This window comes from Pinus tabuliformis, chromosome J, assembly GCF_031772625.1.
Source record: "Pinus tabuliformis cultivar Carrire ecotype Pingquan chromosome J, CPIR1, whole genome shotgun sequence".
NCBI classification, from domain to species: domain Eukaryota; kingdom Viridiplantae; phylum Streptophyta; class Pinopsida; order Pinales; family Pinaceae; genus Pinus; species Pinus tabuliformis.
Window position 1 is genome coordinate 845,260,395 of NC_142295.1, and position 72,089 is coordinate 845,332,483.

At 39.2% G+C, this 72,089-nt stretch overlaps 1 pseudogene; it reads right to left on the reverse strand.

Annotated features, from left to right (window-relative positions):
• Window positions 1-6,918: 6,918 nt before the first annotated feature.
• Window positions 6,919-37,389, reverse strand: LOC149229344 (kinesin-like protein KIN-14C; annotated as a pseudogene).
• Between the last annotated feature and the right edge of the window lie 34,700 nt (window positions 37,390-72,089).

The window sequence follows — 72,089 nt, forward strand, 5'->3', positions numbered from 1 at the left end:
AGCAAAATAGGTGCAAAATAGATGGTGCGCTGGTGGTGTGGTGCCTCTTGCCCAGCAAAATAGGTGCAAAAGAGCTGAGGTTGTGCAACAAAGCCGAGGTATGATACTCTCACCCAACTATGATATAGGACTACAAACAGAGCTCTCATCGTGCTCTCGCCTAGCAAAATAGGTGCAAAATAGATGGTGCATTGGTGGTGCGATGCGTAGGTGGTGTGTTGTCACTCACACCTCACGCCTCTTTTTTGCCTCTTCTTGGCCATTTTTTTAAATAAAAAATACCCTATAATATATATATTATTATATAACATATAAAAACCCCTCTAACCCCTATTATATAGTCAATATATTGTTTTGTGTTTTTTTTATCTTTTATACCCCAATATCAACGGACGTGATATTATATTGCTTCGTTAGTGAAGCCCCTGTGGATGAGACCAATCTATAGAAGAATAACCATGTAACTTTTCAAAACGATCCCTACATAGAATAAGACCATAGAATTCAGGAATATCTGCCACTAAAGTATATATAATCTGAAAGAAAAAAGAAAAAAAAAAATTGAATTGGATGAAAGTCTAATTAGTAATTCATTCATTTCTCCTAGAACCTTAAATTGTGTTCTATAAAGCTAAACTATTTGCACAATATATTTCTGCGGTTTCACATTCAATTTCAAGCATATAGAATAAGGCATGATATTGAAAGAAGCACTCGAATCTACCAGACAATTATGAACGTGATTGTTGGAAAGTTCAAAAGTTAAAAAAAAAGGAAGTGTATGTGAATTAGACATTTCTCCTATCAAAATTGCATCAGAGGGATTAAGCTTATTAGAAGAGACATGAGGAGGTATTTTCATTCCTTTAGAGACTTTGGTAGTGACAGCAGTTGAAGGTAATGGAGAAGTAGGAATAATATTTAATTCATTAAGCAATAACTTTTGTTGTTGTTTTCACTTACTGACCTCATATAAGGAAATGTTCACTTTGGTCTTTTTCATATCCTTGGCTATATTATATTCAATAAAATTTGAAAATAATAGATTTTTTGATGTAGAAGAAGTAGCAAGAGGAGTTTTAAGAGTATTTGATGTGGATCCTGAAGGCTGATTAGATGACTTTTTGGATGTACCTTTGTCATTCGATGAACTATTTGGAACTTTTTTATTCTTTTGTGTTGTATACGTGGGTCCCATTAGGGGAATTTTGAGGTCTAAAATGGGCCTCCTAAGGAAATTATAAATAGTAGTGGAAATAATAAAATAAAATTAGATTACATCAAATTTTAGAGAGAAAAAAGGAAAAATTGTTTTTTCAACTCATATTTTCAACTTATCTCCCTATGGGTTTAATCAAATTTCAAGTGGAAACATTTCTTGGATGAAAAATTTGATTCCTCATCCAACGAGTACCCATGTTGCATACTTTCGATAGACCCTGCTACACAAAAATTGTGAAATACATGAAAAACGTGATTGTATTTCTGATTTTCGTGTAGTATGGTCCATCAAAAGTATGCAACATGGGTACTCCTTGATTAGTAATTAAATTTCGCATCCAACGAGTACTCCCACTCGAAATTTGAGTAAAACCTTAGTGAGATAAGTTAGGAATATGAGTTGAAGAAGTAGTTTTATTATTTTATTATCTTTTAATATTTTTACTTTTTTACTCCAAAAATGGTGAATCATCCCCCATGGTTGACATCATCATCTTGAATCCTATTGGTTCTTATAAAGTTTATTTTGGTTGTACATTTTTCTTAGGAGGCCCAGTTTAGACCTCAAAATTCCCCTAATGATTTACTTTGAGTAGTAACAGCAAGATCCTCTTCTTCATCATCATCATTTTGTGTAGTGAGCATAAAATCCAATAATCCACTCACTTGAGTTACCTCTTCTTATTTTGTTTCTTCTGCTGACATTGTATCTTCTTCTTCCTCTTCTTCATCTAAATCTGTAGTGGATATCTAAGCAGGTGCTTGAAATTGAACAGGTTGATTTTTCTTAAAGGGCCTAAAAGATATCTTTGTTGAAGTTTCAGCTACCTTATTTTTCAATTCAACCATCTCATTAGAAAAGGTTTTTAGGAATTTTTGTAGACCTTCAAGATCATAAGGATCCTTGGAATTCTTCTCTTTAGATTCTTCCTTAAAGGTAACTTTTTTAGCTGGTTTTCTCTCTTCAACAACAGCTTTCTTCTCAAGAGATAGTATTCTTTTCTCAACATCCATATCTTCTTTCATATTGTCACTAAGTATTGTCTGATGAGCTTTGTCAACAAACATAGAAATATTTGAAGGTAGGGAATTGATATACCTATCAATTTGAACATCAACGACAAGTCTAGATGCAATTGGGATTTTATTTAGAAGTTTATTAAACCTTGAATTAAAGTCTTTCACTTTCTCATTAGGTAAATCCTTGAGGTTTGATAATTCATTAATTAATGTTGCTATTATTTTATCATCCCCAAATTTTTTAAGGAAATATTCTTCGAATGTATCCCAATTAGTGATTGATCTAGGAGATAAAGAGAAATACCATGAGCCCGCTGATCCTTCAAAAGTATAAGGAAATAATCTACAAACTACGTATGCCTCTGAAACTTCATTAAGATTAATTGCTAACATAAAATTATGTAAGTTTTCTTCTGCAGGGATCCCATCATCGAGATTATATTTAGGAAACCATCCCTCTGGATGTTTAGGGAGAGGGTGCAGAGGAGGATTCATCGCAACTGCTCCTAGATTGTTCCATGGTCTATCTTCCATTCTGGGATTAACAATATGACCAGTGGTTGATGATGATGATCTAGAAGTAGATGTACTTAATGAAGGGGTGGTTGAAGTATTGACAATTGTAGAAATTTCCCTAGTAACACTACCAACAATGATAGTGTTCATTGGTTGGAGAGAAGAAATAGGAGTGGTTGAAGATGTCAAAGGGTCATAAGAATATCATAAAGAAGGGTGAGAAGGAGTAGGATGAATCGTAGGAGTATGACATGGATAGGAGGTATCTTTCTCACTAGCCGATGAATCACTACCAGAGATATGTTTATTTTTCTTGTGAGTCGTAAATGGAATTCTAATGGTTTGACTCCACATTTCTGACTTTGTAATCTGGTAATGACTCCAGTAGACTTTAGTGAAGAAGTAACACTACCTTCAAAAGGTTCTAGTTGAGTAAATTTCTCTTCAGAAATGGAAATTCCTTCCAATTTTTGTATGAGAGTTTGAATTTCAGGGGCTTCAATAGGTTGATCTAAAAGTGGTGTGTGAACAGACATTTCACTAGCTGATTTTATTACAAGGCTAGTAGATTTTGAAGATTGTTTGGCAACTTCAAACCTAGGATCAAGAAATTTGGAATGTGATCTAGAAGTTGGAGAAGATTTTGAGGGGGATCGACTCCTAGAATGATTTCTTGATTTAGAATGAGACTTTATTACCATTCATAGTCTGTAGGCCTTCCCTCTAGCACCAAAAATGTTGATGATCTGAAATGACCTTATCAACATTGGCGGAAAACCACCCGGTCGGGGTCCCAAGTACACCCTTTTCCATTTGGAATGGTGGCTCCGACTAGAATTATGGGACCAGTTTCCCTTAATTAAAATATGTGGAATTAGATAATGGATGGTGATGGAATGAATATATTCTAACAACTAATTATCAAACTATTACAGAATATTATAATACCCGGGTAAGTTGAAAACATATTTGCTAGAAATATATCCTAAGTGACATAACAATGTAGATCATTATGAAATCACAAAAATAATTCAATGAGAGTAAATTGATTTAATTTAATTAATTTAATTTAAAACATCACATATGATCAAATATCGCATTGCTCACAATATAACATTAAATTTCAATCCAACATATCAATAGTGATCATGAAAGATTGATTAACACACATATATGTGAACAATAACATAAAACAAATCCTTTCAAAGAAAAAAACATGGAAACATAGGATAATAGTACCCGATAAACTGTATATATTCTCATCTCGGAAATGCAAATGGTTCAACTTATATAAGAAAAACTTAAAATACAATATTGCAATTTTAAGTCCTTTCTTTTCAAAATTCAGAACCATTTCTCCATCTCGGAAAAGTAATTTATAATCTTAGTACAAAGAATAAAAATAAACCATTCCAACAACTTCTCAACAGAAACAAAAATAATGAACTAATCAAAAAATCATTGCAACAACTTTCTAAGCTTAGGATGAAGACTTCCCAATAGTAAGTTTTCACAATCTGTATATATCCAACAAGATAGTGAGCTTCAGACGATGCTTGGGCTTGATCCTCATCTGACTAGTAAAAATAGCAGTCTTGAGTGATGGTAGCATCTGAGTAGTGACATTAGAAATAAATCAGATAAGTGACCATTGAATATGTGGCCTAACCAAGAACTTCCAATGATGTTCAAGGTCTAATTTAGATAATTTCTCAATCATTTCAATCATTCTGGTACTCTGTTCCTACCATGGCTTTAGTAATGTCTTGCATCTGGCATTGAATCTTTGGAGTATTTAGAGATAGTTTTTGATTTCATTAAGGTATCATTAATTGCTTTTATGATATAACTAGAAATATCCCGACCTTCATGTGCAATACCTTCAGCCTGCTTCATCTTGATTTCCCATTCTCTGAAAATTATGATTTTTTGAGTTTCATCCATTTTAGCAAGATTTGTAGCTCTGCCTTTGGCATTTTCTTTCCAGTTTATAAAATCATAAATTTTCCCATTCACTTCATCGAAATATTTTGTCATGTCATACAACTAATCAATCAATGAGTTTGCAGTTTTACATTGATCTTGAATCATCATAAGCTTATTGCAAAATAATTTTTGTTGATGCTTAAGCAAAGAATTTAATTCTTTGGCCTCTTTCTTGAATTATGTCAATTGAGGATTGACATGAAATTGTTCTATTTTCTCCTACATATTCTTAATTTGATCTTTCATTTGTACCTCTTTTTCATATTGTATCTTCAAGGAATCAAATTTCTGTTCTAACTCGGATACTTGATTCTGCCATTGTTCATTAATTTTATTTTTCTCAATATCAAGATTCTGCTCCAGTGAGATGATTCTTTCCTCTTTTTCCTGAAGCAGTTCTTGAATTTCTACATCTTTTTCAATGGTTGTCGAAGCATAGGCACCTATAAATTGAGTTAGATTTCCTAACTCTTCTGCTGGTGTTGTAGTGGAACCTTTCCATAGGACTTAAAAAGAAGAAATATTTTTGGGTACCAATGGTTGAGATTGTTCTAATTTCCTTTTATTCCTTCCCCTTTTTAACACAACATTATGCTGAGGAATGTAGAAAATGTCTAAAGGAGGTATTTATTCAATATTTATAGTTTCTTCTGCATTGGGAAAAGAAAGAATGATCTCAATGTCCTTTTGAGAAGAGGACTTATCAAAAGTCTCTCCTGAGTTTGTATCCTACTTAGAATTCTTCAAAGAGATATGAACATCATCATGTTGTAAAGTTGTTGTACTTTGAGACGTTGTATTCTGTTCATGAGTCTTTGAATTAAGAGTTTAAGTAAACACTTTCCATGCCTCATTTAACTTAGGATTAAAAATCAAATTCTTCGACTGGGATGAGTTATCACTTAGAATGAACCTCAAGGCTGAGAAGAGGCAATTCTGAGGTAACCACAAACCAAGCTTTCGATCTGGCATCTAGCTTGCCAGACCAGAGAGGGCTCTCTCTTTGCCAACAAGATGTGACTGCAATAAATGAAATTTTAGGCTAGCTATGGAGTGCGGGGATTTTTTTGAAGGGTTTTTGGGTTGAAACAGCAAGAGAAAGGATGTTTGGGCTATGAAGTCAAGGCCAATTTCTGCAGGCAAACTTGGGGCAAATTAAGTGCCATGTTCAGCCAGATAGAAGATTGCAAATGTGAGAAGAATAGGGGAGAAAGCTCGCTACCTTGCAGGCATCAAATAGGGGCTGGATCTGTAGTAATAGCTTTAAATGAACGAGAAACACAAGGTTTCTCAATAGAGCATCTAGTAAAGGATGAATTCTGCAAAGACAACCATTACATCTAACAGCAAAATCATTATGCAAGGAGCATCGTTATAGATGAATTCCTAACATATCTCTTATATAATGTTGTAACAAGGCAGAAAAACAAAATATGTAAGTGAATTACAGGAAAAACATACTAAACATCAACACTGTGATAATTCCCAGGTACAAAGGGTAGAAAACTGCTTTATTAAAATGATATTCAGGAAATTTTACACAGTGCCAAGCAGCCTCTCTACTGCCAAAATCGAACCTCTACATCTTCAAAAATCACCCTATATATACCCTTTTACATATTAACTATGATTTCCTGAACATAGAAATCAAAATAATTAAAACAAAAATCAAAATAAAATATTTGTTGTGGTCAAATTACATAAATTAAATTATAACTAAATAATTAATCATAATTAAATAATTTAATTAGACCTCATCAAAATAGATTTGCTGCAATCTTTGAACTGGAACTGCTGAAGATGTCATCGCTTGAAACCTGGAATGTTTTAACAACTGCTGATTTCAGCTCTGCCACCTGTTCATTGGAAAATTTGAATGTTGCCATCTATCCCCTTCAAAAACTCAGCACTGCTGATTTCATGGCTAAAACATTTGCCATCGGTTCCTAGAAATATTCGAATAATGCCACGTCTAATTATGATTCTCCATCACTATCATACCCAAAAACTGATGACACTTTGGAAATATCTTTTGCTTTCTTGGAGGCAACACTTGAAGAAGTCTTGGAAGGAGCAGCCTCGGTTGCAAAGCCAAACTTTCGTTGATCCTGCACTGGAAATAATAATGACAAAATTTTAATCCCTTGGAATATAACTCAAACACATTATGTTGGTTCATGTAATGACTGTGGGTTTTTCACGTCCAGTGTACTCCTTAAGCTTTGATATTGACAAAGCAACATCAATTAAAGGCTTCAATGTTGTTTGTGCATCCACGTCATGTTTAGAAACATCTGGCTCATATTGTTCCACATAAAGTCTAATTGTCGCGCTAGCTGAACCTGTGCTTGATAAGAGAAATATAATCCTAGATCCATGAGTGAAAACAAAGTGAATTCCATTGGATATAGAATCTGCATTTGCTCCAAGTTGATCCACAAAGATAGGCTTTGCATAGGCACCAGTTATGGCATGCATAGCATCGAATTTGAACTTGAAATCTGGTCGTGTTATGAAGGTCTTTATAAGTTCAAAATCAAAGACACTCTGTAGTAGCTCCTTATAATCAGAAATAGGATCAACAACTTCTACAGTAAAACTGCCAAACTTGGTAACTCCCAATCTAGACAAATCCACATCTGAAATGTTTGCCATCTTGATTTCCGAAATAGACAGAGTGTTGCCATATATCTTGTCAGTAATAGATTCAGGTGCAGGTTGTCCACTGCCGTAATTAAACTTGATACCCCAGTCATTTTCTGGTCCTCCAAGATTGTGGCTTGCACTCATAATAAAACCCCCATTAGCCTTATGTTTTCGGATAACTGCAGACACTGCAGGTGTTGACATTAGTCCATCCCTGCCGACAAGAATTTTTCCTACTCCATGACCTGCTACTATTTTTATGATGATCTGAGCAGCTTCCTTGTTGAAATAGCGTCCATCTCCACCTAGGACCAACAAATTTTGAAGCATCATATCCAATCTTGAATAAACCTCCAAACCAGAATCGTCCTCCAAGACTGCGATTCAATGCCCTTAATAGCCATGGTTTGTGTTTGGTACTTTCTTGTTCCCAACATCGTTGGAAATTATTGTAAATATTCTCAGCCTGATCCCATGTATTAGAGCCAGCGTGAGCAAAAGAGCAATGTGAGCCCAAGCGGGAACCTACAGAAATTTGTTTTTTAGAATGGCCCTATGCACAACGCCAAAGGGCTACGCGTAGCACCATAGTCCAGAAGCGCATTGCCATAGCCAGGAGCGCAGCGCTACACTCCAGATAGGTTTGATATCGATTTTTTACTTGGTTTCAATGTTTTTACTTGTGTGTGTTGTGGATGCAGGGGCGCTGAGATTAAGAGTTGGGCTGGGCCTTCGGTCCTAAGTTTGTCGCTATTAGAATTAGTACCTTGAGTATGGAGTCTTGACTCCTTGAATGTTTGTAAGCATTCAATCTCAATATCTTTCTTTGTAACAACATCCTTCAGTGTTGCAATCTGATCCTTAAGTTCCTTACTCTCCTTGTTGCTTCATGCAGCACCCAGCTCAACACCAGACATCCGTTCTGCAAATTTTAGTGTGCTTATTGTCTCAGAATAAGATTTGATATCTGGATTAAGTTGTACGAACATAAGTGTTTTTGCATGCCCACCTAAGGAATCCTGAAGAATTTGAGTAGGCTTGCTGTTACGATATGGTACATGAGCACTTTTGTTGGCTAAAGTAGATATGACATCCCCAAGAGCTAACAGAGATTTATTGATATGTTGTGCTTCTCTAAGTCTATCACCAGTAACTTCCGACCTATCAACCCTCTCGCTCCCAGCAAGGTCAACCAAATGAAGGCACCCATGAAGAATAGCTCCAGAAGACAAGTTTGTTCCTTGCACATGCACAGTCAAGACATTGTGAGAAAGACTACTATGTTCATTGAGAGCAGTACCACCTACTGCCCTGTTCTTTTGTCCAATTTTCATTAAATCTAAAACATCTGGTGTTGATTCAATAGGCAACATACTAGCATCAAGAACATTGAGGCCATTGGGTTGGGATATGCTTTGAATCACAAACCTTTTATTTGAACCTTCAATTGAAAGTAGATTGTGTACTTGCTCATTATTTATTTCTATCATTTGAACACCAACTTCATATAGAAATAAGTCTCTTATTTTTGTGAAATCTGAAAAAGATCATTTAATGCTCGGTAATTAACTCCCCAGTGGTCCTCTGATGATGAATTTGGACCAGTCATTGTAAAAGTATTTACGAAACCAGTTTGACCATATGCAAAGATGCAAACATGGTAACCATCTAGAACACACCAGATCAGCGGATGTGTGTCTATAAACACTTGCTCTTGAGATGCAAAAGGACCAAAGACTTTATTGAAGGTAAACATTCTTTGGGCTTCTTTTCCTTGTTTGTTGGGATTAACAATTAACCACTCTCCATTTTTACCCATGTAATCTACAGTAGTTTGGTTTCCAGACTAGCCTAGGAGAAAAGGCCTTGTTATCAGGAAATCTAGTGTCTATGCAGAGCTGCTAGTCCCACTAAGGCTAGTAGCTACCTTAGAAACAAAAAAACTAAAACCACTTTTGTTTTCCTTTATGAGAGATAGATAAGAGGGGAAAGAAGGGGATCAACCTCTGTCTTGCACTTGGTTCCTTGCTTGATTCCTCTCCCTTCTGATAGACCTTTGCCACTTGCTTCCTTGTTTACCCAGCTTCAAAGATTACCTATAGAATCAAAGCAGCATAACACTATCCAAGAATAAAGATCTACTATCATAAACAATATAGGACCAGATATATATTGACCACACAAATGCATATATCATCAATCATACAAGAATGTGGAGGAAAACTCGAATAGCTTTATTAATAATCAAGAATAGCAAAGAGGATTACAACCAATTGTTCTGACCCAGTGTCATCCTCTCAGCAAGAAATCCCTTCTTCACCTCATGAAAAGCTTAGATCACCCAACACTATGATGTTACACCAAGAAACCAGCAGCACTTCCTTACAAGATACAAAATTCCAGCCTCTGGATCTCTAGGATGAGGGATCCATATATAGATGTTTGCAAGGGGGGTGAGTCATCTTTTGAGATTTGATTAGTGTCCTCTCTCTGATAGTTCTTGATTCCACTTGGACATTGATGATCTCTTACTAATCCCTGGGCAAATGTAGAGAGAGAAGTGTCACAGGAGAAGTTTTTGGAAGATTCCATGATCCTCCACCTTGCAGATTGACCCTGCCATTTGTCCACTCTCGCCCATCACACCCCATAGAAGGGCTTTTTAGTATGCATCGCACCTCCCTTGTGTATTTAGGTGGGATGCAGCACACTTTGACCATGGAGCAGGTGAGATGGTCCAGTTTTGACCAGTTCTGAGCAGTTTTTCATGGAGAACTTCTGGGAGAAGATGCAATCAGTTGACCTTGTTCTTTTAGAGGTTGGAACAATACTTTTAGGGACTTAAGAGCCCTTGTTTTATGGACATTTATGATTGGGGTTGCAGTGCCCAAAAATGTCTATAACAGTTGCCCCCTAAAGCATGAGTTCATTAATCTGTTGATGTCGGGTGAAATGCTTTATCATGAGGATCTGAAGTTTTCTCAAGCTCGAAGGCGACCTGTAATAAGATACAATACAATACATTATCTTCATAATGTTTTCATGATATAGTTGAGGCGGGCATTCCCATGCTTAGCTTTATAAATTCATTTTAATGTACATAAGACAGACAATCGTCTGAGTGTAGACTGATGATTCTGGTAGAGCCACCATCCCTTAGGTTGGATGATTATCTGTGCAGTAATGATGTACATTTGATGTCTTTATTTTCCTGAATATATATTGCAACCCGAATGGATGAAACGAGATTCGGGGTCTTCAATCTCATTCGATCATCACTCAAAGTACAAGTCGATCCATGTGAGAGATGTTCTCGAGTCGAACATGGAAAGACATAGCCTAATTACCAGCCAATGATGTAAGTTGTTAACAGGCACGAGAGGAATCACCGATAATGATGATGACCCTCAAGGTACTACAGTACAATTCACGTGGTGTGAATAAGGTACTTGGCGTCAAACACCACGCAAAATCTTTCGGTCGAAGGCCATTGATGTAAACCTGTCGCCGGAAGTGAGAAACTTGCCATTGAGGCATGCAAGCTTCAAAGTACTGAAAGGGTTGTTCCTAGATCGGCTTCTCGGATAATGAGCTGTTGTCGACAAGAAGCGATCCATCATAGGAGGGCCTTAGTGAATCCCACATCAATGACACAGAACAGAGAAAATGATTTTAATGGAGGTGAAAACGATCTGGTGATATAAGGTTCAGGGTGGCAGTCATGAAAGGATGGAGCGTGAATGTATTGCAGTGGATGAGACACAGGTGAATTCTCTGAGCGACTTCTCTTGAACATATCGGCGACACTGACATTATGGATTGGTAGCGTTAACCCCAAATATGGATGGTGTGATGGACCCATGGTGATATGACCAGTGAACGAAACAACCCAACCTGACTCGGATGCGAAGTGAAAGTGTGATGTTCAAGAGTGACTTTCTACCAATAAAATTTCTTCAAGTTTTCTTCCCAATTTTTCCCCAGTCATTGCTGACCAGTACCTCTTTATTTTTGTCAATCTTGAGGAGGATAACATATGCTTGTTCTATAATTTTCCCTTCAGGCAAACCCATCGCTATGTTTTAACGAGCCTAGCGATAGTGAAACTAGCTCTTGTCTGTATGGACAAGTTTGTCGCTATTCGGTTTTAACAAGTTTAACAACAAAGATAACTCGGTCCTTTTCAATTTTAGAGAGTCTGAAAAAGGGACGTAAAGAAAAATCCAATAATCCTTTTTCGTCACATAATCCCTTAAGTCCGAAAAAGTATAAAACAATACAAAAGGGATGAATTTTCGGTATTTTTAATGAGCCGAACAAGACAAGTGCTCGATCTTTTTGTGTAATAATCCCTCAAGTCCAAAAAGATTAAAATTTAAAGGAGGGATAGCACTTCTGGTCACTTTAACGAGCTGGAGAGGCCAATTGCTCGGAAATCTTTTCATATTTTACAAGTAAGATGAAAAGAGCTTAAAGGAGACTTGTTTTTCGAGGAACGAGTGATAAATTCGGGTAGCAACTAATTCCAGGTAAGGTTTGGAATTTTCCAATCACGGCAGTGTCACAAGGGTGGCTAACAGGATCACTCTTTGCAGCTGTTCCTCAAAAAGGGTAAACAATTAAATGGAGGTGAATGATCAGCCAAAATAGAGTGGAGGTGATGATGAGAACACGACCAAGGCTTCAAAGGCTAATGATAATACATTCACAATGGTTATTTACCGGAAATTGGTTCATTTTTTAATGAGCTTAAACTCTGGGGGAACATTTGCTCATTGCTTATGTTTATTTTTTAACGAGCTTGAATTCCGCATTATAACTTCTCGAGGCGGGTTTATTTTTTAACGAGCTTTAACCCTGCAGTAACACTGCTCATGGCAGGTTTATTTTTTAATGAGCTTGAACCCTGCGGTAACACTGCTCATAATAAGTTTGCATGCCCCCAGCATAATAACGCAAATTGAGGTGCATGCCCCCCAAGCTTCATTGCATTCATCTCGATGGTTGGAATGAAGGTTTACTTTCGAGATCTTCGAAAGACTCGACTTTGATTTTACGAGATCATAATCAAAGACTCAATTTGGAAAGGGAGTTGTTTCATTTTTTAATGAGGTTGGCACAGTAAAAGAACTATCCTCATGACTCCTTGTTTCATTTTTTAACGAGGTCGACACGAGATAAGAACCGTCCTCGGTATCCACCATATTTACAGTATTTGATAGAAAATAAAAAACTGAAGGATGATTAAGGTTGCTGGAATAATCTTCGTGGTAATCCAGAAGATGGGAATGATGGTGGTGATTTTCCCATGGTGCCTCTCCTATCATCATTGACTGAATGATTCCTTTGTCTGTAGAATGTACATGTGACCAAGGATCTGAAGAGGTACCATATTCCTTAGACCTATCTATCCAAACACTCGATGAGCATTGATTTGGGTCTGCCCCCCAGGCCAAGAAAATTGATTGCTACAATATTTCTAAAATGGCAATGATCCATGCTGTCAAAATGTTCAGGAATCTTCCAAATCCATTAGATATAGAAGATTTCCTATTGCAGGTTTCCACTGTGGCCACTTCCGCCAGATTACTCGGAGGCGGTAGGGCAAAATTACCCATTAAGGCAGGGTCTTTTAGGAGGCCTACTCCGATATTTTGAAGCGAATGATTGCTTCCATGGATCATTGGAATGCTTCCCGTAACTTGTGAACTATTGGGGAGGAAAGTTTGTTGGTCGACGATTGTAATTCCTCCCTGAAAGGGAAATGCAATCTTCCTGAAGTAGGTCGACACAACTGCAGCCATGGCATATATCCAGGGCCTTCCCAGTAGGATGTTGTAATCGAGGTTTCCGTCGATTACTTCAACATCAATTTCTATTGTTTTGCCCCCTAGTTCAACTTGCAAGTTATTTAAAATCCCGTATGGAGTGTATGATCGTCTATCAAATGCTTTTAACATTGTTGATGATCGCAACAAGGGTGGTGAGCCTAAAGTTTTCTAGCAACTCATCAACATAATACATGTAGATGCCCCCTCATCAATAATTGTTCGATGAACAGTTTTGTTGAGGGCTTTCACTTGAATAAGGAAAGCTAGTTGAGCTGGTAACTGAGGGTCATATCCTTTGTGATTAAAGGATACAAGATTTGAATCCGTTAGCTCAATCCCACCTATTACTGATAATAGAGCCTGCTTTTGGGAGGGGCAATTTTGCGGTACCTCAATTGTCAACATAGCGGATGGCGATTGGGCCAGGTCCTCTACTATATTATAATTTTGTGCTACTTTGGCACGAGGATTAATTGTCGATTTGTGTACTACTCCCTTTGGCGGCTTTATCATTGGCTCAGGAATGATGGGTGGCACAACTTCGGTCAAAGTTGTTGTCGAACTACTAGGTTGTTCATTAGCCTTGTTATTTGACAGTTGTGGATTCCCGTAATCTTTATTCCTTGTCAAAGCATCATTTTGCTGCTTTGAGATAGACAACATAAGCACTTGGGATCAGGAAGCATTTTGATTAGCAACCATTTTGTTTCCCGGGTTTGGAAACGGATCAGTCAATACCGCTGAGGTTTTTGAACTCTTAAAGAGTTTCTTAACTTCAGCTTTATGTGGACAATCCCTTGTCCGATGATCCTCATCGCATATCTGACACTCCACAGGGGGTTTCCTTTGCCCAGAAGGGTTTTCAGAAAGTTTTTCAGGAGATGACTCATCCTACTTCTTCTTTCTCCCTTTCTTTTTCTTCTTGCCTCCTGGTTGCTTGGTTTCTTTTCCTTTTTCAGTTGAGATGGCATTTACTTCCGAGGCGAGAAGTTCATCTTTTGCATTTTGACTGGAAATCTTATGGGCCTTTTTAGATGTAGCCTTTGTTGATTTCATGTCTATCGTACCAATCACGCCATCGCTGGCATGAGAGTCATTGTTTGATTTAGGAGGAGGAGGAACGGAAAATTCTGGTCTGGGAGTGTCAGGTATTTTATCGTAGAGCCTGCCAGACTAAGTATAAATCAAGTCTAAATATTGCGCATGAGCAATAACTTGCTCTTCAGTGACGACTCCTCCTTTTGCCACATCTTTTATAATGGAAGGTAATAATGAATTGATAAACCATTCAGCTAAAAGTTGATCAGGAACGTACGTTTTTACCATTCTATGACGATGTCGCCACTCATGAATATGATCGGATATGTGAGTGGCCGTCGTTTGTTTGAAATTGGTAAGAAGTTCTGTTCCCGTTTCATACCTTATGGGTAACTGAAAATGGGTTAAAAAGGTTGTGGCTAGGGTACTGAAGTTATCAAACGAAGCTCTAGGTAATTCGATATACCATTTTTCTGCCGGACCAGTTAACGTTCTCTAAAAAAGGCGAAGCCTAATCGAATCATCGTTTAGGGTGTTTGATGAACACCACAGATGAAAGGTCATCACATGATTCGATGGGTCTTCACCCAGATTTCCATTAAATTTAGGAATATCTGACGGAAGTTTATGTGGAATCGCTGGCCACCAAGGGGCGTAAGCAATTGGATCGTTCGTTAGCCGATTTAGATCCAGTAACTCTAAAGTTGCCACGAAGGGTAACTGTTGATTCAGGTTTGGCAAAGCATACCTAGGATAAGATGGAATCGCCTGGGCAGTTGGTCTTTGCATACCAGCATAATGCATTTGATGCTGGTAACTTTGATAAGGTTGATGGGCATAACCATTGTAGAATGGTTGATTTTGACCGTTTTGAATATACGGCTGCCCATTATTTGCAAAGATTTGTTGCTCAGATCCTTGGTAAACTTGTTGGAATTGCGGTTGTTGATATTGCACCAGCCATGGTTGTGAAGCCATGTGTTGTTGTCCAATACTGACTGTTTGACCAAGATGAGGGGTAATTGTACCCGTTTGGGCCTGTGTCATTCCACTAGTTGGCGATTGTGGTTGAGTCGCAGGGATAAGAGGTTGTTGCATTACAACCTGAGAAACCTGAGGTTGGCATACAACAGGCAACGCTTGTACTTGCGACACCGTCATAATAGCCGGTGTAGTTGGTATATTTGACATAGGTAAACATTGTTGCATCGAGTATACAACTCTTGGTTATTGAGGCAGTATTGGCACCCAACCGCTAGATGTAATTCCAGCATAACCTGAATTTTGTTGTGAACTCTCGTATGGTTGTCCTCCTGGAGGAGACAATGAAAGGGTATATTGCCCCCCATACAGCGGTAATCCAGTACTTAAAGGAATGGCTTGCCCTTGAGGACTGGACTGCCCAAATTGACACCGTGAAGGATCAATTTGCTGAGACTCAACATAAGAGTTCCCGGATATTATTCCGGATGAACAAACGGGAACGGACCATACTGTCGAAATAGCCCCTGAGTGGGCCCCATCTAGTGATTGAGAGCTAGTTCGGACAGATGGTATACCGGCGAACATTGTTGGAGCGACAGTAGGAAGTTCTGTCGTCGTTGTGTCAGATGACACAGTCCTAGATGTCGACGGTTGTTCAGACATTTCTAGTCTATCCAAAAGATTTCCTAGCGATTCTACAGGAGCTTCCGATAACGATAGACTAATTTCTGATGAAGAAGGATATAGGGTGATCCCAACTCCAAATTGTGATGGAGTACTAGATGGAGGATCCTCCACAATCTCTTCTATAGCAATCAGACCAGGTGGAAGAGGTAGACCATTAGGTCCGTAAAATATTTCTGGTGCCGAAGAAGGTATAGAATCTGCAGCGACAGATGTTTGGGGAATAACACCTTCCGAATCAGCTGTAGATGGAGCTGGTTTAGTAATACAAGTGTTTACCTTCACACTAGGATCAGCTCTACTGTCCTTTGGTGGCTGCGGAACTTCTTCTGTAAAGGCAGGGATACCAGAAATGGTTGGAGTAACCAGAGTTTCCGATGGTGTTGGAACACTTGTTCTAACTTTACCAGGGGATTTGGAACCAGTTAAACGAGTTCGCTTCATCCGTAACAGTTTTGATTCTGGAGACAAAGACGGTTGACTCGTAAGCCTCCGCGAACGACGGGGTTTCAATTGACTTTCTTCCACGATTGCGGATTACTCGATCAACTAAAAATCAAGGGGAAATATGTTTCCGAATTAAATGAATTTTAGATGCTTTGACACAACTTGTTTTTCAATTTTTGAGAGTCAAGAAAAAACAAAAGATGACTCTAGTCGCCTTCGATTTTTAATGAGCTTGAAGTGACAAGTACTCAGATGGACCTTTTCCTTTAAGGAGTCTGAACAGGAACAAAAGAGACTACTCTGGAAATCTAGACAGAGGGATTACCAAACCAATCGCAAAACTGCAGAATACTTTTTATGGTACGGCAGTCAAACTTCCCGAACGCTGTGCTCAGTGCATTGTGATCGATAGGGTGGCAGACACGGCTTCCTATGGATAAAGGATAAAGCCTATTGTGGTCTCCCAATATATACTCGACGGTACATGGGAGCACAAGTCTGTACTAGCACTTATCATCTCAAAGTGGAGGAATCACCCAACCAGCAATGAAAACAATAGTTACTAGGCTTTACGACGCCGGAATATGTCTCTAGCCTAGACTTCTAAATGTTGTGTGTTAGGTTCCAAAGTGTTTTTAGATTCATTAAATTTATTTTACAGTTGATCTTGCTTAAGAAATTTGCCTTTTAGGTTCACCGCGTGATGTAGATATACAATTCCTAAAATGCAATCTAAGATGATAAACAATCGTTTAATCTTCTTTTTGCAATGAAAATCCTAGCTACTAAAGAAAGAGAGATGATATTCTTTCAACATAGAGTAGAGAGCACACACTATATGCACTGTCCTAAATCAAACCAAAAAATAGTCTAAATGCAAATGCACATGCATGTATTTTTTTTCAGCCTTCTTAATGTGTGAATGATAAAAAGAAAGCTAAGAGCAAATCTGAATTATTTTTCAAAGCGACATTACTAACAAGCTTCTTTTCAAGACAAAATGAAGACAATGATGACACTTCGTTATTTGGAATTGAAAACTTGCTTTCGACACTTGAAAAACTACTAATTCAAATCAAATACAAGAGTAACAGTGTAATCGACTATCAAGAACAATTGGATTCTCTTCTATGACTGAAAATGACACTTGCGATACTTCCAAATCAAGAAACAACAGTTCAATTATGCTACTTCTTTGTAAAAGAGAACTGAAAATGGATCACAATACATAAAAACGTTTACAGTTCTTTGCATAATAGAGGCAGAATAATGGCAAGGAAGGGGGTTTCCAACAGAGGTATACTGACTACAGACAGCAAAAACTCCTGAATAGAGCTGAAAAGAGTGAAAAAACCAAAGTCTGAAGGCAAAATTAGCCCTTTCTGATCAGCGCACCTGTTACACAGGGATTCCAGTATGCATCCCACCTACAGCACACGAGAAGTGCGATGCATACTGATATCCTTGAAGAGAGGGTGCGATGGTACAGTGCGAGACTTTTTATCCAGTTCTTGATCACAGTTTGCAGAAAAGTTCAGGGATTTTGGCCGAGCAAGTGGTAATCAGTAAATGAATCATAGGGGTAGATCTAAGCAGGTTACTAGAGCCACCACAAGGACAATTAGAGAGCTTGTAAATCAATTGTTTAGTTCATAAACAAAACCTGAAGATAGACTGAAGCAACATTGATCTACTTTGCACTTGCATAGCAAATGCAGTTCGAAGGCTAGCTGGCTTGACTTCAAGCTCCATCTGTAAGTTTATAAAGCAAACAAATATATACAAAAAAACAATCTATTCGCTCCCCAGTGGAGTCGCCATTTTGTTATCGGGAAATCTAGTGTCTATGCAGAGCTGCTAGTCCCACTAAGGCTGGTAGCTACCTTAGAAACAAACAAACTAAAACCACTTTCATTTTCCTTTATGAGAGATAGATAAGAGGGGAAAGAAGGGGACCAAGCTCTGTCTTGTGCTTGGTTTCTTTCTTGATTCCTCTCCCTTCTGATAGACCTTTGCCACTTGCTTCCTCGTTTACCCAGCTTCAAAGAGTACCTGTAGAATCAAAGCAGCATAACACTATCCAAGAACAAAGATCTACTATCATAAACAATATAGGACCAGATATATATTGACCACACAAATGCATATATCATCAATCATACAAGAATGTGGAGGAAAACTCGAATATCTTTATTAATAATCAAGAATAGCAAAGAGGATTACAACCAATTGTTCTGACCCAGCGTCATCCTCTCAGCAAGAAAGCCCTTCTTCACCTCATGAAAAGCTTAGATCACCCAACACTATGATGTTACACCAAGAAACCAGCAGCACTTCCTTACAAGATACAAAATTCCAGCCTCTGGATCTCTGGGATGAGGGATCCATATATAGATGTTTTCAAGGGGGGTGAGTCAGCTTTTGAGATTTGATTAGTGTCCTCTCTCTGATAGTTCTTGATTCCACTTGGAGATTGATGATCTCTTACTCATCCCTGGGCGAATGCAGAGAGGCAAGTGTCACAGGAGAAGTTTCTGGAAGATTCCATGATTCTCCACCTTGCAGATTGACCCTGCCATTTGTCCACTTTCACCCATCGCACCCCATAGAAGGGCTTTTCAGTATGCATCACACCTCCCTTGTGTATTTAGGTGGGATGCAGTGCACTTTGACCATGGAGCAGGTGAGATGGTCCAATTTTGACCAGTTCTGAGCAGTTTTTCATGGAGAACTTCTGGGAGAAGATGTAATCAGTTGACCATGTTCTTTTAGAGGTTGGAACAATACTTTTAGGGACTTAAGAGCCCTTGTTTTATGGACATTTATGATTGGGGTTGCAGTGCCCAAAAATGTCTATAATAGGCCTCACTCTGCAGTACACCCTAATATTCCCTTTCATGTCTTGAACTTCAATATACAATTGTCGATTCTCTGCAAGAACCTTGTGATAGTTTGAAGTAGCAGTTGATAATCCAGTGAGTTGGTTCTATATATGGCAGTACATAGCATACCCAACGCTTAATTTCCATTTGCGAGTTTTTTTGCATTTCTATTACTTCTTCTTTGGCCAGTTGAGAGACAGCCTTCACCTCCTGGAATGTTTGACAATGGAAACACAAGAACTTCTGATAGTTAGAATCTTTCAGCTTCAAGTTCTTCATCTCCATAACAGATAACGCTTCTAGCTCTTTGGTTTCCTTTCTTGAATGAGCCAAAAGATCTTCCATTTCACTTAATTGTTCCTGCAAGTCTTGTTCAACCTCTTGTTGAAATTGTTTCCACCCTTGGGTTGCATCTGGTTGAAGAGCCTTGATAGCCACTAGGCTATTATCCAATGTACACTTGTAGACAGACCCATATGAGCCCTCTCCAACCTTATTTGATTCTGAAAATAAATCTGTTGTTGCCTCAATTTCTTCTATTTTAGCCGCTCCTTCATGTCTGCATCATGCCTTGCTTTCTCTTCTACTCTATCACAATCCAGCCACAAGACCAGCCACTGACATCTCCTAGCTTCCTCTAGATCATTCAATACTTGAATAGCTGCGCGGGAGATCTTTGAGTCAATCATTCATTTGGTCGTATCTTTTGATCCGGGAGCTCATTTTTGGAGTGTGATATACCATTGGAAAGCTCTTTCCCAACTGCTCCTGATAAACATACTTATGACATGTCTTGTGCTGAATATCATGTGCAGAACATATAAAAAAACTAGACATAGTAAGAGCTCATGTTGATCCCTAGTGACAGATTGTGAATACTAGACTAACATCGTCTTTATTTGGGATGGCAACTCCTTGGAGGTGTCAAGAACACCATAGACCAAGTGCCTCATCCATTGGGCAATACGGTCAAATAGCTGCAAACCCAAAACAACTCATACTAATCCAAAAACATATACATACTGCAACCTGTACATAAACAAATATCGAAAACTGAAATGTTTCTTCAAGCAGCTTATTTATGTACAAGTTGGATTGAACCTCAGGCTGAAGGGAAGCAAGCCAAGGTAACCACAAACCACGCTTAACCTAGTAGCTAGCCCTACTAGGCCGGGAGAGGGCTCTCTCCGTAAGGATCCCAGTCAACATGATTGTATTAGGGACAAGATTTTAGGCTAGGTATAGTAGCTCAAAGGTTTTGATTGAATTTGTTGGTGTTTTGCTGGATCAAATGGAGCTAGGCAATTTAGTTCTGGGAAATTAGGTTAGAAATGCAGGGTGTTCTATGGGGCCAGGTAGGCATAGGCTTTAGCACTCTTAGGCTTGATGAGGTGAAGTGTTTTACTGGTGAGAAGCTAAGAAGGGCATGTGGAGGTCATGGATCCTTCTTAAATACTAGAAAAACATGAAATGTTGTGTGTTTTCCCAAGGCAAAGCATCAAAATTAAAGGATTCTACCTATCTGACTTGAAAACATTTAAATAGAAGAAATTAAATGAGTGAGAGCATACGTAAAAAATGTAAACAAATGATCACATAATGAAAAACTCTGCTAACACTCCATACCATAGGGATCCCCTAAAAATAGTTGCAAATCTTATTAATTTCCTTGCCAAACTGCTTACAATGATGTACAATCAAGCACTGAGCATTCAAGTGAGTCCAACCCTTGAAAATGACCAAGAAAATACATCATATAGACATCCAAATCACTCATCCTAAACATCAGGGGTCGAAACCATGAGAAAAGGAGCTGCTTCAACCATTTGTAATCAAGGAACTGGAATCTAGGCAATCAAACCACTTGCCTCTAAAAAAGGGGAAACTCATTCATTACCCTCAAAACCACTTTTAATCTAATGAATCTACCATATACAAGTGTTTTACCATCATATTTACAATCCATGACATTAATTACATCAGTGAATCATCCACCATGAGATAGAAATCATGAAAATAGTCAAAAATCGGCAAAATAGGCATCCTGCGCCAAATTGCCCTACGCACAGTGCCAATTTCAGGCTACGTTTGGAGGCCTTCCCACCATCCAAATTGAGCCCAAGATATCTCATTGGAAAGGTATTCAATTTGAATTTCCAGAACACCTAGAATTATTTCATTTGGAGCTCATTTGACCCCTCAAAAGTTGATTCTCCCAAGACTGCTTCTGTGTGTCCAAAAACTGGCAGAAAGGTCAATTTTGGAGTGTTTTTGGACCTTCTAGTGGACTAGTTTTGCTCCAAAAAATCTGAAAATTTCTAGTGTGCATGTCCTTGATGCCCTGAATCTAAAAATACAAGCAAGTTTTTCATTGGGTGCCCCTAGAAAAATCGCAGTGCCATCTGGGGAGTTTTTCTGTGTATTGAATTTCAAAAATTCAAAAATGACAAAATTTTCTTAAAAAGTGCCCAAAATTGGTATGAAGCACCACCATCAAGTGCTTTGATTAGCCAAGGAGGCTTCAGCCAACATCTTAATTCTATCCTCCTTTTTTCCTTCTAAAGCCCTCCTTAACCTAGCTTTCATTCTCTTGATCCTCATGTTGCCAATCCTGTTCCGGGTCCTATAGTGATAGGCCATGTGCCTTATCATCTGATTGTCTCTGTTGGCCTTCTGTAGCAGCCTCTCAAGGTGTAGGTTGACTCTCTCAAGCCAAGTCTCCCTATCATCTCCAATATCCCACTCAATAGGAGTCAAAGTGACATGAGCCTCTTTGTCACTTTGTCGTTTTGCCTTGAGCATTTCCAGCTCCATGAGGACTTGTTTATCACTCAATTGCTTATTTTCTTGTTTCAAGTAGGTGATGAAAAATTTAGCCCTTGCCAAATTGTCCATCAACATTTGGATGTGTGCATCCTTTTCCATCATAAGCATGTTTTGGACTGTAGCCTCATCTTGGTTTTCTAAATCAATAATCTCCACTCCATGATGAGTATAATGTTGCTCTGGCCCATCATGCTCTGCCAAGTCAAAGTCCCTTTCCTCCTCATCATCATAGTCTTCCTTATCCATGTTTGCAAGGTTTTTTGGTGGCACACTCCTAGAAAGGGATAAAGGGAATGAGTGGGAATCTTCTAGGAGTGAAGAGATGTACTAGGGTAGATTAGACAATGAAGGGTAGATTATGAGAGTGAAGGAAGGGGGTTTTAGGATGAGGGATATAATAAAGGAATATAGATGAGGGAACAGGTAGGAATGTAAAGAGGGGTTTCTAGCTCTAATAATAGGTGATGGGAAGAAACATGGTTTAGGGTTTTTAGGATGAATGGAGTGAAACTAGGGTTTGATTTTTAACATGGAGAATAGCACTTATAACTTTGATATGAAACCAAAAATGAAGTAAAGGAGGTTAACTTACTTGGAATGAGGGAAAGAGAAAGAAATTTGGATATTTTTTGAAGTTTTGAGTGTTTTGGAGCCTCCCCTCTCAATGCGCAGCACCTTCGCCCAGAAGCGCAACGCCTACTCCTACGCGCAGTGCCAATGTATTTTTGAACTGGAGAAAATTGCTCTAAGCACAGCGCCTCCTTCCCTACGTGTAGAGCTTTTTGCAGGCCACTTTTGGAGGCCTTCCCGATGTCCAAATTTGACCTGCGATATCTCATTGGAAATATTGTCGAGTCTACATTCCATAACATCTTGAATTTTTCAATTTGGATCTCATTTTCCCTATCAAAATCTCAATCTCCCAAGACTGGTCAAAATGTGCAGAATGAGGCTGCCAAAATGTAGAGTACTTTTTCAGTCAACTTTTGGAGGTCTTCCAAAACTCCAAATTGATCTCATTGGAAATATCTCTATGTCTAGTTATCATTTGACTCATCAATCAAGTCATTTGGTCATCCCAGCTAGGAGAAATCTTTATTTTCCCAAGGTCACTCCAGAAGTGCATCAACTCTCTTTAGGTAAATGATTGTTTGGATATTTTTCCCAAACCATGAGACCTGTGTAAAACCTGAAGGAGGTTTTTCTTCTTGGGTCAATGATGGACAAAAACCTCTCTCACATTTTTCAAATTCATCTTCTATTTCTTAGAAACATCATTTGAATAAAACCTATCCCGATATGTGGAACATGGGATTTGTAGAAATGAAGGGAAATGAAGGGGATAAGGGGCTTCTAAATTCTTGAGAAAATTTTAGAAGTAGGGAGGGATGTTAGGAAGTAAGAGAAAGTAGAATTTCAAAGATTGAGTGAGGGGAAGGGGTCCAAAAGGGAAAAATGCAGGCCTAACCTAGAAAAGTGTCAAATTGTAGCAATAAGCTAGGGTTTATAGGAAAATGATGAAATTGAGGGATATCAGTGATCGGAAGTGCTTAAGAAGGTATATTAAGAATAGGAGAAGGTGTATGAGCATCAAGATACAAGTTTTGTTGATGATTTGACCATCCAAGAAAAATTACCTTCAAAACCCTAGGAGAAGAAAATGAGCCTTACCTAAGCACCACTGAAGCACAAACAAGGTGTAAAATGGCCCATTGGAACTTGAAATAATGATGAAAACTATTTGAATGATGGTACACTAAGCCAAATGGTGACATGGACCAATACTTGGAAAAATTTGGAAGGAGTGAAAACAATCCTAGACCTAATACCTAGTGACCAGATTTTACTTGAAGACTCACTGAAATGACAAAATTTGACTTTGACACCCTAAGACCACTTTGTAAGAGCATGTTTGATCATTGGTGGAAGGCTTCAAAGGCTGACACTAACAGGACATAGAGGAAGTTATAATAACCTCTAGTTGATCATGAGGATGAACCACACGTTGTGAACAACTATCAGGTTGATCATTAGAAACTGATGAATTCTCGAGAGTAAACTGTAACAAATTCAAAGGAAGATTAGCTATCTTGGAAGCTCGGTATTGTCCAAATTGGATTTTCTCCTCTATATTCAATTATTCCTCTATATTTTTTAAGATTGATGCATAAGAGGAGGACTATGCAAATAATTCATCTAACTTATCTTCCTCATGGACAAATTGTCAAATATTCTGAGAGGTAGTGAAATTCTTAACCACAACATTAGGATCATATTGTTTCTTGGGAACAATAGGAAAATTAAGCACTTGAATGGCTAAAATTTTTTTCTTAGCATGGTGATAATTTGATAATTCAAATATGCCAAACTTAACAGGGAAAGAAGACAAATCCTCTTATTTGATTCCTTCAATGTTTTATTAATACCATAACCCATTGTTTGATAAGCTACCTCTATGCTTACGAGCTTGTGTGGGATGAACATGGATAAAACATGAGGATGAGAAAGGCTACCATAGACTCTAATGTAAGTGAAAAAATCCTCCCCAAACCAATTCTTGACCTTCCAAATATCATCCATGGCCTCTTGAGACATTTGAGGTGGCTTAAAAAAAAAAAAAAAATGACTTCATAAATCAAAAGCATCACTCTATGACAAGTCTAGTAAAAATTCTCATAGTATTTGGACTTCCACAAGATATCATGATAAATATGAATGGGATTTGGATCTTGAATGGTCCATTTCCAACCCATGGCAGGAAAATCCATTGTAAAACATAGGGCATCCATGATATAGGCAGACATGTAGAAAGGATCAGGAACCTTATTTTCTAAAATATTCCTGGCACGCTGAAAAGATAAGATGTGTGTAGCTAAATTATCTGAAAAAATAGTGGCCCAATCAAATATAAAACCTTTGATCACAACATCCATTAAAGGTACCCAGGTGTCTGGGAATTTTGACACATTATGCATTGCATATAACTGACACATCATAGTTGCAACTTGGGAAAGTGGAGTAGCGAGGTAATCGATTAAGTACTTACCAATTTCCTCAGCTTTATGTTTATTAGTGTCTTTTCACCACTATTGAATTTGTTTCAATGGGTGTCCATGCTTCTTTATAAATGCTTCAGTGTAATTCTTGTTTTAAACACAATGGGGATTAGGAAAATGATACATTCTTTGCAAATTTTGGCTGGAAAAATAATAAATCATCGTTCCCTTCAATGTTTGAATGTGTCTTTCAAAAATACCCAGATTTTTAGCCACCCAGCGCACCATATCTGTATACGGTATTAGTCTTGGTCTTACTGCAATTCTATGAAGAAAGGAATTGGTTGTGTATTTTGGATTATTTCTTGAGACAAAATTTTATCCTCAGTTGTAAATGTCCTTTTAGTGGCATTTGGCCCTTCCTCTTCAAAATACTGATAAATCACTTCCTAGGAGGAAAGCCTTGCATCTTTGGTGCATATGGTGTCAGAAAAAAGTCTTGCTCCTGTGTGTTTCTCATCCATTTCTTCCACATATGGTCCCACAGGCTACTGTTGTGGAGCCTTTTTATTTTCCTTGCCATATTTCTTCATTTCTTCGTAATGTCAAGAATTAGATTTTACCTATAAGGAATAGGTGCATAAACTTAGCAGAGACACTACCTAACAGCGATTTGTGCTAGTGTAAAATAAAAAACAAAAACACAAATCCCAATTTGGAATGAATTGAGAAAATCAAAGAAAAATAAATGTGAATCATTTATGCTTTCAAGACCAGTAAAATCATATATAAATCCATTAAGTGAAATGATGGGAAGCTACATGAATATTCCCACATCATATTTTGGGACTAAAATATTGGAGAGAAATTTAAAATGGACTTACGATATTTCAATCCTATGATATGGAAATATCCAACGTATGATGTGTCGAAGGTAAGAGCTCTGATAAACAAGGCTTCTAAAATAAAGATTCCTCGATAAACAAAACTCTGATAAATAAAGCCTTTGCTAATAAAACATTTTCAACTGAATTCTTTTTTGAAGGTTTAACTGAATCTCACTTACAATATCAGATGTCCCAATATATATATATATATATATAAAAAAAAAAAAAAAAAATTAATATTAAAGGAAAGCATAGGGAAGCACGATCTAGAGAAAAATCATTTCGTAACATTTCATAAATAAAACTTACGATATCAAAAATATCCAATAGAGAAGGCTTTTAGTGTATCACATGAGAATATTACCTTTTCGGTAGATCAGGCATTTAAATATCGGAGATAAAAAATTTCATAATATTTTATAAAATAGCTCTGATAATGTTTGTTTTGATAAGGAAATAACTTAAAGTTTTGTGAAAATGATTTCAATAACACTTACAAACCTTTTCCCTTTTGTCCTTTTTATTAAACAAAGGTAAAATGTTTTTATAGAAGCATAAGAAAAATGAAAGGATCCCCATTGTTTATTAAAAGCTAAGCAAAATGGGAGGGTTGTTGTTTGCTACAATAGGTCCATATACCCAATGTTCGATGTCAAAATGCATTTCAAGTTTTATTTTTTTCTAACATATTTAGTTAATAGTTTTTTTCCTTTTAACTATATTTTTATTATTTGAATCCAAATACAATTGAATGCTTGATTGAGATTAATTCACACTATTTTGTAAAACAAATTCGTTATATGGTACGCAAAACCATGATCTTCATGTAGAACTTCCCATCGAGAAATATCATGGTATGTAAAGCTTTAGTAACACTATATGATCATTTTTTCCCATAAAACAATTCCTAAAAGTTCATCTCTTCTTAATATCTATCTCTAAATATTCCCAAAGGCCTATAGCCCTCACCAGGAGAAATTTTTATTTGATTATTATGAAGATCATAAATATTATACAAATCGCTATGTAATAGTGTCTTTGTGATTGACTCTTCTCATAAGTATCATCATTTCTTTATGTATATGACTTATATGCATATGCATCCTTGTTCTAATCAAAGACATGTTTCCATTCTTCGTTATTTTGACATTCTCTAGTTTATAAAGTGGAATTTTACACAATCATTTCAATGCTCTCGTGACTTTATGAACATGTATTCTCCTAACAACAAATATGATTTTAAACATAAAATGTATTTTAATTGCCACAACCATTTTATTAGATTCATTTATGTCACAAGGTAGTGCTATTTGGATTTGAGATGTGTCGACATTTTAGTCCACCAATCAATGTCAATTTTGGTTTTCTAATTCGCTGCCCAAGTTCTCATATTTGCAAAATGGTAATCTTAGTGATATTAGTCTTTCTTCCAATTCATAGTGTTCTTTCACTATGGATATTTGTTTATTCTACCAAATGCACTCTACAACAACAAATTTGATAGTTTTTTCATTGCATTTTTTTCATATACATTTATTTTTTGACACATTGGTCAATTGTTTTTCTATGACATCTTTTTTAAACCAAATTTGATTACATATTGCATAATCATAAACATGAACATCTTGTATTTTTTCAAAATATTATTGTTTGACCACTTTTGCGAACGTATAATCCAATATTTTTAATCCTTATGTTTGTTTGAAAATATCGTACTTTGTCTTAATTTTGGTCACTTTGATGGTTTTTTAATTAGACTTCTTTCGACAACACCATTTCTTATTATATGTTTTCTGAGTTTATGCAATGACAAATGTGGTCTCTTGTTTTAATTGATAGGCTTTGTATTAAGTTCAAAGGTCTTTTCATCTATATTGATGTTTTAAAGCTATTTTCATTATGCCTATTATGTTTTTTATAAGGTTCTTCTACATATTTCTTTTCTTTAGTTGTTTCAATATCTCATAAAAAAATTTCCACTATTTCTTTCTTTCAAAGCTTCAGAATGCAAATGATTAATATCCATACGAAAATTTGATTATTTCATGGATTTATAAATAGACATCTCTGAACAACATTGATGAGTCCCATCAATAGGTATATTTTGAAGATCATCATGCCATCCTCTAGCCTTAAAACTATCATTTTATCACATTAATTCACATTTTGGGTTATGATATGCATAGTAAGAAGAGTACATGTGTTTTTCATACTATGTAGCCTAATGTGGTTTAATTGTAGTAAAACGAAGCATTTTTTAGGAATTTACTATGCAGGGGCTTGATAGAGACAACTACAACAGAATCTAGGGGGTTTTTCCACCTCCTTAACTCCCTAACTTAGTTTGGGATCACAACATCCTCTCTCACTAGATCGAATTCATTGATAGTGGAGTAACTCTTAGTACAAGTGAAGCTCAAGAGGGACCAAATCCACCATTTCTGAGATCAAGTAGGGAATCACTCCTGTTTTCAAGGGAGATGCTATCATTGACCCTTTTGTATTAATAAACAAGAAGAAAATCTCATTAGCATTCAAATTTTTTATCCAACTAGGTGTAGCTATTGAGCTCAGAGCTTGACATTATCATTTTTAACTTTTATGTGATGTACGAGACTTTCAATTTTTTATAATGAGAAGTTGGTTATTAAGTTGCATCTGGGTTAGTTTGAGAGGGCTAAGACCCTTGGGTTTGTGCCCAAACTAGAGGATTTGGGCCCTCTTTTGTACTTTTTTTTATTCTTTATTCCAAGTATTTCATAGCTTTCTTTCACTTCAGTAATGGTTAACCTATAAAAACTTGTGATTGCAAGCTTCTACATCACCTCTCTTATGGGAAAATGGTTGGAAGGATTCACAATCTCAGTCCAAAAATATTGGGTTATGATTTCTTGTAAATATATGAATGTTAGTTGTTCTTCATCAGATTTTCTTTCTGTAGATCTTGATGGTGTTGAACCCGCCAACATCAGGGGATCTCCCTGTATGAATTTCTAACTAGACCTCACACCATTTGGTGAGGGAATTCCATCCTGTACGATGACCCAGTTGCCATTATCTTAAATATTTGCCTCAACTCTTACTTGTCGGCACAGGAAAGTGGTATGCTTTGTCTTCCGAGAAGTGAGGTTTGTGTGCCTCGTTAGTGTAAGTGTCACTTGTGTCAATGGTTCTTTCACTATAGAGGGAGAAGGTGGGAGTGAGTCCCAAGTCGGTTGGGAGAAGTCCCAACTCTACTAGGAAAACACAACACAACAGGACATGCGCAGCTTCCGGGGGAACAATCCACACGGATACGGCAGTCACAACACACACGAGAAGATAAAACATATAACACTCAGCAGATTAGTCGCTATTCGGTTTTAACAAGTTTAACAACAAAGATAACTCGGTCCTTTTCAATTTTAGAGAGTCTGAACAAGGGACGTAAAGAAAAATCCAATAATCCTTTTTCGTCACATAATCCCTTAAGTCCGAAAAAGTATAAAACAATACAAAAGGGATGAATTTTCGGTATTTTTAATGAGCCGAACAAGACAAGTGCTCGATCTTTTTGTGTAATAATCCCTCAAGTCCAAAAAGATTAAAATTTAAAGGAGGGATAGCACTTCTGGTCACTTTAACGAGCTGGAGAGGCCAATTGCTCGGAAATCTTTTCATATTTTACAAGTAAGATGAAAAGAGCTTAAAGGAGACTTGTTTTTCGAGGAACGAGTGATAAATTCGGGTAGCAACTAATTCCAGGTAAGGTTTGGAATTTTCCAATCACAGCAGTGTCACAAGGGTGGCTAACAGGATCACTCTTTGCAGCTGTTCCTCAAAAAGGGTAAACAATTAAATGGAGGTGAATGATCAGCCAAAATAGAGTGGAGGTGATGATGAGAACACGACCAAGGCTTCAAAGGCTAATGATAATACATTCACAATGGTTATTTACCGGAAATTGGTTCATTTTTTAATGAGCTTAAACTCTGGGGGAACATTTGCTCATTGCTTATGTTTATTTTTTAACGAGCTTGAATTCCGCATTATAACTTCTCGAGGCGGGTTTATTTTTTAACGAGCTTTAACCCTGCAGTAACACTGCTCATGGCAGGTTTATTTTTTAATGAGCTTAAACCCTGCGGTAACACTGCTCATAATAAGTTTGCATGCCCCCAGCATAATAACGCAAATTGAGGTGCATGCCCCCCAAGCTTCATTGCATTCATCTCGATGGTTGGAATGAAGGTTTACTTTCGAGATCTTCGAAAGACTCGACTTTGATTTTACGAGATCATAATCAAAGACTCAATTTGGAAAGGGAGTTGTTTCATTTTTTAATGAGGTTGGCACAGTAAAAGAACTATCCTCATGCCTCCTTGTTTCATTTTTTAACGAGATCGACACGAGATAAGAACCGTCCTCGGTATCCACCATATTTACAGTATTTGATAGAAAATAAAAAACTGAAGGATGATTAAGGTTGCTGGAATAATCTTCGTGGTAATCCAGAAGATGGGAATGATGGTGGTGATTTTCCCATGGTGCCTCTCCAATCATCATTGACTGAATGATTCCTTTGTCTGTAGAATGTACATGTGACCAAGGATCTGAAGAGGTACCATATTCCTTAGACCTATCTATCCAAACACTCGATGAGCATTGATTTGGGTCTGCCCCCCAGGCCAAGAAAATTGATTGCTACAATATTTCTAAAATGGCAATGATCCATGTTGTCAAAATGTTCAGGAATCTTCCAAATCCATTAGATATAGAAGATTTCCTATTGCAGGTTTCCACTGTGGCCACTTCCGCCAGATTACTCGGAGGCGGTAGGGCAAAATTACCCATTAAGGGAGGGTCTTTTAGGAGGCCTACTCCGATATTTTGAAGCGAATGATTGCTTCCATGGATCATTGGAATGCTTCCCGTAACTTGTGAACTATTGGGGAGGAAAGTTTGTTGGTCGACGATTGTAATTCCTCCCTGAAAGGGAAATGCAATCTTCCTGAAGTAGGTCGACACAACTGCGGCCATGGCATATATCCAGGGCCTTCCCAGTAGGATGTTGTAATCGAGGTTTCCGTCGATTACTTCGACATCAATTTCTATTGTTTTGCCCCCTAGTTCAACTTGCAAGTTATTTAAAATCCCGTATGGAGTGTATGATCGTCTATCAAATGCTTTTAACATTGTTGATGATCGCAACAAGGGTGGTGAGCCTAAAGTTTTCTAGCAACTCATCAACATAATACATGTAGATGCCCCCTCATCAATAATTGTTCGATGAACAGTTTTGTTGAGGGCTTTCACTTGAATAAGGAAAGCTAGTTGAGCTGGTAATTGAGGGTCATATCCTTTGTGATTAAAGGATACAAGATTTGAATCCGTTAGCTCAATCCCACCTATTACTGATAATAGAGCCTGCTTTTGGGAGGGGCAATTTTGCGGTACCTCAATTGTCAACATAGCGGATGGCGATTGGGCCAGGTCCTCTACTATATTATAATTTTGTGCTACTTTGGCACGAGGATTAATTGTCGATTTGTGTACTACTCCCTTTGGCGGCTTTATCATTGGCTCAGGAATGATGGGTGGCACAACTTCGGTCAAAGTTGTTGTCGAACTACTAGGTTGTTCATTAGCCTTGTTATTTGACAGTTGTGGATTCCCGTAATCTTTATTCCATGTCAAAGCATCATTTTGCTGCTTTGAGATAGACAACATAAGCACTTGGGATCAGGAAGCATTTTGATTAGCAACCATTTTGTTTCCCGGGTTTGGAAACGGATCAGTCAATACCGCTGAGGTTTTTGAACTCTTAAAGAGTTTCTTAACTTCAGCTTTATGTGGACAATCCCTTGTCCGATGATCCTCATCGCATATCTGACACTCCACAGGGGGTTTCCTTTGCCCAGAAGGGTTTTCAGAAAGTTTTTCAGGAGATGACTCATCCTACTTCTTCTTTCTCCCTTTCTTTTTCTTCTTGCCTCCTGGTTGCTTGGTTTCTTTTCCTTTTTCAGTTGAGATGGCATTTACTTCCGAGGCGAGAAGTTCATCTTTTGCATTTTGACTGGAAATCTTATGGGCCTTTTTAGATGTAGCCTTTGTTGATTTCATGTCTATCGTACCAATCACGCCATCGCTGGCATGAGAGTCATTGTTTGATTTAGGAGGAGGAGGAACGGAAAATTCTGGTCTGGGAGTGTCAGGTATTTTATCGTAGAGCCTGCCAGACTAAGTATAAATCAAGTCTAAATATTGTGCATGAGCAATAACTTGCTCTTCAGTGACGACTCCTCCTTTTGCCACATCTTTTATAATGGAAGGTAATAATGACTTGATAAACCATTCAGCTAAAAGTTGATCAGGAACGTACGTTTTTACCATTCTATGACGATGTCGCCACTCATGAATATGATCGGATATGTGAGTGGCCGTCGTTTGTTTGAAATTGGTAAGAAGTTCTGTTCCCGTTTCATACCTTATGGGTAACTGAAAATGGGTTAAAAAGGTTGTGGCTAGGGTACTGAAGTTATCAAACGAAGCTCTAGGTAATTCGATATACCATTTTTCTGCCGGACCAGTTAACGTTCTATAAAAAAGGCGAAGCCTAATCGAATCATCGTTTAGGGTGTTTGATGAACACCACAGATGAAAGGTCATCACATGATTCGATGGGTCTTCACCCAGATTTCCATTAAATTTAGGAATATCTGACGGAAGTTTATGTGGAATCGCTGGCCACCAAGGGGCGTAAGCAATTGGATCGTTCGTTAGCCGATTTAGATCCAGTAACTCTAAGTTGCCACGAAGGGTAACTGTTGATTCAGGTTTGGCAAAGCATACCTAGGATAAGATGGAATCGCCTGGGCAGTTGGTCTTTGCATACCAGCATAATGCATTTGATGCTGGTAACTTTGATAAGGTTGATGGGCATAACCATTGTAGAATGGTTGATTTTGACCGTTTTGAATATACGGCTGCCCATTATTTGCAAAGATTTGTTGCTCAGATCCTTGGTAAACTTGTTGGAATTGCGGTTGTTGATATTGCACCAGCCATGGTTGTGAAGCCACGTGTTGTTGTCGAATACTGACTGTTTGACCAAGATGAGGGGTAATTGTACCCGTTTGGGCCTGTGTCATTCCACTAGTTGGCGATTGTGGTTGAGTCGCAGGGATAAGAGGTTGTTGCATTACAACCTGAGAAACCTGAGGTTGGCATACAACAGGCAACGCTTGTACTTACAACACCGTCATAATAGCCGGTGTAGTTGGTATATTTGACATAGGTAAACATTGTTGCATCGAGTATACAACTCTTGGTTATTGAGGCAGTATTGGCACCCAACCGCTAGATGTAATTCCAGCATAACCTGAATTTTGTTGTGAACTCTTGTATGGTTGTCCTCCTGGAGGAGACAATGAAAGGGTATATTGCCCCCCATACAGCGGTAATCCAGTACTTAAAGGAATGGCTTGCCCTTGAGGACTGGACTGCCCAAATTGACACCGTGAAGGATCAATTTGCTGAGACTCAACATAAGAGTTCCCGGATATTATTCCGGATGAACATACGGGAACGGATCATACTGTCGAAATAGCCCCTGAGTGGGCCTTATCTAGTGATTGAGAGCTAGTTCGGACAGATGGTATACCTGCGAACATTGTTGGAGCGACAGTAGGAAGTTCTGTCGTCGTTGTGTCAGATGACACAGTCCTAGATGTCGACGGTTGTTCAGACATTTCTAGTCTATCCAAAAGATTTCCTAGCGATTCTACAGGAGCTTCCGATAACGATAGACTAATTTCTGATGAAGAAGGATATAGGGTGATCCCAACTCCAAATTGTGATGGAGTACTAGATGGAGGATCCTCCACAATCTCTTCTATAGCAATCAGACCAGGTGGAAGAGGTAGACCATTAGGTCCGTAAAATATTTCTGGTGCCGAAGAAGGTATAGAATCTGCAGCGACAGATGTTTGGGGAATAACACCTTCCGAATCAGCTGTAGATGGAGCTGGTTTAGTAATACAAGTGTTTACCTTCACACTAGGATCAGCTCTACTGTCCTTTGGTGGCTGCGGAACTTCTTCTGTAAAGGCAGGGATACCAGAAATGGTTGGAGTAACCAGAGTTTCCGATGGTGTTGGAACACTTGTTCTAACTTTACCAGGGGATTTGGAACCAGTTAAACGAGTTCGCTTCATCCGTAACAGTTTTGATTCTGGAGACAAAGACGGTTGACTCGTAAGCCTCCGCGAACGACGGGGTTTCAATTGACTTTCTTCCACGATTGCGGATTACTCGATCAACTAAAAATCAAGGGGAAATATGTTTCCGAATTAAATGAATTTTAGATGCTTTGACACAACTTGTTTTTCAATTTTTAAGAGTCAAGAAAAAACAAAAGATGACTCTAGTCGCCTTCGATTTTTAATGAGCTTGAAGTGACAAGTGCTCAGATGGACCTTTTCCTTTAAGGAGTCTGAAAAGGAACAAAAGAGACTACTCTGGAAATCTAGACAGAGGGATTACCAAACCAATCGCAAAACTGCAGAATACTTTTTATGGTACGGCAGTCAATCTTCCCGAATGCTGTGTTCAGTGCATTGTGATCGATAGGGTGGCAGACACGGCTTCCTATGGATAAAGGATAAAGCCTATTGTGGTCTCCCAATATATACTCGACGGTACATGGGAGCACAAGTCTGTACTAGCACTTATCATCTCAAAGTGGAGGAATCACCCAACCAGCAATGAAAACAATAGTTACTAGGCTTTACGACGCCGGAATATGTCTCTAGCCTAGACTTCTAAATGTTGTGTGTTAGGTTCCAAAGTGTTTTTAGATTCATTAAATTTATTTTACAGTTGATCTTGCTTAAGAAATTTGCCTTTTAGGTTCACCGCGTGATGTAGATATACAATTCCTAAAATGCAATCTAAGATGATAAACAATCGTTTAATCTTCTTTTTGCAATGAAAATCCTAGCTACTAAAGAAAGAGAGATGATATTCTTTCAACATAGAGTAGAGAGCACACACTATATGCACTGTCCTAAATCAAACCAAAAAATAGTCTAAATGCAAATGCACATGCATGTATTTTTTTTCAGCCTTCTTAATGTGTGAATGATAAAAAGAAAGCTAAGAGCAAATCTGAATTATTTTTCAAAGCGACATTACTAACAAGCTTCTTTTCAAGACAAAATGAAGACAATGATGACACTTCGTTATTTGGAATTGAAAACTTGCTTTCGACACTTGAAAAACTACTAATTCAAATCAAATACAAGAGTAACAGTGTAATCGACTATCAAGAACAATTGGATTCTCTTCTATGACTGAAAATGACACTTGCGATACTTCCAAATCAAGAAACAACAGTTCAATTATGCTACTTCTTTGTAAAAGAGAACTGAAAATGGATCACAATACATAAAAACGTTTACAGTTCTTTGCATAATAGAGGCAGAATAATGGCAAGGAAGGGGGTTTCCAACAGAGGTATACTGACTACAGACAGCAAAAACTCCTGAATAGAGCTGAAAAGAGTGAAAAAACCAAAGTCTGAAGGCAAAATTAGCCCTTTCTGATCAGCGCACCTGTTACACAGGGATTCCAGTATGCATCCCACCTACAGCACACGAGAAGTGCGATGCATACTGATATCCTTGAAGAGAGGGTGCGATGGTACAGTGCGAGACTTTTTATCCAGTTCTTGATCACAGTTTGCAGAAAAGTTCAGGGATTTTGGCCGAGCAAGTGGTAATCAGTAAATGAATCATAGGGGTAGATCTAAGGAGGTTACTAGAGCCACCACAAGGGCAATTAGAGAGCTTGTAAATCAATTGTTTAGTTCATAAACAAAACCTGAAGATAGACTGAAGCAACATTGATCTACTTTGCACTTGCATAGCAAATGCAGTTCGAAGGCTAGCTGGCTTGACTTCAAGCTCCATCTGTAAGTTTATAAAGCAAACAAATATATACAAACAAACAATCTATTCGCTCCCCAGTGGAGTCGCCATTTTGTTATCGGGAAATCTAGTGTCTATGCAGAGCTGCTAGTCCCACTAAGGCTGGTAGCTACCTTAGAAACAAACAAACTAAAACCACTTTCATTTTCCTTTATGAGAGATAGATAAGAGGGGAAAGAAGGAGACCAACCTCTGTCTTGTGCTTGGTTCCTTTCTTGATTCCTCTCCCTTCTGATAGACCTTTGCCACTTGCTTCCTCGTTTACCCAGCTTCAAAGAGTACCTGTAGAATCAAAGCAGCATAACACTATCCAAGAACAAAGATCTACTATCATAAACAATATAGGACCAGATATATATTGACCACACAAATGCATATATCATCAATCATACAAGAATGTGGAGGAAAACTCGAATATCTTTATTAATAATCAAGAATAGCAAAGAGGATTACAACCAATTGTTCTGACCCAGCGTCATCCTCTCAGCAAGAAAGCCCTTCTTCACCTCATGAAAAGCTTAGATCACCCAACACTATGATGTTACACCAAGAAACCAGCAGCACTTCCTTACAAGATACAAAATTCCAGCCTCTGGATCTCTGGGATGAGGGATCCATATATAGATGTTTTCAAGGGGGGTGAGTCAGCTTTTGAGATTTGATTAGTGTCCTCTCTCTGATAGTTCTTGATTCCACTTGGAGATTGATGATCTCTTACTCATCCCTGGGCGAATGCAGAGAGGCAAGTGTCACAGGAGAAGTTTCTGGAAGATTCCATGATTCTCCACCTTGCAGATTGACCCTGCCATTTGTCCACTTTCACCCATCGCACCCCATAGAAGGGCTTTTCAGTATGCATCACACCTCCCTTGTGTATTTAGGTGGGATGCAGTGCACTTTGACCATGGAGCAGGTGAGATGGTCCAATTTTGACCAGTTCTGAGCAGTTTTTCATGGAGAACTTCTGGGAGAAGATGTAATCAGTTGACCATGTTCTTTTAGAGGTTGGAACAATACTTTTAGGGACTTAAGAGCCCTTGTTTTATGGACATTTATGATTGGGGTTGCAGTGCCCAAAAATGTCTATAATAGGCCTCACTCTGCAGTACACCCTAATATTTCCTTTCAAGTCTTGAACTTCATTGTACAATTGTCGATTCTCTGCAAGAACCTTGTGATAGTTTGAAGCAGCAGTTGATAATCCAGTGAGTTGGTTCTATATATGGCAGTACATAGCATACCCAACGTTTAATTTCCATTTGCCAGTTCTTTTGCACTTCTATTACTTCTTCTTTGGCCAGTTGAGAGACAGCCTTCACCTCCTGGAGTGTTTGACAATGGACACACAAGAACTTCTGATAGTTAGAATCTTTCAGCTTCAAGTTCTTCATCTCCATAACAGATAACGCTTCTAGCTCTTTGGTTTCCTTTCTTGAATGAGCCAAAAGATCTTCCATTTCACTTAATTGTTCCTGCAAGTCTTGTTCAACCTCTTGTTGAAATTGTTTCCACCCTTGGGTTGCATCTGGTTGAAGAGCCTTGATAGCCACTAGGCTATTATCCAATGTACACTTGTAGACAGACCCATATGAGCCCTCTCCAACCTTATTTGATTCTGAAAATAAATCTGTTGTTGCCTCAATTTCTTCTATTTTAGCCGCTCCTTCATGTCTGCATCATGCCTTGCTTTCTCTTCTACTCTATCACAATCCAGCCACAAGACCAGCCACTGACATCTCCTAGCTTCCTCTAGATCATTCAATACTTGAATAGCTGTGCGAGAGATCTTTGAGTCAATCATTCATTTGGTCGTATCTTTTGATCCGGGAGCTCATTTTTGGAGTGTGATATACCATTGGAAAGCTCTTTCCCAACTGCTCCTGATAAACATACTTATGACATGTCTTGTGCTGAATATCATGTGCAGAACATATAAAAAAACTAGACATAGTAAGAGCTCATGTTGATCCCTAGTGACAGATTGTGAATACTAGACTAACATCGGCTTTATTTGGGATGGCAACTCCTTGGAGGTGTCAAGAACACCATAGACCAAGTGCCTCATCCATTGGGCAATACGGTCAAATAGCTGCAAACCCAAAACAACTCATACTAATCCAAAAACATATACATACTGCAACCTGTACATAAACAAATATCGAAAACTGAAATGTTTCTTCAAGCAGCTTATTTATGTACAAGTTGGATTGAACCTCAGGCTGAAGGGAAGCAAGCCAAGGTAACCACAAACCACGCTTAACCTAGTAGCTAGCCCTACTAGGCCGGGAGAGGGCTCTCTCCGTAAGGATCCCAGTCAACATGATTGTATTAGGGACAAGATTTTAGGCTAGGTATAGTAGCTCAAAGGTTTTGATTGAATTTGTTGGTGTTTTGCTGGATCAAATGGAGCTAGGCAATTTAGTTCTGGGAAATTAGGTTAGAAATGCAGGGTGTTCTATGGGGCCAGGTAGGCATAGGCTTTAGCACTCTTAGGCTTGATGAGGTGAAGTGTTTTACTGGTGAGAAGCTAAGAAGGGCATGTGGAGGTCATGGATCCTTCTTAAATACTAGAAAAACATGAAATGTTGTGTGTTTTCCCAAGGCAAAGCATCAAAATTAAAGGATTCTACCTATCTGACTTGAAAACATTTAAATAGAAGAAATTAAATGAGTGAGAGCATACGTAAAAAATGTAAACAAATGATCACATAATGAAAAACTCTGCTAACACTCCATACCATAGGGATCCCCTAAAAATAGTTGCAAATCTTATTAATTTCCTTGCCAAACTGCTTACAATGATGTACAATCAAGCACTGAGCATCCAAGTGAGTCCAACCCTTGCAAATGACCAAGAAAATACATAATATAGACATCCAAATCACTCATCCTAACCATCAGGGGTCGAAACCATGAGAAAAGGAGCTGTTTCAACCATTTCTAATCAAGGAACTGGAATCTAGGCAATCAAACCACTTGCCTCTAAAAAAGGGGAAACTCATTCATTACCCTCAAAACCACTTTTAATCTAATGAATCTACCATATACAAGTGTTTTACCATCATATTTACAATCCATGACATTAATTACATCAGTGAATCATCCACCATGAGAGAGAAATCATGAAAATAGTCAAAAATTGGCAAAATAGGCATCCTGAGCCAAATTGCCCTACGCGCAGTGCCACTTTCAGGCCACCTTTGGAGGCCTTCCCATCATCCAAATTGAGCCCAGGATATCTCATTGGAAAGGTATTCAAGTATAATTTCCAGAACACCTAGAATTTTTTCATTTGGAGCTCATTTGACCCCTCAAAAGTTGATTCTCCCAAGACTGCTTCTGTGTGTCCAAAAACTGGCAGAAAGGTCAATTTTGGAGTGTTTTTGGACCTTCTAGTGGACTAGTTTTGCTCCAAAAATTCTGAAAATTTCTAGTGTGCATGTCCTTGATGCCCTGAATCTAAAAATACAAGCAAGTTTTTCATTGGGTGCCCCTAGAAAAATCGCAGTGCCATCTGGGGAGTTTTTCTGTGTATTGAATTTCAAAAATTCAAAAATGACAAAATTTTCTTAAAAAGTGCCCAAAATTGGTATGAAGCACCACCATCAAGTGCTTTGATTAGACAAGGGGGCTTCAGCCATCATCTTAAGTCTATCCTCCTTTTTTCCTTCTAAAGCCCTCCTTAACCTAGCTTTCATTCTCTTGATCCTCATGTTGCCAATCCTGTTCCGGGTCCCATAGTGATAGGCCACGTGCCATATCATCTGATTGTCTCTGTTGGCCTTCTGTAGCATCCTCTCAAGGTGTAGGTTGACTCTCTCAAGTCAAGTCTCCCTATCATCTCCAATATCTCACTTAATAGGAGTCAAAGTGACATGAGCCTCTTTGTCACTTTGTCGTTTTTCCTTGAGCATTTCCAGCTCCATGAGGACTTGTTTATCACGCAATTGCTTATTTTCTTGTTTCAAGTAGGTGTTGAAAAATTTAGCCCTTTCCAAATTGTCCATCAACATTTGGATGTGTGCATCCTTTTCCATCATAAACATGTTTTGGACTGTAGCCTCATCTTGGTTTTCTAAATCAATAATCTCCACTCCATGATGAGTATAATGTTGCTTTGGCCCATCATGCTCTGCCAAGTCGAAGTCCCTTTCCTCCTCATCATCATAGTCTTCCTTATCCATGTTTGCAAGGTTTTTTGGTGGCACACTCCTAGAAATGGATAAAGGGAATGAGTGGGAATCTTGTACGAGTGAAGAGATGTACTCAGGTAGATTAGACAATGAAGGATAGATTATGAGAGTGAAGGAAGGGGGTTTTAGGATGAGGGATATAATAAAGGAATATAGATGAGGGAACAGGTAGGAATGTAAAGAGGGGTTTCTAGCTCTAATAATAGGTGATGGGAAGAAACATGGTTTAGGGTTTTTAGGATGAATGGAGTGAAACTAGGGTTTGATTTTTAACATGGAGAATAGCACTTATAACTTTGATATGAAACCAAAAATGAAGTAAAGGAGGTTAACTTACTTGGAATGAGGGAAAGAGAAAGAAATTTGGATATTTTTTGAAGTTTTGAGTGTTTTGGAGCCTCCCCTCTCAATGCGCAGCACCTTCGCCCAGAAGCGCAACGCCTACTTCTACGCGCAGTGCCAATGTATTTTTGAACTGGAGAAAATTGCTCTAAGCACAGCGCCTCCTTCCCTACGTGTAGAGCTTTTTGCAGGCCACTTTTGGAGGCCTTCCCGATGTCCAAATTTGACCTGCGATATCTCATTGGAAATATTGTCGAGTCTACATTCCATAACATCTTGAATTTTTCAATTTGGATCTCATTTTCCCTATCAAAATCTCAATCTCCCAAGACTGGTCAAAATGTGCAGAATGAGGCTGCCAAAATGTAGAGTACTTTTTCAGTCAACTTTTGGAGGTCTTCCAAAACTCCAAATTGATCTCATTGGAAATATCTCTATGTCTAGTTATCATTTGACTCATCAATCAAGTCATTTGGTCATCCCAGCTAGGAGAAATCTTTATTTTCCCAAGGTCACTCCAGAAGTGCATCAACTCTCTTTAGGTAAATGATTGTTTGGATATTTTTCCCAAACCATGAGACCTGTGTAAAACCTGAAGGAGTTTTTTCTTCTTGGGTCAATGATGGACAAAAACCTCTCTCACATTTTTCAAATTCATCTTCTATTTCTTAGAAACATCATTTGAATAAAACCTATCCCGATATGTGGAACATGGGATTTGTAGAAATGAAGGGAAATGAAGGGGATAAGGGGCTTCTAAATTCTTGAGAAAATTTTAGAAGTAGGGAGGGATGTTAGGAAGTAAGAGAAAGTGGAATTTCAAAGATTGAGTGAGGGGAAGGGGTCCAAAAGGGAAAAATGCAGGCCTAACCTAGAAAAGTGTCAAATTGTAGCAATAAGCTAGGGTTTATAGGAAAATGATGAAATTGAGGGATATCAGTGATCGGAAGTGCTTAAGAAGGTATATTAAGAATAGGAGAAGGTGTATGAGCATCAAGATACAAGTTTTGTTGATGATTTGACCATCCAAGAAAAATTACCTTCAAAACCCTAGGAGAAGAAAATGAGCCTTACCTAAGCACCACTGAAGCACAAACAAGGTGTAAAATGGCCCATTGGAACTTGAAATAATGATGAAAACTATTTGAATGATGGTACACTAAGCCAAATGGTGACATGGACCAATACTTGGAAAAATTTGGAAGGAGTGAAAACAATCCTAGACCTAATACCTAGTGACCAGATTTTACTTGAAGACTCACTGAAATGACAAAATTTGACTTTGACACCCTAAGACCACTTTGTAAGAGCATGTTTGATCGTTGGTGGAAGGCTTCAAAGGCTGACACTAACAGGACATAGAGGAAGTTATAATAACCTCTAGTTGATCATGAGGATGAACCACACGTTGTGAACAACTATCAGGTTGATCATTAGAAACTGATGAATTCTCGAGAGTAAACTGTAACAAATTCAAAGGAAGATTAGCTATCTTGGAAGCTCGGTATTGTCCAAATTGGATTTTCTCCTCTATATTCAATTATTCCTCTATATTTTTTAAGATTGATGCATAAGAGGAGGACTATGCAAATAATTCATCTAACTTATCTTCCTCATGGACAAATTGTCAAATATTCTGAGAGGTAGTGAAATTCTTCACCACAACATTAGGATCATATTGTTTGTTGGGAACAATAGGAAAATTAAGGACTTGAATGGCTAAAATTTCTTTCTCAGCATGGTGATAATTTGATAATGTAAATATGCCAAACTTAACAGGGAAAGAAGGCCAAATCCTCTTATTTGATTCCTTCAATGTTTTAGTAATACCATAACCCATTGTTTGATAAGCTACCTCTATGCTTACGAGCTTGTTTGGGATGAACAAGGGTAAAACATGAGGATGAGAAAGGCTACCATAGACTCTAATGTAAGTGAAAAATTCCTCCCCAAACCAATTCTTGACCTTCCAAAGATCATCCATGGCCTCTTGAGACATTTGAGGTGGCTTAGACTAAAAAATGACTTCATAAATCAAAAGCATCACTCTATGACAAATCTGGTAAAAATTCTCATAGTATTTGGACTCCCACAAGATATCATGATAAATATGAATGGGATTTGGATCTTGAATGGTCCATTTCCAACCCATGGCAGGAAAATCCATTGTAAAACATAGGGCATCCATGATATAGGCAGACATGTAGAAAGGAGGAACCTTATTTTCAAAAATATTTCTGGCACGCCGAAAAGATAAGATGTGTGTAGCTAAATTATCTGACAAAATAGTGGCCCAATCAAATATAAAACCTTCTATCTCACCATCCATTAAAGGTACCCAGGTGTCTGGGAATTTTGACACATTAGGCATTGCATATAACTGACACATCATAGTTGCAACTTGGGAAAATGGAGTAGCGAGGGAATCGATTGAGTACTTACCAGTTTCCTCAGCTTTATGTTTATTAGTGTCTTTTCACCACTATTGAATTTGTTTCAATGGGTGTCCATGCTTCTTTATAAATGCTTCAGTGTAATTCTTGTTTTAAACACAATGGGGATTAGGAAAATGATACATTCTTTGCAAATTTTGGCTGGAAAAATAATAAATCATCGTTCCCTTCAATGTTTGAATGTGTCTTTCAAAAATACCCAGATTTTTAGCCACCCAGCGCACCATATCTGTATACGGTATTAGTCTTGGTCTTACTGCAATTCTATGAAGAAAGGAATTGGTTGTGTATTTTGGATTATTTCTTGAGACAAAATTTTATCCTCAGTTGTAAATGTCCTTTTAGTGGCATTTGGCCCTTCCTCTTCAAAATACTGATAAATCACTTCCTAGGAGGAAAGCCTTGCATCTTTGGTGCATATGGTGTCAGAAAAAAGTCGTGCTCCTGTGTGTTTCTCATCCATTTCTTCCACATATGGTCCCACAGGCTACTGTTGTGGAGCCTTTTTATTTTCCTTGCCATATTTCTTCATTTCTTCGTAATGTCAAGAATTAGATTTTACCTATAAGGAATAGGTGCATAAACTTAGCAGAGACACTACCTAACAGCGATTTGTGCTAGTGTAAAATAAAAAACAAAAACACAAATCCCAATTTGGAATGAATTGAGAAAATCAAAGAAAAATAAATGTGAATCATTTATGCTTTCAAGACCAGTAAAATCATATATAAATCCATTAAGTGAAATGATGGGAAGCTACATGAATATTCCCACATCATATTTTGGGACTAAAATATTGGAGAGAAATTTAAAATGGACTTACGATATTTCAATCCTATGATATGGAAATATCCAACGTATGATGTGTCGAAGGTAAGAGCTCTGATAAACAAGGCTTCTAAAATAAAGATTCCTCGATAAACAAAACTCTGATAAATAAAGCCTTTGCTAATAAAACATTTTCAACTGAATTCTTTTTTGAAGGTTTAACTGAATCTCACTTACAATATCAGATGTCCCAATATATATATATATATATATATAAAAAAAAAAAAAATTAATATTAAAGGAAAGCATAGGGAAGCAGGATCTCGAGAAAAATCATTTCGTAACATTTCATAAATAAAACTTACGATATCAAAAATATCCAATAGCGAAGGCTTTTAGTGTATCACATGAGAATATTACCTTTTCGGTACATCAGGCATTCAAATATCGGAGATAAAAAATTTCATAATATTTTATAAAATAGCTCTGATAATGTTTGTTCTGATAAGGAGATAACTTAAAGTTTTGTGAAAATGATTTCAATAACACTTACAAACCTATTTCCCTTTTGTCCTTTTTATTAAACAAAGGTAAAATGCTTTTATAGAAACATAAGAAAAATGAAAGGGTCCCCATTGTTTATTAAAAACTAAGGAAAATGGGAGGGTTGTTGTTTGCTACAATAGGTCCATATACCCAATGTTCGATGTCAAAATGCATTTCAAGTTTTATTTTTTTCTAACATATTTAGTTAATAGTTTTTTTCCTTTTAACTATATTTTTATTATTTGAATCCAAATACAATTGAATGCTTGATTGAGATTAATTCACACTATTTTGTAAAACAAATTCGTTATATGGTACGCAAAACCATGATCTTCATGTAGAACTTCCCATCGAGAAATATCATGGTATGTAAAGCTTTAGTAACACTATATGATCATTTTTTCCCATAAAACAATTCCTAAAAGTTCATCTCTTCTTAATATCTATCTCTAAATATTCCCAAAGGCCTATAGCCCTCACCAGGAGAAATTTTTATTTGATTATTATGAAGATCATAAATATTATACAAATCGCTATGTAATAGTGTCTTTGTGATTGACTCTTCTCATAAGTATCATCATTTCTTTATGTATATGACTTATATGCATATGCATCCTTGTTCTAATCAAAGACATGTTTCCATTCTTCGTTATTTTGACATTCTCTAGTTTATAAAGTGGAATTTTACACAATCATTTCAATGCTCTCGTGACTTTATGAACATGTATTCTCCTAACAACAAATATGATTTTAAACATAAAATGTATTTTAATTGCCACAACCATTTTATTAGATTCATTTATGTCACAAGGTAGTGCTATTTGGATTTGAGATGTGTCGACATTTTAGTCCACCAATCAATGTCAATTTTGGTTTTCTAATTCGCTGCCCAAGTTCTCATATTTGCAAAATGGTAATCTTAGTGATATTAGTCTTTCTTCCAATTCATAGTGTTCTTTCACTATGGATATTTGTTTATTCTACCAAATGCACTCTACAACAACAAATTTGATAGTTTTTTCATTGCATTTTTTTCATATACATTTATTTTTTGACACATTGGTCAATTGTTTTTCTATGACATCTTTTTTAAACCAAATTTGATTACATATTGCATAATCATAAACATGAACATCTTGTATTTTTTCAAAATATTATTGTTTGACCACTTTTGCGAACGTATAATCCAATATTTTTAATCCTTATGTTTGTTTGAAAATATCGTACTTTGTCTTAATTTTGGTCACTTTGATGGTTTTTTAATTAGACTTCTTTCGACAACACCATTTCTTATTATATGTTTTCTGAGTTTATGCAATGACAAATGTGGTCTCTTGTTTTAATTGATAGGCTTTGTATTAAGTTCAAAGGTCTTTTCATCTATATTGATGTTTTAAAGCTATTTTCATTATGCCTATTATGTTTTTTATAAGGTTCTTCTACATATTTCTTTTCTTTAGTTGTTTCAATATCTCATAAAAAAATTTCCACTATTTCTTTCTTTCAAAGCTTCAGAATGCAAATGATTAATATCCATACGAAAATTTGATTATTTCATGGATTTATAAATAGACTTCTCTGAACAACATTGATGAGTCCCATCAATAGGTATATTTTGAAGATCATCATGCCATCCTCTAGCCTTAAAACTATCATTTTATCACATTAATTCACATTTTGGGTTATGATATGCATAGTAAGAAGAGTACATGTGTTTTTCATACTATGTAGCCTAATGTGGTTTAATTGTAGTAAAACGAAGCATTTTTTAGGAATTTACTATGCAGGGGCTTGATAGAGACAACTACAACAGAATCTAGGGGGTTTTTCCACCTCCTTAACTCCCTAACTTAGTTTGGGATCACAACATCCTCTCTCACTAGATCGAATTCATTGATAGTGGAGTAACTCTTAGTACAAGTGAAGCTCAAGAGGGACCAAATCCACCATTTCTGAGATCAAGTAGGGAATCACTCCTGTTTTCAAGGGAGATGCTATCATTGACCCTTTTGTATTAATAAACAAGAAGAAAATCTCATTAGCATTCAAATTTTTTATCCAACTAGGTGTAGCTATTGAGCTCAGAGCTTGACATTATCATTTTTAACTTTTATGTGATGTACGAGACTTTCAATTTTTTATAATGAGAAGTTGGTTATTAAGTTGCATCTGGGTTAGTTTGAGAGGGCTAAGACCCTTGGGTTTGTGCCCAAACTAGAGGATTTGGGCCCTCTTTTGTACTTTTTTTTATTCTTTATTCCAAGTATTTCATAGCTTTCTTTCACTTCAGTAATGGTTAACCTATAAAAACTTGTGATTGCAAGCTTCTACATCACCTCTCTTATGGGAAAATGGTTGGAAGGATTCACAATCTCAGTCCAAAAATATTGGGTTATGATTTCTTGTAAATATATGAATGTTAGTTGTTCTTCATCAGATTTTCTTTCTGTAGATCTTGATGGTGTTGAACCCGCCAACATCAGGGGATCTCCCTGTATGAATTTCTAACTAGACCTCACACCATTTGGTGAGGGAATTCCATCCTGTACGATGACCCAGTTGCCATTATCTTAAATATTTGCCTCAACTCTTACTTGTCGGCACATGAAAGTGGTATGCTTTGTCTTCCGAGAAGTGAGGTTTGTGTGCCTCGTTAGTGTAAGTGTCACTTGTGTCAATGGTTCTTTCACTATAGAGGGAGAAGGTGGGAGTGAGTCCCAAGTCGGTTGGGAGAAGTCCCAACTCTACTAGGAAAACACAACACAACAGGACATGCGCAGCTTCCGGGGGAACAATCCACACGGATACGGCAGTCACAACACACACGAGAAGATAAAACATATAACACTCAGCAGATTAGTCTGCATGAGTACAATGGTTGTTATAGCAAGTTCCATGTGAAAGGCATGTCTGATGTCTGGGAGAGTAGTCTACACGGGCAAGACAATGTTAACAGCATATACAACACATTTTCATTAACATATGTGTATTACAACAAGTGAATTAGTTCAAGTGTTAAACATAGGTTCAAGCAACATGCATTACAAGTGTTAAATACTATTCTTACAATAGATACAATACATGTGTGAAAATGTGTTGCCCTGTTAGTAGGCTTCTGAATTAAACGAAAGTTCCAAGACAGATCGTTACACCATACATCACTAACCATTGTGAGGGGTACTGGAGCCACTTCTTACTCCTCAAAGAAAAGATAACAAACTATCTTGGCTATGTGGGAGAATTTGAGGTGAAAAATTCCTTTCATGTACAAATGAGGGGGTAATTATAGCCAAGGGTGAAACTAACCCTTGTGGTTGTCCGACTACCCTCATGACTATTTGACTTCCATGGTTTTTTAACTTTGCATGAATCTTTATACAACAAGTGGGTCTCTTAGACTTCCACGTTACATTACATTGATTGACAACATACCCCATAGTAGAGATGTGGGTGACATGATTCATGACATGACTCAACATGACAGTGTTGGTACATTCGTGTTGCTACTAGAGTGCATGTCGAGTTGTAGTACTACTGGGTGATGGATGTCTTCGTGGTGAGTCACAGATTCACCTCCACATGGCAAGGTGCATGGAGTCTTCGATGGTCATTGGTTTGCTTGATGTTTCTTTGGCACATTTCTCCTTGCTTATATGCCAGAAGGCTTGACATGTTCGTTTGTTCACGAAAGGTGCATGTTTTTTCGTTCGTCCGTCGGTGAGCATATCTTGCATGTTTGATCGTCCGTTCATCCGTGAACATATATTTGCATGATCATCCATTCATGAGCACATCTCTTTGCATGCATCATTATTTTGTCCACTGGTGAACCTGTCTTTCTGCATGTGCTCCCTTCATTCATCCCATTCGTTGTCATGTCATGTTTGTTAATGTACCTGTGCCTACAGTCACTCATGATGAGATGACATCAAATCCAAAAACTTCCTAGTCTACCATGACACATGATCATTTTGGATGCAGGTGACAGGGAGAGGCAGCAAGGTTGTGAGGCGGGATGATGGCTCTGGGGACTACTGATGAAAATTATGCAATAGTCACTGGGTGATGAATATGGGTAATCCAAGTCGACGGTGACTGTCCGTGACGTCTAGCTCGGCTGGAAGGCAAAACTGCACAAATTTTGGGAGGGATAGCCCGGGTTGTAGGAAGGAAAGACAGAAAAAAATCTGTGCATTTTCTAGAACGAGTGGGAAGCAAGGGCTGGAAGGTAAAATTTGTACAATTTTTTGGAGGAGCAGGCTAGGCTGCATGGAGGATCAACAGACAGAAATTGCGTAGTTTTTTATAGGAACTGACCGGGAGCTTGGCAGCCAAAACTGTGCAATTCCCAGAGGGAACTGGCAGTTGGCTGCTGGGTCACTGGCAGCCAAAACTACGTAATTCCCAAGGAGAACGGGAGGCTAGCTACTGGGAACTTGGCAGCAGAAACTACGCAATTCTTGGAGGGAACTGTCATTCTGCTACTGGGAGCTGCTGGCGAGAGAAATTGCACTGATGCTAGGAGGCCAACCTGCTAAACATCTCTATGCAATTTCTGAGCTGAACAGACTATTGAGCAGCGGAGAGCCTGCTCATGAATACTGTGCAATTTTCTGGATGAGCAGTCAGTTGACTGTCAGAAGCACTAATTAGGAAAACTGCACAATTTTCTGAGGGAGACAGGGACGAGCACTGGTGTTTGTCCGGCCTGTCTGCACAATTTCCTCAGTCAGTAGATCAGGCAAGGTCAGCAGCCTCTGCACAATTTTTGAGGGGAGTCAGTCCCGCGATAGTCATCGGGTCTGACTCTCTGAGTGGCCAACATTAAAGTTGATTGGATCGCTTGCAATTAGCACGTATTGAAAAGACTTGCTTGGTGCTTCTCCCCTATTCTAGGTGACAGTCAATTGAGTCAATGGCGAGGTGATGGTCTGGCTTTCAGAGGAGATTCTAGTCGTAAAAACTTTAGCAAAATGACTAAATGTGTGAACGAGTGAAATATGCAACTGTGAAATTACAACACACACCCTCATGACTTGGCGATGAGATGACTCAAACCAACTAGACACACACGATCAACATGACTGACTGACAGTTTGAGCGACAAGTGTGACACTCGTGATTGATCATTGATCGACCATGAAAATGCTTACACAACAGTGAATGTGATTCTGTGTGTGAGTATGAAATCTACTTTCGTAGTGAACACAACAACTACACACGAATCAAAGACTTTGAGCATAACCAGAACATGGTCGCAAGCATGACTTAGATAACAACATGTGAAAACTTGTATGAAATGAACAAGCAAGGTGGGTGTGAAAGCTCACAGGAGCTCATGGAGTGAACTCGAGTGCACGCAACCATCAAGTGAAACTCTCAAGGGAGGCACCGAATTTGGGTGCAGGCCAAAATTTTGGAGGGTGGTTGTAACTGCTACAACACTTGGTAACACACTGGTATAAATCTAGCTTCTCTGTTTTGGTTCATTGATAGCATAGGGCCTTGGAATTTCAGGGAGTATTGAATCACTATATGGGTTACTTCAGCTTCCCCACTTACCCCATGGACATATGTGGTTCAACTTTAGCCAACTCAGTTAAACACAATCAAAAGTTAAGCTCAAATCTCAGTGTTTCAAATATGAGAAGGGTAGTTTAGCTCGCGAGTTGAAGATTTTCAGAGTATAAGTTTTCATCTATGGTGTTGCTCCACTGCTAGTAGGCCTTGACAGTACCCCGGCAGAGTTACGCAGGAACACACACATTTCTCCACTACTAGCGAGCCTGGTTAGAACCCGAGTGGAGTTGCATGCTTCACCTCTCTGCGCATGAAGCCTTTCTCTTCTTTCACCTTTGTATTTTTCAAGAGGACTGTGCATAGGCACTTATTTATTTTTTAGGGGTAGAAGAGGGATCCTGACTTATTGAGAGAAAAAGAGGTTGCTTCTTTAGAGAAGCATGTAAGACCTCTGACATAGGTTTGCTCGTTTAGATTTTCCCCTTCTCTGTTTCTACTAGTTGGATGAGCTTGAAAACACAGAGCGGAAGCCTGAGTATAGGCATGGGACTTCCCAGTGTGGACACAGGTTCATGGTTGGACCAAAAATTCCCTTGCAGATGGTTCGTATTTTCCATCAAGACTTCATCAGCAGAAGGTTATAACCAAACACAGAGAAGACAGACATAAGATTGGCCAAGTGCTGCAGTGTCAGAATTCTCTTCAATTTCAGCCACATACTCTATTCAAAAGCCAGAACATAGTAGTTGGCAACACTTATTTCCAAAAAAAAAAATAGTAATATACCAAGAAAACAAACATAAACAAAAATAGTAAGAAAAGAAAACAAAGTGAAAACAACAACAAGAAACCAAAGCAACAAAGTGAGCACGTAAACAAACATGCAAACCAGAAAGCAAAGAAAAACGAAAAATAAAACACTACTCCTACTCCTACATTAAACGGTCGGGGTTTTATGAAATGAAATTTCTAGTGAAGCCATTATAAGCGTACGTGACCCGCAGTAAAAAATATACAAGAAATTAAAATAGATAAAAAATAGTCTGCAATCAAAAATGACAAAACTTGAAAAACTTGAACACGAGAGAGAAGGTCTTGCATGTGGGCGAATGAATGTGTCACAACCACCCAACACACATGCTTACCTCTTCCGTGACTACCATTTTTCAACAAAACTCAGAGGCCTCTTGCGCGTGTGTGTTGTTCTACACCAAGTTTCTCAGTGGGTGCGAGGAAGGATTGAAGCTTGTTACCTGCAACACGACTCACCAAGTAAAATTGTTCCATCCATTCAATGATTGGATCATAAAATTCGTGATGGCTGTTTTGAAAGATTCATGATCTTTGAGAAGATGGATTCCTGATTCAAGAGAGGGGATCACGATGGGAATCTAATACAGATAGATAGATTTGGTCATTCCCATCAGTCATGTCAAGACAGTCAGGGCCTATCATAGCCATTAGTGCAAGCTGAAGTGCCTCACTTGATTAATAGAAGTCTAAGAAGAAATATGTTAGATTTTGAATATCATAGTGTGCGAAGCAACTGTCATTGGATGTATTGTTGGGAAAATGATAAACAGCATGACAACCACCCAAGGTAGAAGAGAAATCAGACCAGTTGGTCGAGATGTCGGATTCCCAGTTTGACATGAACAAAGAAACCTTTTGAAAAATCGTATGAATGCTCTGAATCAAGGAACCAAGTTTGTTGTGCATTACGCATGATAGAACACCCACCTGCAACTGGTGAAAAAGTGCGTAGGCATCATGGTCATCACAAAAATTTAGGAAGGATGCCAGCACTGTGAATGTATGAAACTAGTTGGGGTGTGGCAAAATGAGAGTAACTTGATTTGCGCGATAGGTTGTGTGCTCGTCATCACACAGGGAGATTTCTGGTGTGATGAGTGGGCATATTTGACATGAAAAATTTACAAAAAGACCAAGGAGTTAATTATGAGAGATAACATCTGATAAGTATGATCCCGAACAGAGATAGTCTTTGAGATTATCAACTTCATTGTCCCATGATTGGATGAGGGACGGACACTCCCAACCCAAATTGGATGTAAGAGAGGTGCATGAAGACGGACATGTTGTAATAGATTCGTGGATTCAATCATTAGCAAAAATTTGAAATTTTGAAATATCATACCCTAAATAGTAAACATTATTTACACGGAGATCTATGTCGAGTGCAACCATGTAGATAGATGGATTGTGCATGAGAAATGAGATCTTATTTGGTTTGACAGGCTTACTAGAGTCGCAAGGTCCTGACATAACCATCAACGGATGTTGAAGTGCCTTGACTCCCTAACACGTCCCGGAACTTTCCATAATTGAAAATTTGCATTTTGGGACGTGAACCAGATCATGCATGGCTTGAGCATGGATGTTATTACTGATTTCAAAACTTCTCTTAGGATGATAGCCATCTTTTTGACAGGCTTCATCAAAATTTTTAGCGAGATGACTTGACTAGTTGTCTTCATTAAACACACAAGATGATGACGAGTGGAAAAGTCTTATGTGTTCAGATTATTTTCATCATGGTCAACCTCATTTCCTTATGTTGATCGAGGAGATAACTCAGAAGATGAAGAAGCAAGAGAATGTGGAGTTGTTGATGCACTATGAATGATAGGACACACGGGTAAGTGAGGTGTAGAGGAAGCTTCGATATGGATGTATGCTTTGACCGGTGCACATTCCAGATCCGAGTTAGAGTGTACATGAGATGAAAATAGATCATATGATGTGCTTGGGCATTCATCACAACATACAGAAGCGTGGGAGTGATGACAGCCCAAGACTGGAGATTTATTGAAAGAATTGCGTATGCATGATGTTTCACCAAGATTCGCGAATCGAGGATCGATCAAGAATGGAAGCTCAATGTTTTGAGAGGAATTGATTGTGTCTTCAATGTCCTAGTCCTCCGCTTTTATGATGAGACTGCCTTGCACATGACTGCAGCTTGAGCTAGCATCTCGAGAATCATGACAGTGCATGCAGCTAGCTTGTGAAGTATATCACTCAAGCGAGTCATGGTGCAAGGAGTCATGGCTTGTAGATGATGGAGGATGGCAGAGATGCAGATTAGACTCAAGAATTGGGTTAGGAACAGTGACGTCCTCTTGCGGAATGGAGGTATGAGTTTTTGCCATAGGCATTCCTAACCATTCTAGAATTTCCTCTATTGGGGCGAGAGACAACTAAGCAGATGGATTGGGAACATGCTATATAGATTTCTCAGCTTTGCAACCGCTGTAAGGGGGAACCCGCTGAACAGATTTCTTAGTTTTGTGGTTGCTATGAGCGGGCACCCTCTTCGAGATGTGAGGTGTCTTGTGATCCACAAGAGTTGAGGAAGAAAGGAAATTAGGAAGTTCACAGTTTCCGGAGACATGAACCAAGCGTTTCAACTCTTGGCTCATGAAGTCAAGGTACACAAATTGCTCTAGACTTTAGTCACATAGGTGAAGGAAGCAGGTAGAAATGTCCTCAACTGATTCACCAGGATTCATTCTTAAACGATAGATTCTTTCATAGACATCTTGGTGGTCACACTCATCGAAGGCTTGATGGAGATCCTTGAGGAAAGTGAGAAGGGAATGGACGGAAGCAGGTGGCAAGGTATGACACCACCGATTAGCATGACCTTCAAGGGTGAGGAAGAAGTGTACGCAAACAAGATCATCACTATCGATTTCATGAGATTCATAGAAATGAAGAAAATCATAAATGTGCTCAGTTACAGACGTTCTCTCCTCACCATCAAACTTTAACAAGGAAAAGTGATCGAGAATATCATCAAGGATTGATAACTGATTAAGGGAGAAATGAGAGAAACACCCTGGGAGCATGAATCATGTATTATTCACTGGGTAAGAGATTCAACCCAGATGTATGGGCTCATCTTGTCATCTATCCCTTCTTCTAACACCAAAATGTTGATAGTGTTGGACCTACCAACATTAGGGGATATCCCTGGTATGAAGCCCCAACTAAATCTCACACCGTTTGGTGTAGAAGTCCCATCTAGTACAATGGTCCGGTTGCCATTAGCTTAAATATTTTCCTCAACTCTTACTTGTCATCAGAGGAGAGTGGTCTGTGTTTTCTTTCGAGAAGTGACGTTCGCATGCCTGGTGAGTGTAAGTGTCACTTGTGCCACTTGTGTCAATGGTTCTTTCACCGTAGAGGCAGAGGGTGGGAGTGAGTCCCAAGTCAGTTGGGAGAAGTCCCAACTCTGCTAGGAACACACAACACAATAGGACATGCGCAGATTCTGGCGAAACAGTCCACACAGATGTGGCAGTCACAACACACACGAGAAGATAACATGTATAACACTTAGTGGATTAGTCCACGTGAGCACAACCGTTGTTATAGCAAGTTCCATGTGAAATGTCTATCTAATGTTTGGGAGAGTAGTCTACATGGGTGAGACAACGTTAATAGCATATACAACACATTTTCGTTAACATATGTGTATTACAACAAGTGAATTAGTTCAAGTGTTAAACACAAGTTCAAGTAACATGCATTACAAGTGTTAAAGATTAGTCTTACAATAGATACAATACATGTGTGAAAATGTGTTGGCCTGTTAGCAACCTTTTGAATTAAGCGAAAGTTCCAAGATGCATCGTTACACCATACATCACTAACCCCATGTGAGGGGTGTTGGAGCCACCACTTACTCCTCAAATAAAATATAACAAACTCTCTCAGCTATGTGGGAGGAGTTGAGGTGAAAATTTCCTTTCATGTACAACTGAGGGGGTATTTATAGCCAAGAGTGAAACTGACCCTTATGGTTGTTTGACTACCCTCATGACTGTTTGAATTTCATGGCTTTTCTTTGCATGAATCTTTGTACAACAAGTGGGTCTCTTGTACTTCCACGTTACATTACATTGATTGAAAACATAGCCCATAGTAGAGATGTGGGTGACATGACTCAACATGATAGTGTTGCTACATTCGTGTTGTTGCTGGAGTGCATGTCGAGATGTAGTGATGCTCAGGGATGGATGCCTTCATGGTGTGTCACAGCTTCACCTCTGCATGGCAAGGTGCACGAAGTCTTCGATGGTCATTGGTTCGCTTGATGTTTCTTTGGCACATTACTCCTTGCTTGTATGTTGGAAGGCTTGACAGGTTCGTCTATTTGTGAAAGGTGAATGTTTGTTCGTCTGTCCATCCGTGAGCATATCTTTCATGTTTGTTCATCTGTTCATCCATGAACATATCTTTGCATGATCATCCGTTCACGAGAAAATATCTTCGCATGCATCGTTCATTCGTCCATTGGTGAACCTGTCTTTCTACATGTTCTCCCTTAGTTCATCCCACTCATCATCACGCCATGTTTGTTAGTGTACCTGTGCCTGCAATCACTTATGACAAGATGACATAAAATCCAAAAACCTCCTAGTCTACAATGACACATGATCATTTCAGATGAAAGTGACTGAGAGAGGCACCAAGGTTGCGAGGCAGGATGATGGCTCCAGAAACTATTGATGAAAACTATGCAAGAGTCACTAGGTGATGAAGATGGGAAATCCAAGTCGACAATGACTGTCCGTGAGGTCTGGCTCCCCTGGAAGGAAAAACTGCACAATTTTTGGGAGGAACATCCCAGGCTATGGGAAGGCAAGGCAGACATAATTTGTGCATTTTTTGGAACAAGCGGGCACCAGGGGATGGAAGGAAAAATTTGTGCAATTTTCTGGAGGAATAGGTTGGGCTACATGGAGGATCAACAGGTATAAATTGTGCAGTTTTTTGGAGGAACTAACCGGAAGCCTGGCAACAAAAACTACACAATTGTTACAGGGAAAAGTGTCTATTTAGAACTGCTCTATCCCACTAAGGTGTGACAGCTGCCTTAGAAACAAACAGAGAAAAACTACTTTTGTATTTCATTTATGAACTATAGATAGAGAGGAATAGAAAGAACCAACCTGTGTCTTGCGCTAATCCTTTGATCCAATCTCTCTCTTCTTTGATAGTCTCCAGCAACCTGCTCCCTTACTTGCCCAGATTAACAAAGTACCTGTAAGATCACAGAAGAAGAACACTATACAAAGACATGGATCTATATTCATAAACAACTTAGGATCAGATTTAAGTTAACCATACAAATGTAACAAGCATCAATGATACCAAAAGCATGGAGGAAAAACTCAAATAGTTTTTATTGATAAACAAGAAAAGATCCAGGAGGAGTTACAACCGGTGGTTCCTGACCCAGCATCAACCTCCCAGCAAAGAAGCCCCTCTTCACCTCAAACAAAGCATAGATCACCCAATACTCTGATGTTTGTCTCAAAAACCAACAGCAATTCCTTACAATATACAAAATTCCAGCCTCTGGATCTCTGGGATGAAGGATCCATATATAGATATCTGTAAGGAGGATGAGTCAGCTTGTGATTTGATTAGTGTCTTCTCTCTGTCAGTTCTTGCTTCCACTTGGAGACTGAAGGCCTCTTACTCATCCTTGGTCGAATTCAGTGAGGCAAGTGTCACAGGAGAAGATTCTGGAAGCTTCCATTGTCTCTCCACCTCGCGGAATGACACTGCCATATGTCATTTCTCACCCATCGCACCCCACAGAAGGGACTTTTGAAATGCAACGCACCCTCACAGTGTATTTAGGTGCAATGCAACACACCTAGCCAGTGGAGCAGCTGAAATGATCCTGTTTTGACTTATTCTGAGTAGTTTCTGGTGGAGAACTTCTGGGAGAAGCTGTAATCTGTTGACCTTGTTCCTTTAGGGGTTAGAACAACACTTTTAGGGACTTAGGAGCCCTTGGTTTATGGACATTTCATGCTTGGAGTTGTAGGGCACAAAAATGTCTATAACAGTTGCCCCCTTAAGTATGAGGTCGTTAACCTTTTGGTGTCGGGTGAAATGCTTTATTATGAGGATCCGAAGTTCTTTCAATGCTGGGAGGAGACCTGTAATAAGATACAATACAATACATTATCTTCATACTATTTTCATGATCTAGCTGAGGCGGGCATTCCCATGCTTGGCTTTATAAATTCATTCTCATGTACATAGGACAGACAATCGTCTGAGGGTAGAATGATGATTCTGATAGAGCCATCATCCTTTTGGTAGGATGATTATCTGTGCTGCAATGCTGTACATTTGATGTCTTTATTTCCATGAATATATATATCGCAGCCCGGATGGATGAAACTAGATCCGGGGTCTTCAATCTCGTCCGATCTTTACTCGAAGTACAAGTCGATCCATGTGAGAAATGTTTTGAAGTCAAACATGGAAAGACATCGCTTGATTACCAGTCAATGATGTAAACTATTAACAAGTGCGAGAGGAATCACCGATAATGATAATGATCCTCAAGGTACTGCAGTACAATTCACGTGGTGTGAATAAAGGACTTGGCGTCGACCACCATGCAAAATCTTTCGGTCGAAGGTCATTGGTGTAAACCTGTCGCCGGAAGTGAGAAACTTGCCATTGAGGCATGCAAGCTTCAAAGTGCTGAATGGGGTGTTCCTAGATCAACTTCTTGGATAATGAGCTGATGTCGACAAGAAGTGATCCGTCACAGGAGGGCCTTAATGAATCCCACATCAATGACACGGAACGAAGCAAATGATTTTGATGGAGGTGAAAACGATCTGATGATATAATGTCCAGGGTGGCGGTCATGAAAGAATGGAGTATAATGTATAGTAGTGTGTGAGACACAGGTGACTTCTCTGGATGACTTCTCTTGAACATATCGGTGACACTGATGTGATGGATTGGTAGCATTAACCCCAAATGTGGATGGTATGGTGTGACCATGGCGATCTGACCGGTGAATGAAACAACCCAACCCGACTCGGACACGGAGTGGAAGTGTCATGTTCAAGAGTGACTTGCTACCAACAAAGTTTTCTTTGAGTTTTCTTCCCAATTTTTCCCCAGTCATTGCTGACCAGTACCTCTTTATTTTTGTCAAGCTTGAGGAGGATAACATATGCTTGTTCTATAATTTGCCCTTCGGGCAAACCCATCGCTATGTTTTAACGAGCCTAGCGATAGTGAAACTCGTTCTCGTATAAAGACAAGTTTGTCGCTATTAATCTTTTTAACGAGTTTAACGACAAAGATAACTCGGTCCTTTTCAATTTTAGAGAATCCGAAAAGGAACGTAAAGGTAACTCCAAAATTCCTTTTTCGTCATCTAATCCCTTAAGTCCGAAAAAGTATAAAACAATACAGAAGGGATGAGTTTTCGATAGTTTTAACGAGCCGAACAAAACAAGCGCTTGATCTTTTTGTGTAATAATCCCTCAGGTCCAAAAAGATTAAAATCTAGATGAGGGATAGCACTTCCTGTCCCTTTAACGAGCTGGAAGGCCAAGGACTCGGCAATCTTTTCATATTTTACGAGTCAGTTGAAAAGAGCTTAAAGGAGACTCGTCTTTTGAGGAACGAGTGATAAAACAGGTAGCAGCTGATTCCAGGTAAGGTTTGGAATTTTCCAATCACGGCAATGTCACAAGGATGGCTAGTGAAATCACTCTTCGCAGCTGTTCCTCAAAATGGGTAAACAATCAAATGGAGGTGAATGATCGGCCAATAAAAAGTGGAGGTGACGGTGCAAACACGACCAAGGCTTTAATGGCTGAAGTACTACATTCACGGTGGTTATTTACCAGGGAATAGTTCATTTTTTAACGAGCTTAAACGCGGGTGGAAACATTTGCTCATGTCTTATGTTTATTTTTTAACGAGCTTGAACTATGTGCTAAAACTGCTCGATTAAATGGTCCCTCTTTTTATTTTACCATAAATAGCTTAGTTCTTTCAAAGATCGTACTGTATTTTCAACTGCTTCATCAAACTAGTAAGAAATGAACAATATATGCTTGAAAATGAGTTAGAACACTAATATTTTACTTCGAACTACGTAAAAAGTAATGAAAAAGTGTTTTTACCTCTCATTTTACCATTTCATTTAAACTTTGGTTTGTTGGAGCTTTGGAGGTGCTTTTCCCCCTTGATTTCATCAGCTGATTTCGGGAGATTCTGTGGACGATTCTCGGCGCCATCTGGACCAAGTAGGAGCTAAACCTGAGCTCTTTCATTTCATGGTTTCCATTTTTCATTCTGAGCTTGATTCCTGGTTTTTCTGAGCCCCTGGGGTTTGAAAAACTTGTTCTGTCTTCAGCGCACCCTCTGTGTATCGAAAGGTGCGTTGAATTTTGGCCATTGTGAAGGCCATCTGACATGCAACGCACCCAGAGTACTGTTGTAGGTGCGATGGGCGCAGAGAAGGAATTCTGTGCACAATTTTTGATGGAAATTTTTCCTGTTTCTTGCCAAAATCAGGATCTAACTCTTCTCTTGTTTGTTTCTCAAAGATCTTTGGAGCAAGATGACCATTACATGGTGAGAACGTGAGCATGAAGAAGAGGAAATGCTTGCCTTACATGATCCAGTTACAGTAAACGCACTGCGGAACTGTGGCTTGTTGAAGTTTTTCCGCATTTCTAGCATGAGACAACAGATCAACTTACTGCAGTATTTGCTCGATGCTTGGAATCCTACCAACCAGGTTTTCCAGATCAGGGGAAAATATATCCCCTTGACTGTGGTAGACATCTATTTCTTGACTGGTTTGTCGAGGCGGGGTGCCCCCATCTCTTTATCAGGTTCGGCCCGAGGAGGTGACTCGGTGAGAGATTATGTTCACCGGTACTGCAGAGAAGGATCTCAGCCGAGTAAAGACGGCAAGATCATCATCCGTGATGTTACTGACAGGTCCCTTAGGACTATTCTGTTTACTTTTGGTAGGATGGCCGGTGGTGCGGCTCTTCATGTCGCCAACCGATCTTATATGCAGTATGCCTTGGAATGCCTCCAACCGAAGGTATTCAACTGGTGTGATGCAGTACTTCTTGTGATGAAAGAACAGTTGACCAAGGTAAAGAGCGGGAGGTTGAAGAACTTTGGGTATGGTTCTATTTTGACCGCCTTTGCCTTGGAGAAGATACCACTGATGCAGCCGCAGTACATTGCACTCGATTTACCTTCTCCTACTGAACCACGTATGCAGAGATGGGTTGACCACATGTCTAGGCATGCTGGCCAGTCTCAGATTTCATTTTCTGATACCTTCTTCGGGTGGTTCGACCGTCAGGAGATGGTCTATTCTGAGTATCCATACGCTGGTATGGATTTCCGGGGTGATCCAGATTTGGTACTGCCGGATGGTGAACAGTGGGGCGCCATTGGTAAAATCTCTGACCATATTCCTGTTTATCATTTTTTCTTATAATGTCCTTGTGCTTTACTCTATCAAGACTTTAATCAAACTCATGTGTTCATGCAGATGTTGGTCCTGTTCGTCCAGCAGTTCGCCTGAGAGTACCAGTTGCTGCCCCAGCAGGAGAGGCCGTCGGAAGGGCTATCCTTCGTGACCTCGACGTGGCCGAGACTCTCGCAGCATTACAGGAGCAGGTTGAGGGCCTCACTCTTGGTATTCCAGATGTGAGGACTGATGAGCTACCCTTGAGGCTACAGCGGCATACTACTGGTGTGCCAAGACGATGGACTCGTCTCTTGCGCATGATCGCACAGGCTGTGACTTGCTATCACGAGCATCATTAGACTAGGGTGCCCCCTAGCATTTTGAGTTTTTTGGTCATTTGACCGATTTTGTCTTGGTTACAGAACATTATGTGTAAACCATAAACAGTTATATATATTTTTGATTTTCGGAGTTTTATTTTGGTTAAGTTACATGATCCAAATACAAGCATTGATGGAATGTTTCTTTTTATAAATGTTGCAAATGTCTATCTAACACATAATTTGCTAATCAGTCAGTTAATGTGTTTAAGTTTCTGGAAATATGTTGATATTGAATAGAATCAAATTGTCTTTCCAAAATCTTAACTCTTAGGAACATGCGATAAATAGTTGGATTTCGAACAGAATAGATACCATTGAGTTGTAGTATTACGAGTTGTGAGTCTAGCCTGACAATTAGTCGGCGTATACCATGTGTGATGGCATCAGAGAGAAGTTCTATCAACGCGCTATATTCAGCGATGTTATTCGTTGATCGACCAATACATACACCTCTGAAACTTACTAACTCGCCGCTTGGATCAAAAATGGCCCAGGCTGCGAAGGATAGGTTCCGCGAACTACGACTCGCTCCGTCGGCATATCCAACACATGACTCCAATAGGTTTGACATCTGCAACAAATGTAAAAAGTGGATTACTTGACCAAAATAAACATTTTAGCGAAAACAAAAATATAACAAAAGCACACAGGTTACCATTACGCATATTAACGCTTGAGGTACAACCTATTACGAGGTTGCGCCAGCAGAATTCCGTCATAATCCATTAACTCATAGGCTCCTTTTGTTAACACTCGTTTAACAATATAGGGGCCCATCCATAGAGACTTAAATTTACCTGCTCCCAATTTATCGGATTCTTGGTCGTAAAGCAAGACCAAGTCACCTTCTAAGAAGACACGGGGTTTGACATTTTTGTCGAACTGCGCCTTGACTCGTTTCTTATGGGCTTCATTAGCCAAAGCGGCGTTACGATGGGTTTTATCCAATTGGATTAATTCCAAGAAACGAGCCTCTTCTTCTGAAGTTTCGGGGAGGAGATCAATTGCGAGTTTGAGAGACGAGATTTCACACTGGATTGGTAAGACTGCTTCCAGGCCATATACCAGTTGGAAGGGTGTGAACCTGGTTGCATTCCATACCGCTGTTCGGTAAGCCCATAAAGCTGAGTACAAGATTAGGTGCCATCTTATTTTGTGAACTCCGATCATCCTTTGCAGCATGCGTTTCAGGACCTTGTTGATTGCTTCAACTTATCTATTGGCTTGCGGATAATATGGAGTAGAGCTGTCGTGAGACAACCCTAGTTTGGCAGCTAATTCGACCATCATGTGATTGCGAAAATGCGATCCATGATCTGTGACTATAGCCTGTGGTATGCCGAATCTGGCGACTACATGATTGAAAAAGAAGAGGGCAGCTGTTTCACCAGTATTATCTAATGTAGGCATTGCCTCAGCCCATTTGGTAAAATAGTCAACTGCGACTATGATATACCCATGCCCCCCGGTCGAGGTGGGGTTACATGTCATGAAATCGATGCCCCATTTGGTGAATGGCCCAACAGCAACTATTGGCTGCAAAGGTGCGGGTGGTCTTCTAGTTTTGCTATCGAAAATTTGACAAGCATGGCAACTTCTGACTGCGGTTATGCAATCTTTGAACATTGTTGGCCAGAAGTATCCTGCTCGTAAGATTTTTTGTGCTGTAGCATATCCGGATTGATGCCCCCCACACGCGCCTGAATGACAGTCATTCAGGACTTTTTCGGCCTCTTCATGGGTGAGGCACCTCCTCAGAACTGTATCGATACCACGACGGTAAAGTGTATCACCGACGATCATGTAGTCTTTTGCTTGGTATCGAATACGTTTTTGTTCAGAGTGGGAGGTGTTTGGCCTATATTTTTGGGTTTGGAGATAAATGATTATATCCCCATACCACTCATTGCTTGTAGATATCAGAAACAAATTTTCGTCCACGATTGTTTCTTCGGATGTGTCATCGTTGGACGACGATGGGAGATCGCACAATAATTCTGCGAAAACTAGAGCTTTCTTTGATTTGGATTTTACAAATTCCAGATCAAACTCTTGTAGGATTGCTATCCATTTTGAGTATTTGCCCCCCAGCAACTGTCGCGACAATATATAAGTCATGGGGTTGCAATCTGACAGAATGGTAGTTTTCCGAAAGAGGACATAGTGTCGAAATCTCTGTATCGCTTGAACAGCTGCAAGCGCTAGCTTTTCAACGTAAGAATATTTGCTTTATGTATCATTTAAGTTTTTACTTGAATAATATATAGGATGCTCAATTCCATCGACTTCTTGAACTAAAACCATTGCGATGGTTGTATCTGCTGCAGCCAAATACAGGTTAAAGTCTTTTTGATAATCAGGAGCATACATTAATGATGCTTTCATTAGGGATTCTTTTAAAGCATCAAAGGAAGCTTGCGCAACCTGATCCCAGACAAAGGGTACTTCCTTTTTCAAAATACGTGTATAACCTTTAGCAAGTTCGGTGTAATTTGGAATGAACCTCCTTAGAAATTTTGCTTTCCCTTGGATTTTCTGAATTTGAAGCAAATTCGAAGGTGGAGGAAAATTTATGATTGCCTGGACCTTACATGGGTCGAGTCGAATCCCATCCTTGGAGACTACAAAGCCAAGTAAACGACCAGAACCGACGCAAAATACGCATTTGTGCGGATTGAGTCATATCTTGTAGTGTCGGCAACGTAGAAATATCGCTCTTAAATGCTGCGGATGATCAGTCCGCTTTCGCGAATGAGCCGGAAGGTCGTCGAGATACAATTGAACAATGTTTTTGATGTCATGGAAGGCATAATTCATTGCCCTCTGAAACGTCGCCCCTGCATTCTTTAAACCAAAGGGTAATTTTCGATATGCGAATGTGCCCCACGGACAAATAAATGCAGTCTTTGACTGGTCCTGTGGGCGGATATTTATTTGATTATACCCGAAGAATCCATCCATGAATGAAAAGATTTCACATCCAGTGCATTCATCAATTATCTGGTCAATGAAGGGTGTAGGGTAGTTGTCTTTTGGACAAGCTTGATTTACATCCCTATAATCGACGCACACTCTAATTGTCCCCTGTTTTTTCATAACAGGGACAATATTCGATACCCAATCGGTTAGAGGAACTGGGTAGATGAAACTAGCATGGAGAAGTTTTTCAACTTCTGCCTTAATGGCAGCGGCTTTCTTGCGGTGCACCTGTCTTAGCCGTTGTCGTACTAGTTTGACATCTGGATACATCTTAATTTCGTGTTCAACGATACTCGAGTCAATGCCTGGAATTTCACTGTATGACCAAGCAAAGACATCTCTGAATTCGCGAAAAAGAGCGTTATATATTTCCAGTTCTGAAGGAGAACAACATTTGCCAACATAAATATTCTCTACAACATCTGTTTTGGTCGAGATATTTATGGCTATAGTCTCTTCAATGTTGGACAAGTTTCGCTCGGAATCCACCGTATTTACAGTATTTGATAGGAAATCAAAGACTGAAGGATGATAAAGGTCATTTTGAGTATCTTCTCCACAATCCGGAAGAAGAGAATGATGGTGGGAATCATTCCATGGTGCTCCTTCAATTACCATTGATTGGAGAATTCCTTCGTCGGTGACATGCACTTGCGACCAAGGATCTGAAGGGGTACCATATTCTCTAGACCTATCTATCCAAACGCTTGATGAGCGTTGATTTGAGTTTTTCCTCCATGCTTTTTGTATCATTGATGCTTGTTACATTTGTATGGTTAACTTAAATCTGATCCTAAGTTGTTTATGAATATGGATCCATGTCTTTGTATAGTGTTCTTCTTCTGTGATCTTACAGGTACTTTATGAAGCTGGGCAAGTAAGGGAGCAGATAGCTGGAGACTATCAAAGAAGAGAGGGATTGGATCAAAGGATTAGCGCAAGACATAGGTTCTGTGAAACCAGAGATTCTGGGTTCGATCCCCAGAATCTTCTCCTGTGACACTTGCCTCACTGAATTCGACCAAGGATGAGTAAGAGGCCTTCAGTCTCCAAGTGGAAGCAAGAACTGACAGAGAGAAGACACTAATCAAATCACAAGCTGACTCATCCTCCTTATAGATATCTATACATGGATCCCTCATCCCAGAGATCCAGAGGCTGGAATTTTGCATATTGTAAGGAATTGTTGTTGGTTTTTGAGACAAACATCAGAGTATTGGGTGATCTATGCTTTGTTTGAGGTGAAGAGGGGCTTCTTTGCTGGGAGGTTGATGCTGGGTCAGGAACCACCGGTTGTAACTCCTCCTGGATCTTTTCTTGTTTATCAATAAAAAATATTTGAGTTTTTCCTCCATGCTTTTTGTATCATTGATGCTTGTTACATTTGTATGGTTAACTTAAATCTGATCCTAAGTTGTTTATGAATATAGATCCATGTCTTTGTATAGTGTTCTTTTTCTGTGATCTTACAGGTACTTTGTGAAGCTGGGCAAGTAAGGGAGCAGGTAGCTGGAGACTATCAAAGAAGAGAGGGATTGGATCAAAGGATTAGCGCAAGACACAGGTTGGTTAGTCCGTTAAAACATTTGTTTTACTGAGAGAGGCCTACCTCTTACAGGTTATCCAAAGATTGTTCTATTCGCAGCGCAAACAAAACACTTCTTCGGCGATGTCTACCGAAATAAACAAAGGTGAGCGGATGGTATGGTGTGACCGTCCCTGACATAACTTTGACAAGAGGATCTTGTTCCAGTCCAACTCCCCCTTCCAATCACGGACAGGAGTACGGAGGTCATATTCTCTCATGGAAACCTACCTTATACCCGAAGTTTTCCTGCCGAAGCAGACCAGGATGCATGCCCCCTGGGTTTCAGTCATGTCCCCCGAATCACTCGCACTCATCGGGTGGACGGACTGGAGATTGAGACATTTCTTGCATGAAAAGACCATTCAGGGATGGTATATGACTATTTGCTATGCGTGATCTGGGAAATGAAAGCTGGTCTACGAGCTTGACCATTCTTCCTTCGTGCGGAAAACACATTACTCTAAAGAGTGAGGAGACAATTGCTCCCATGCAATAAATATAGTCTCGTCCAAGGAGTAGATTGTAATCCAGGGGTCCTTGAACTACCATCATGTTCATGTGAACGGTTTTCCCTCTCAATGTTATGGGCACAATGGGAAGGATCCCTAAAGGTCGACTGGTTCCTTTATCAAAGCCTGTCATATTTCTCATCTCAGGCAAAAGTGATGGCGAACCAAGCACTTTCCAAGCAGTTGAGGAAAGGATACTCACAGAAGCCCCCTCATCTATGATGGTACCAGCCATAACCATTCTATATATTTGGACAATAATACGGAATGGTATACTGGCTGGTAAACGGGGTCTGCCTAGTTGATTCCAGTCAAAGGAGACAACTAGGTTGCTTGGAGGTGGGACCGAATAGACGACCGGGTACGACTCTGAAGAACTTCCTTCCTGCGGTAAAGGAACGGGTAAATTGCCCCCATGTTCGTCGGAGTCTGAGTTTATGAAGAGAATTTGGACGGTGTCATCCTTGTTCTCTTCAGTGACTGTATCATCTGAAGATGAAACCTCTGAAGGCAAGACCAGGTCAACTGCCGCCTCTACCTTTTGACTTTCATCTGGTATGGATCTAGATGGTTTATCTTCAATGATAGGTGCTTCAACCGACCACCTGAGCGGGCCAGCCGGATTTTCAACTGGTGACGGACTCGGCAAGAGTTTTTTATATCCAGGAGGAAGTCATGACGGTGAAACCAGATGATCGTCCAAAACTCTTTTAGCCTCGTCTAAGAAGGGACAATGGTGGACGGCATGATCACCTTCGCACAGTTTACAAGGAAATCTATATTTTCCTTTTTGTCCTGGGGCTTCACTTTCACTAGTTGACGGTGTGTTTTCAACATGATCATCAGAGGTTGACGACACCGGGTTGTGCAAACGGGGAGACCAGTCCCTTAAGATCCGAGGCATGCAAGGAAAATCTCTGTGATAGTGGTCTCCCTTGCAAATGACACATGGCGATTTAGGCCTGGTCGGTGCAGTGTGTGGATTTTTGTTAGACGACACTCGTTTGCCCCCATTCACTTTTGGCTCCTTCTTCTTCTTCTCTTTCTTCTTCTTTTCCTTCTTCTCCTTAGGTACTTGACTTTTGGCTTTAGTAGCCCCATCGGTGATTCCTCTCGCGCTTGTTAACAGTTTACATCATTGACTGGTAATCAAGCGATGTCTTTCCATGTTCGACTTCAAAACATTTCTCACATGGATCGACTTGTACTTCGAGTAAAGATCGAACGAGATTGAAGACCCCGGATCTAGTTTCATCCATCCGGGCTGCGATATATATATATTCAGGGAAATAAAGACATCAAATGTACAGCATTGCAGCACAGATAATCATCCTACCAAAAGGATGATGGCTCTATCAGAAACATCAGCCTACCCTCAGACGATTGTCTGTCCTATGTACATGAGAATGAATTTATAAAGTTGAGCATGGGAATGCCTGCCTCAGCTAGATCATGAAAATAGTATGAAGATAATGTATTGTATTGTATATTATTACAGGTCTCCTCCCACATTGAAAGAACTTCGGATCCTCATAATAAAGCATTTCACCCGACACCAAAAGGTTAACGGCCTCATACTTTAGGGGGAAACTGTTATAGACATTTTTGTGCCCTACAACTCCAAGAATGAAATGTCCATAAACCAAGGGCTCCTAAGTCCCTAAAAGTGTTTTTCTAACCCCTAAAGGAACAAGGTCAACAGATTACAGCTTCTCCCAGAAGTTCTCCACCAGAAACTGCTCAGAATAAGTCAAAACAGGATCATTTCAGCTGCTCCACTGGCTAGGTGCGTTGCATTGCACCTAAATACACTGTGAGGGTGCGTTGCATTTCAAAAGTCCCTTCTGTGGGGTGCGATGGGCGAGAAATGACAAATGGCAGTGTCATTCCGCGAGGTGGAGAGACAATGGAAGCTTCCAGAATCTTCTCCTGTGACACTTGCCTCACTGAATTCGACCAAGGATGAGTAAGAGGCCTTCAGTCTCCAAGTGGAAGCAAGAACTGACAGAGAGAAGACACTAATCAAATCACAAGCTGACTCATCCTCCTTACAGATATCTATATATGGATCCCTCATCCCAGAGATCCAGGGGCTGGAATTTTGCATATTGTAAGGAATTGCTGTTGGTTTTTGAGACAAACATCAGAGTATTGGGTGATCTATGCTTTGTTTGAGGTGAAGAGGGGCTTCTTTGCTGGGAGGTTGATGCTGGGTTAGGAACCACTAGTTGTAACTCCTCGTGGATCTTTTCTTGCTTATCAATAAAAACTATTTGAGTTTTTCCTCCATGCTTTTTGTATCATTGATGCTTGTTACATTTGTATGGTTAACTTAAATCTGATCCTAAGTTGTTTATGAATATAGATCCATGTCTTTGTATAGTGTTCTTTTTCTGTGATCTTATAGGTACTTTGTGAAGCTGGGCAAGTAAGGGAGCAGGTAGCTGGAGACTATCAAAGAAGAGAGGGATTGGATCAAAGGATTAGCGCAAGACACAGGTTGGTTCTTTCTATTCCTCTCTATCTATAGTTCATAAAGGAAATACAAAAGTAGTTTTTCTCTGTTTGTTTCTAAGGTAGCTGTCACACCTTAGTGGGATAGAGCAGTTCTAAATAGACACTTTTCCCTGTAACAAAATGGCGACTCCGCTATCATTGTCGGAGTGATAGTAGGGAGTTCTGTCGTCGCTATGTCAGACGACATAGTCCTAGATGTTGACGGTTGTTCAGACATTTGTAGTCTATCCAAAAGATTACCTAGTGATTCTACAGGAGCTTACGCTGGTGGTAGACTAACTTCTGACGAAGAAGGATATAGAGTGATCCCTACCCCAAAGTGCAGTGGAGTACTTGTTTGAGGATCTTCTACAATTTCTTCTATTGCAATCAGACCAGGTGGAAGGGGAAGACCGTCAGGTCCGTAAAATATTTATGGTGCCGAAGAAGGTGTGAAATCGGCAGCGACAGATGTTTGAAGAGTAAGACTCTCCGAACCGGTTGTAGATGGAACTGGTTCGGTAACACAAGTGTTTATTCTCAAACTAGGATCAGTATCACTGTCCTTCTGTGGCTGTTGAACTTCTTCTGTAGAGGCAGGGATTCCAGAAATGTTTGGAGTAACTGGAGTCTCTGATGTCGTTGGAACACTTGTTCTAACTTTGATAGGAGATTTGGAACCGGTTAAACGAGTTCGCTTTGTCCGTACTGGTTTTGATTCCGGAGACAAAGACGGTTGACTCGTAAGCCTCCGCGAACGACGGGGTTTCAATTGACTTTCTTCCACGATTGCAGATTACTCAATCAACTAAAATAAAGGGGGAGTATGTTTCCAAATTAAATGGATTTTAGACGCTTTGACACAACTTGTTTTTTCAGTTTTTAAGAGTCGAGAAAAAACAAACGATGACTCTAGTCTCCTTCGATTTTTAATGAGCCTGAAGTGACAAGTGCTCAGATGGACCTTTTCCGTTAAGGAGTCTAAAAAGGAACGAAAGGGACTACTCTGGAGATCTAGGTAGAGGGAGTACCAAACCAATCGCAAAACTGCAGAATACTTTTTACGGTACGGCAGTCAATCTTTCTGAATGCTGTGTTCAGTGCATTGCGATCGATAGGGCGGAAAACACGGCTTCCTAAGGATAAAGGATTTAAGCCTATAGGGGTCTCCCAAAATATACTCGACAGCACGTGGGAGCACAAGTCCGTACTGGCACTTATCGTCTCAAAGTGGAGGAATCACCCAACCATCAGTGAGAACAACAGTTACCAGGTTTTACGACGTTGGAATACGTCTCTAGCCTAGACCTCTAAATGTTGTGCGTTAAGTTCCAAAGCGTTGTTAGATTCATTGAATTTATTTTAAGTTGATCTTGCTTATGAAGTTTGCCTTTTGGGTTCACCACGAGATGTAGATATAATTCCTAAAATGCAATCTAAAGATGATAAACAAACTTTTATCTCTTTTGTGCAATGAAAATCCTAGCTACTAAGGGAAAAGAAAGACACAATCTTTTCACAAAGAGCAAAGAGCACACTGTAAATGCACTTTCCTAAATCAAGCCAAACAGACTGTCTATATGCAAATGCACATGCATGTATTTGTTTTCGACTTTCTTAGTATATGGATGCTAAAAAGAAAGTTGATGCACAAATCTGAATTTGTTTTCAAGCGACAAACACAAACAAGCTTCTTTTCGAAATCAAAAGATAGAGACGATTACGACACCTTACGATTTTGAAATGAATACTCGTTTTTGACACTAGAAAATCACAAATCCAGACCAAAAGCAATAGTAACAGGATAATCAACCATCAACAGCAATCAAACTCTTTCCAACGATTGAAATCGACACTTACGATAGATTCAAATCAAAGGACGACAGTACGATTACGCTACTTCTGCTAAGGAGAACTGTAAATGACTCAACAAACACACAAAAACATCTACAGTTCTTTTGTACAAAGGAGGCGGAATAACAGCAAGGAAAAGGGGTTTCAAACAGACATATACTGATCACAGGCAGCAAAATTCAGAGATAGAACTGGAAAGAATGAAGCACAAGAACCACAGCTGCACAGGGCTAGTCTGATCAGCGCACCTGTAACACAGAGAATCTGAAATGCAGCGCAGGTTGCCCTTTCGGGAAGTGCGCTGAAATTCAAGATCTCTTAACAGTACCTGTGCTGGGCCAGAAACGAGAATCTGTCCAGGTTCCAGGTCACAGTTTGCAGTTCAGTCTTTGGTTTTTGGCCGAGTAAAAGCAATCAGTAATTCAACAATCAGGGGTAGATCTAAGGAGGATCTAAGAGCTATCACAAGGGCAATCAGATAGTTTGTGAATCAGTTGTTCAAATCATAAACAGATCCAATGAATGGATTGAAGCAGCAGATGTCTACTTTGCATTTGTTATGGCAAATGCAGTTCAAATGCCACTTAAAAGTTTATGAAACAAACAAACAAAGAATGATAAGCAAACAAACTAATTAGGTCCCTAGTGGAGTCGCCATTTTGTTACAGGGAAAAGTGTCTATTTAGAACTGCTCTATCCCACTAAGGTGTGATAGCTGCCTTAGAAACAAACAGAGAAAAACTACTTTTGTATTTCCTTTATGAACTATAGATAGAGAGGAATAGAAAGAACCAACCTGTGTCTTGCGCTAATCCTTTGATCCAATCCCTCTCTTCTTTGATAGTCTCCAGCTACCTGCTCCCTTACTTGCCCAACTTCACAAAGTACCTGTAAGATCACAGAAGAAGAAAACTATACAAAGACATGGATATATATTCATAAACAACTTAGGATCATATTTAAGTCAACCATACAAATGTAACAAGCATCAATGATACAAAAATCATGGAGGAAAAACTCAAATAGTTTTTATTGATAAACAAGAAAAGATCCAGGAGGAGTTACAACCGGTGGTTCCTGACCCAGCATCAACCTCCCAACAAAGAAGCCCCTCTTCACCTCAAACAAAGCATAGATCACCCAATACTCTGATGTTTGTCTCAAAAACCAACAGCAATTCCTTACAATATACAAAATTCCAGCCTCTAGATCTCTGGGATGAGGGATCCATATATAGATATCTGTAAGGAGGATGATTCAGCTTGTGATTTGATTAGTGTCTTCTCTCTGTCAGTTCTTGCTTCCACTTGGAGACTGAAGGCCTCTTACTCATCCTTGGTCGAATTCAGTGAGGCAAGTGTCACAGGAGAAGATTCTGGAAGCTTCCATTGTCTCTCCACCTCGCGGAATGACACTGCCATTTGTCATTTCTCGCCCATCGCACCCCATAGAAGGAAATTTTGAAATGCAACGCACCCTCACAGTGTATTTAGGTGCAATGCAACGCACCTAGCCAGTGGAGCAGCTGAAATGATCCTGTTTTAACTTATTCTGAGCAGTTTCTGGTGGAGAACTTCTGGGAGAAGCTGTAATCTGTTGACCTTGTTCCTTTAGGGGTTAGAACAACACTTTTAGGGACTTAGGAGCCCTTGGTTTATGGAAATTTCATGCTTGGAGTTGTAGGGCACAAAAATGTCTATAACACCAATTCCCATAGGGAACTGGCAGGTTATTGCTGGGTCACTGGCAGTAGAAACTGCACAAATCCCAAGGGGAACAGGCAGTCAGTTGTAGGGAGCTTTTCAGCAGAAACTGCGCAATTCCTGGAGGGAACTTCCAGTCTACTGCTGGAAGCTGCTAGCGAGAGAAATTGCACTGATGCTGGGAGGTCGGCCTGCTAATCATCTCTGCTCAATTTCTGAGCTGAATGGACTGCTGAGCAGCGGAGAGCCTCCTCATGAAGACTGCACAATTTTCTGGATGAGCAGTGAGTCAAATGTCGGAGGGACTCACTGGGAAAACTGCACAATTTTCTGAGCGATACAGGGACGGGCACTGGTGTCTATCTGGCCTGTTTGCATAATTTACTCAGTCTTAGAGCAGGCAAGGTCAGTATCCTCTGCGCAATTTTTTAGGGGAGTTAGTCATGAGGTGGCTATCGGGTCCAACTCTCCGGTTGGCTAGCATGAAAGTTGATTGGATCTCTTGCGATCAGCGTGGCAT